Raw genomic sequence first — 70097 nt, 5'->3', positions numbered from 1 at the left:
TCCATTATCAGACAGGCAAACAAAATAGTGTCTGATCCCACCCACATACTCCACCCAGAATTCCAGCTCCTACCTTCTGGTAGAAGATTCAGGGTTCCCAAGAGCAGGCTGAACCGCTATAAGCACTCATTCCTACCAATGTCCGTTAAGCTTCTTAACATTCACAGGAAATGAAATGTAGTCAAAAGTGAAATGTAATGAAATGTACTTTTTAAATGTTGGCCATGAGGGTAGTGCAATAGGTCGCCATTGTCAGTATGTGCGTCTGTGTGTATTGTGTTTGTTCAAACGGTGTATGATTGATGATATGTGTATGTCTCTTAAATGTTCACTATGTTTGTATATTATGTACATGTATGCGGAACTGCTGGACGGAGCCCAGAACAAATTTCCTTACGGGGACAATAAAGTATATCGTATCGTATCGTATGTGCATGTTAATACCACTGTGTTTATTGAATGGACAAAGGCATGCTAACTCAAAGCTAGTTAGCAGCTACAAGGATTCCAAGGAACAGGAGGGCTGTGTACCGGGTAATAAATCTACAAGTGGTAGTCCTCCCTGGAACTCTCTGAGTGCAAGGCCGAAGAGTAAATCATTTCCATGGGATTTGGGAGGACGAACAACAGGCAGAGCCCAGCGCTCTGAAATCTGTGATGTGACCGGCTGGCCTGCATTGTTATCACCCAGGAAGAGCGCCTCTTCAACCCCTGTTCCTACTAGGAAACAGCCGTGGACAGCTGCTAAAGGGAGAACTACAAAAAATCCTCCTAAACCACCGAGTGTGCCAATCCAGAACAGATATGCTCCGCTGACCGAGAACCGGAGATCTCTTTCTGATGACCTGGATAACCTGTCCTCTTCAAGGACCAATAGCTAATCCAAAAGTAAAAGGCTAGAGGGAAAGCTAACAACTGGGCCTGAAACTCTGATTGTGGGTGACTGCTGTAAGAGATGTAAAAGGTCTGTGTAGTAAGAACAGTGTTGTGCTAGTTACTGAAAACCAGTAACTAGTTACCATTACTAGTTACTTCATTTCAAAAGTAACTCAGTTACTTTACTGATTACTTACACCAAAAAGTAATGCGTTACTGTGAAAAGTAACTTTTTAGTTACTTAAAAAAGGGCTCCCATTATATTAATGCCCTTATAGCCTTCATTTCAGTACTGTTATTGCATTGGAGAATAATACAATCTGTTGATCAACTTGACATGCATTATATGCAATCTGGATTGCATCGATATTAGCTGGCTTTCCATTTTTGTATATTCTTTCTCCAGGTAGTTGGAAAAAGTTTTCCGTCCCATATGCTGTATGCCGCCCGGACATGCTATCATGCTAACTAGCTCCCTGAAAGCGGGTGACTCCACTGTAGCAATAGCCTGCATGTGTTGTACAACATACCGTGCAATGGCTTTATCGACTTTTCCCTGGCTAGCAGTCCCTTGGTTAAAATCCAGCCGCTGTTGCTTAGGTGCAGGTGGAGTGGTGTCGGCTGAGTCTGGGTCTGTGCCGGTCTTAGTTACTAGCTTCGTCCCAGCATGTTGTTTTTGCAGATGTTTTAAGAGATTTGAATGACTGTTTTGGGCAGTAGATAGGCTCTTTGACCCGCCAGGACACAACTTACATTTAACAGAAACTTTCTTTTCTTTGTGCTCGACAAAAGTGAAATAGTGAGAATATCTCCAGGTGGAGAAACTAGACTTGAGCTCCGCCGCCGCCATGACAGTCTTGTTAGTAAACAACACAAACACGCCCACAGCGTGTCTCCGCATGTGACACAGGAAGTATCTAAGTACATTTACTCAAATACTGTACTTAAGTACAGTTCTCATCTCTGTTCGCCTGGCTGTTAACTATATAAAAAGACGAACGCAGTAACGGAGTAACGCACCATGTAGTAACGGTAACTGAGTTACTGAATTTAAAAAGTAATGCGTTACAGTAACGCGTTACAAAGTAACACTGAGTAAGAACAACACCAAAGTACTCTGTTTTCCCAAGGATGTGGTCTCCGACTTGGCTGAGAAGATCCTGCATATTGGGGCTAAACATCCAACTGTGAAGAATGTGGTACTGCACATTGGAACAAATGATGTTGTGAAACAAGAGTCAGAAGTGCTGAAAAAAGACTTTAAATGTCTGTTGGAAACTGTCAGCTCTCTAAATGCAGAGGTGTTCATCAGTGGCCCTCTACCGCCAGTCAGAAGAGGAGTGGAGAGATTCAGCAGACTGTTTGCACTGAACACCTGGCTTTCAACTGTCTGTATTGACCATTCTGTCAATTTTATTGACAACTTTAACTTTTTCTGGGACCGCAGACATCTTTTCAAGGCAAATGGAGTTTGTCTGAACAAATCAGGAGTGAAATTGTTTATCTCTAACATATTCAACTGCCTACGTCATCAATCTGTTCCCTTTGCCAAGGACAAGCAACAAGAGGAATCAAAACAAGAGAAAGACGCAACACATCGCTCAGAAAACCTTGAAAATCTATCACTGCACCCGCCTGAGGAATGTTCTGATTATGGGAGACAAATGGAGGAGTCTCCACCGCCCTTCACCCCCCCTATCACCTCTGAGGATACTCTTCCTTCACCCCACAGCTCTCTCTACTCTCCGTTCACCCTTTCACCCTCGCCCACCCTCCTGGAGATCGCTGAACACATAAAGGAGATACAGAGGGTTGGCACCGATTCCTTCCTGGAGTTCAAAGACCAAACTAAGGCGATACGCAGGGCTGGCACCATGTCCTTTACCCCCGCTCCTCAACGACGCCCACCAAAATCACTGCAGAGACGCGCACCATCTCCCCCGTCTTCATCACCGTGCCTACATCAACCACCTCCCCCCCCTGGCAGCATGTCCTCTACCCCCGCACCATCTCCCCCGTCTTCATCACCGTGCCTACGTCAACCACCTCGCCTCCCTTCAAGAAAGCATCTGCAGTCTCCGAAGCCTGATAAGGATGTGTGTGTAAAAAACGCAACAAACTCTTAATGATATGTGTGGGGTCCAGGCTCAAGGGCGTATGGCACTCTCAACTCTTTCCAGGACATGCCGGGGCGCTGCCTGCCAGTAGGTTTTCCGATATCTGTGTTGATAGGTAATAGATTAAGAGCGGTGAATCAGCTTAGAAACAGGAAGTGCTCAAACGTTTGTGTGAGTTTATCTAATTTAGCAGTGATTCCATGTCAGCCACAGCTTGTTACAAAACATCTTACTGATAGTGTATCTAACAAACTTAAACTAGCTTTATTAAATGTCAGGTCTCTGGCAGGAAAAACATTTTTAATCAATGATTTTATCACTGAGCACAATCTTGATTTTATGTTTTTAACGGGAACTTGGATTGAACAAAATAACAGTGCAGCTGTTCTTATCGAATCAACCCCTCCCAACTTTAGCTTTATGAGTCTGGAAAGAATGCATAAGAAAGGGGGTGGAGTTGCTATTTTGTTCAATGATTCCATTCAATGCAGGAAGACATCTTATGGGAACTTTGCTTCTTTTGAATATGTGGCCCTTCAGCTGAAATGCTCCTCTCGAGCTCTGTTCCTAAATATCTATAGACCACTCAAATACTGTGCAAGCTTTTTTGATGACTTTACTGAACTGCTGTCTATAGTGTGTATTGACTTTGACCGTCTAGTCATTGTTGGTGATTTTAACATCCATGTTGACAACCCCCAGGACAGAGGGGCTAAAGAACTGTTTTGTGTTCTTGATAGCTATGGACTGACTCAGCATGTGACGGAGCCCACACACAATAAGGGGCACACTCTGGACTTAATTATATCAAAGGGTCTGAATATCTCTAAGGTTGTGGTGACTGATGTTGCGCTCTCTGACCATTCCTGTTTTCTTTGAGAGCTCTATTTCTGTTCACACAAATGTTCAAAAAGAGGTAACCACAAAGCAATATTTAACTGAAAATACTAGGGAAATGTTTACTCAGAATTTTTCTTCCACACTTGCCCCTGCTAACATCTCAGTAAATGAGCTAGTAGATCATTTTAATTCAAAAATTAAAAATGTTATAGATGCCATTGCTCCAACTAAGGTAAAGGAAGTGACTGGGAAGAAAATATCTCCATGGAGAAAGGCCATGACCGTGAGAACAGAAAAAAGAGAATGTCGAAAAGCTGAACGTAGGTGGCGAAAAACAAATCTCCAGGTTCACTTTGAAATCTATAAAGAGAGATTTGGCCTTTATAATTTGGAATTGAAAAATGCACGACAGTCATTCTTCTCTGACATCATTACCAAAAACAACGCACGTGCCTTGTTTGCTACCGTCGACAGACTAACTAACCCCCCAGTGTCAGTAGCCTCTGAATTTCTATCCACCAGGGAATGCAATGATTTTGCCTCCTTCTTCACTGACAAAATTCAGAAAATCAGACAAGCAGTCAGTGCCTCTGCATCAGGTACAGCAAATGTGTTGTCCCTGTGTCCACCTAATATCAATTCAAACACCATGACACAATTCCATCAGATTAATGATAAAAAACCTAGAGGACATTATTCAACTTCTGAAATCCTCCTGCTGCCTTGATATTATTCCAACAGGATTTTGCAAAGATGTTTTTCGTTGCATGGCCTCAGATCTACTTCATATAGTAAACAAATCTCTTCACTCAGGTATTTTTCCACAGGCCCTGAAAACTGCAGTCATTAAATCGCTCTTAAAAAAGAATAATCTAGATGCTTCAGTAATGAACAATTACAGGCCCATATCAAACCTCCCATTTCTAGGTAAAATCATTGAAAAAGTTGTTTTTCAACAGTTGAGTAATTTCTTGCATTTAAATAGTTGTTTCGATGTGTTCCAGTCAGGCTTTCGTCCAAACCACAGCACTGAGACTGCTCTTGTAAAGGTCTTCAATGACATTCACTTAAACACAGACAGTGGCAGAACTTCAGTGTTAGTATTATTAGATCTCAGTGCTGCGTTTGACACTGTTGACATATTACTCGACCGACTAGAAAACTGGGTGGGACCTTCGAAAACAGTTCTAAATTGGTTTAAATCCTACTTAAAGGACAGAAACAACTTTGTTTCTATAGGTAAATACATCTGAGTTGACAAATATGACATGTGGGGTACCTCAAGGCTCCATCTTGGGGCCTCTTCTCTTTAACATCTACATGCTACCACTGGCTCAGATAATGAAAAACAACAAAATAAGTTACCATAGCTATGCGGATGACACACACATTTACGTAACAATTTCACCAGGAGACTATGCTCCAATTCAAACACTGAGTAAGTGCATTGAACAAATCAATAACTGGATGTGTCAGAACTTTCTCCAATTAAACAAAGATAAAACTGAGGTAATGGTTTTTGGAGCCAAGGCAGAACGTATAAAAGTTAGCGCTGAGCTTCAGTCTGCAATGTTCAAAACAACAGATAAAGCCAGAAATCTAGGTGTAGTCATGGACTCTGACCTGAGTTTCAACAGTCACATTAAAACAGTTACTAAATCAGCCTACTATCACCTAAAGAACATATCTAGGATTAAAAGACTAATGTCACAGCAGGATTTGGAAAAACGTGTCCATGCTTTTATCTTCAGTAGACTCGACTACTGCAATGGTGTCTTCACAGGTCTCACTAAAAAATATATTAGAAAGCTGCAGCTAATTCAGAACGCTGCTGCTCGAGTCCTCACTAACACTAGGAAAGTGGATCACATCACTCCTGTTCTGAAGTCTTTACACTGGCTTCCTGTGTGTCAAAGAATAGATTTCAAAATACTGCTGCTGGTTTATAAAGCTTTGAATGGTTTAGGCCCAAAATACATTTCTGACCTGCTGCTAAATTATGAACCATCCAGATCTCTCAGGTCTTCAGGGACTGGTCAGCTTTCTGTCCCCAGAGTCAGAACTAAACATGGAGAAGCAGCGTTCAGTTATTATGCTCCAAATATCTGGAACAAACTCCCTGAAAACTGCAGGTCCGCTGCAACTCTGACTACTTTTAAATCCAGACTAAAGACTTTTCTTTTTGCCGCTGCTTTTAATTGAACTATTCACATCTTAAACTGCACTGTAACTTTTATCCATGTATTTTTTCTTTTAATGTTTCTTTTATTATCTTTTCTTTTTAATGACTGATTTTAAATGCCATTTTCTTAATGTCTTTCGTTTTTTGTAAAGCACTTTGAATTGCCTTGTGTTGAAAGGTGCTATATAAATAAACTTGCCTTGCCTAAAAAGGATCAGCTGTGTGTGCGCAAGTGCACACATGTGTGAATATTCATTCTCATTTTGACCAGGAGCATTGATATAGTACGCAGGGATTACGCACATAAATGTACACTCCCACACAAAACGGTGGAAATAACTACATCTGCTCTGAGGCATCGATGCATATTTATCAAGGCGTATACGCCCATGGCCACATACTAGTTTCATTGTATAGGGATGGGAGAGCTGACTGTCTGATGCAGAGGGATGGCCCTAAGTCTCAGCCCGCTCTGCCTCTTATCATGATAAAAAAAAAAAGCACGGCAGACTTCAGCAACAGGCCATGGAGGGGTCAGTGGGGATTTGACGTGTGTGGCTGAACCCCTCTTCTCAGCTATGCACTCTGGACAGCTTCCATGGGACCACAGACACAGCTCTTTTTCTTCTTTAGAAGATCTTCAAATTAAATCCATTATTGAATCACCATGCAAGATACTAAGATGTAGTCATGCATGGACAGAACTAGTGTGTGTTAAAAAGGAGATATCATCCTGTCCGCATCAGCAACATCTTTGAAAATCTCCCCTTCAGTAGAAGGTTGTGGTTTGCATTAGAAGCTGAATCTCCTGCTGTGGTCCATATTTAGGACGTTATTAAAGGCCTTTATGTGGCTGTCTTCCTTTGCGCCTACAGAATGCTGGTAAACAGGGAGATCGCGTCCTCATTACCTCCGAGGACATGCAGACAAACAGCTCACAACAGCACTAATCACATGCACCCCATACAGAACAATTAAGGGTCATTGGATGGAACACATTTAGTGGCGCAGTTTTTCAACATAAATAGCCAGGAAGAAAACACCCCCCTGTGTACGTCCATCTCGAATTGCTCAGTAACTTCAATACTTTTAGTGTTATGTCCTTGACCGTATCAAACACAAAGCTTTGCCTCAGCAAAGAAGAAAAGGAACAGAGAACATCCTGCTCTGTATAGTATCCGAGGCTCTGTCACAGAACCCGAGCATATCATAGTAGTGTGTAATGTTTACTGAATAATGAGCAAATAACCTGGGAGGGGAAGCTGAACATTGTTGGTAGTCGCTAATGAATAGTCTCATAATCTCTTCCTAGGTTAGATTAGAAGGACGTCATTAAGATAAACTCATCTGCCTGGACATCTGACGCATGAAAGGAAGCCCCATCCAACCAGTAATCATCCAGTTGCTTTTAAGCAGAGCCCTATCAAAGTCTACTTTCATCTATAATGTGTGACTTCCTCCAGAGGTGGTGGAGGCGCATCAACGGCTAATTTCTATCACATTATGTGAATGTTTTTGTTTTCGTCAGTTTCAATTATAATCTTGCTGAAAGGCAACATAGAAAGTGTTGTGCGTTTGGTCCCAGAGGATCCAGATCTGCAGGGCTTCTAGAGGGAAGCCGTTTCTAAACCTAAAATATGGGATTTACTTTCAGATAACTGATTTGTGAGTACGAATAAATTGTATTATGGTATATGTATTTTTTTTAATACTGTATACATTTGCAATAAAATGTACATAATATGGTGTATATGTAAACATACTCTCAGTCCAATATTGCATACATTTTCCCATAAAGTTTTTCCCAACCTTAGTCTTGTGACCTCTTTAAAAGAATGCATCCATAACTCCTAGTCGAAGTTCAAATTCCCCTACACTGAAACATTTTCTTCTAATGTTTATGACCCCTAAAATGTCTGAAGTGGATTATACTGGTGTGTATCGTGAAGAGCTGTCACTAGAAAGGTGTTTTCGCATTCCTCCAGACTTCCCTGAAATCTGACATTGAAAGTTATCCCTGTCAAAGTACATTTAGTCAGTGAAGAATGTCATCATAGCCAAACAATGAATAATACACAAACACCAACCGGGATACAGTTTCAACACAACACAAAAAAACAACAACCCTGAAACCCCTACTTGTCAGTATAGAGACAAAATGTTAGCATTATCAAAGGTTGAGTAGAAAACCAGAACATGGAGCTTCCTCTATAAGCCATACAATCCCACAAGATGTTATTATATATTTAAAGAACAGGCACACTGTCAGCTACTGCCATATACAAGCTAACAAGCTAAAAAAGCTAACAAACAACACAAACAAATAATAGATTATAACCACTTACCTTTCTGATTCTTCTGCAAGTCCCAGGTTTTGCTGCACAATATGAGTTAAACATGTTTGGCTTGATTTCTCCATGTTTTTTATTGAAGAGAAACTCATAGACCTGTCCTCTGTGAGCATTTCAGTAGCTCGATTCAAGCTGAATTAAACGCATTGTGGGCGGGGCATAGACAGTCTTCCCGCCTTTTATAACAGAAACACATGTTCAAATGTTTTAGATATAAATGATAGCAGAGTAGCCTATTTTCGAAATCCTTTAAAACGTGCTCGAAGGAGGACTTTAACATGGCTGCTATGAACTTTACACAATTCAAGCAAATAATGATTTGATCAAAACGTTTTTTTTGTTGTTCATCATTTGTATTTGAAGAAATTATATGGCTACTAAAAAAAACGAACAATATCATAAGATAAAATATGAATAAATAAAACGGATGAGGATAGAATGGGGGGATAATTAGTTATGCTGTGAATTGTATACTGTACCTCACCTATTTTTACAATCTTCCATCGAAGACATGAATTTGATTTCTATTGCTCATGTTTCTCATTTCCATCGCTTAGTCTGTTAATCACAAGATACTTACACGCGTTTTTAATACAAAGGAAATGCCAAAATAATTTGACAGTTCTCATATGGATTTTCTCAGAGGCAACCTATAGCCAACACATTACCAACAAATATAACTGTGGTCATCCATCTGCTCACAGCAATCTATTCAGCAACTTAAATGTATATTTGTTCGTTGAAATTAGGATGTCTTAAAGTGTCAAATTCCAAAGATAGTTTCTTTGAAATGGTTCGCAGTCCTGAATCAGGATCAGAAATCCTTTATTAATCCCACCACACCTTTACAAATCAATTATTAACTTGTTTCAAATTATTCCTTACACAAGTAAAAAGGAAAAATTAGACCTTTGTGTAGCAGACATTTTTATTTAATTCTTTCTTATTAATAATATTGTGACTCCTTTAGTTATAATCACTGAGAGGGGTCCCAACCCAATACAACCTCAAAAACACATACCAGACAAATAAATAAATGTACATCTTGTGCTATATTTCATCATATGACTCAGAACAACAAAATGGAGACCTCGTTATTTAGACAAAAGTCAACATTTATTATCTTTATCCTTTCTGCAGTGTACACACAAAGTCAACATAGTCCAGAATGCTATGAAACAGGTTTCACATTGTGTGTTTAGTTTAAAAATCCTTTCATTCAGAGATATAAGATACCAAGGTTCCAAACTAAATACCTGTATCACTGCCAAACCCGCCCTCAGAAAATGAGGACATACTTTTACCTTCAGTTTTTAAATATTAAGATTTACATGTAACCTTCAGAAAGAAGTCTCCTTATTCTAGTGATACAATCCAAAAAGCTGTCTCAGCAGTTAAAACTCTTTGAATTACTCGTCATTACAAGAGGCCCGTCATACAAGTCTATATTTTATGACAGGGAACTGTTCCCAGAGGAACCTTTCAAGTTGTTTCCTCTTAATGTGTCTTCAATTGTGGTGAAAATTGTTCATGATTTATTATAGTTACTTCTTGTCATTCTTTGTGTTATACTTACATGAATGTGACAGTGTAATTACACACTGGAGCAATTTTGCATGTTCCAAACATCAATATAATATTGTTAGTCGAATCAAGAAGACCTGATTATCTGCCTAATTTGATAATTTGTGAACATGCATTCAAAAACATATTGGATAATTTGTGTTATGACCGAATCCAATTGAAATACCTATTACAAACCAAGACATACTCCAAAACAATCCTTCTGTCAGTTTTTTTAAACCCCAAATAACCTGTATTACATGCAGATCCTTAATATAAAAAAAATACATCTAAAACTGTAATCAATAAAAATGTTGTGTCAATATCAAGGCATATGCAAGTCATTACGTGTACTCTCATCTGTTTCCAGTGCAATGGAAAATGTCAATAAACCTGATGTCAAAAATAGGAGGAGAGGGGGCAACCATGTTGACTAACAGATGTCTTACGCACACGTTTGTGATATACAAGGTCTCTTATGCTTGGCTTCAGCTGAGACAACTGGCATTGAAGCTCCATCTCTGGACACCAGCCAGTGCTAAACACACTTGCTCCCTGTTCTGCTCCTCCTCCTTCACTTTGGCGAGCAGAGGCCTTTATTCATACGAGGAGGAGGAGGAGGGATTGTCACATGGGTGGGGGCTTGGCTTGAGTGGGTATTGGGGATGTACCCCTACTCTGCTCCCTCCAAAATGCTGCACAGCCCAGGCAGGGATTCCAGTGTAGGCCATCTGCGAGGGATGTAGAGACGAGGAGGGCAGCCTCTCTCAACAGGAGCAGTTCCCACAGCCCTTAACACTGTTGACGATCTCCTCCTGCAGTTTTTTCCTCTCCTCCTCCTTCTGGGACAGGCGTTCAGCCGGGGGCTCAGACGAGCTCTTGTCCCTGTTGAGGATTTTGCTGTTCTGTGTGTTCCACAGTACTGAGTACAAGCTATCGGGGATGTTGAGGAGGGCTTGGTGGTTGCCTCGCTCTGCCACTTTACCCTGGCGGAGAAAGAACGGAAGAAACAAACATGAAACCTAAACCTGCCAATGCAAGTTGTGCAGCACACATGAAGTGAAAATGAAGAGACCATGAACACAGAGTCCTATAGTTAGCATCTCGTCATGACCACACAACACTGACCACACTCTCAGCGGAGAGTCAGCTCCCCCCTAGAATCCCTGCCGCCTCCCCAACAACTGTTGCAATTCCTCTCGCAAAAACACGACTCACAGACACGGGCTCATCGGCACGCAACAAACACACATCCCTCCCACACAGTCAAACACAAATGAAGGCACCCCCTTCCCCCACCTCCCATGAGCATGCAGAGGTGTTGGCATCATCTTTAGTGCACCCAAGATGAGCATGTGACTGCTTCCGCTCGTTATTTTAATGAGCACCCCAGGCAGTCCTCTGCTGGTGACACCAGCAAACGGCATGGCGACATCACAAGCAAACATGCCTCCTCGCCACGACCCTCTGATCCCTGCCATCTGACTCTGGAAACATGGACCCACACATGCTCACTCGCTGCAGTTCAAAGAAATATTTTCTCATTTTATCCTATCTCACTCTAGCACTAGTGGAAAATGTCACTTCACCTGTGTTACAATTCATATTAACTCTTACTTTTCAGATAATAACTGACATCCCTCTGTGTCTCAAGCCCAACCCGCTGAGTAAAGCTGCTTTTTTTGTATTGCCTGGATATTGCTCTGATGCATAATACAGTGACAATAATGCAACAAAAGATTTTAAAACATGCTCTTCATCAAGGCACCTTCAGCCTGAACAAAACATGTTTTAGTCAAACCATTTGAATGGCACTCTCCAATAAAAGACTGTGTTGAATGTTTAGTCCTGGACGAGGTCTCATCAGTGTCTGGGAAGCTGGCCCATACATTATTAGTCACCGAGACAAACAAGACACGCCATCTGACCAAAACAGCCAGTTGAGTCTGACTGCTTTAATGAGCCCTTATGGAGAAAATAATACATTCACTTCTACCAACAGGCTCCTGTTGTTGTGGAAGTTAATGAGAAAAGCTAAACAAAGCATGTCTTCATCACGTACATGGTAGAAAGGTAACTCAAATTAAATGAGTGGCAAAAACAGAGGCTGCTTGCTGAACTGGTGTTGCTGGCAGATGAAGGTCACGCAGAGTGCAGGTCATCTTCCTTCCCTTCAATGCAAGCCAGTCTAATTGGACGGGCAATTAACCAAGCGCATGTTTTTATTCAGAAACTCTGAACCATCATATTATTTGCTTTTTATAAACCCTGACATTACAATAGGAAATGTTAATGAAGGAAAGTATGAGATCAAATAAAAAATAAGTGGAAGAGTTCTTACCTCATTGAGCACTATAATCTCGTCTGCGTCTACTATTGTGGAGAGCCTGTGGGCGATAAACACTGATGTCCTGTCCTTCACCATCCCCTTCATCGAAGTCAAGATGTTCTGGAAGCAAACAAAGACAAATAAATCACGTTGTTAAAATGTACAGAAGTGTCCTCTAATCCAAAAGAAAATTGTTTCACAGATATGCAATAAGGGTGACTTGCAAACATAATGAGGAAAAGAAGGGCACGAACGACAGGATATATATGAAATGCATTCCAAAAGATTGAAAAAGAAAGTAAAAATCAACAGAATGTTGCTGAGCAACATCCACCTTCATATGCTTTTCTATCCAATGTTTACATATGATAATTTTAAAAGGCCGTCGTGATAAGAAGTAACTGAAAATCTCAATTAAAAACCACGTCGTATGCCCCGTTTTCTTTCCAGAAGTTCAGAGAGGGCATGCTGAACTTTCTCATTAAATGTAACATTTACAAAGACTGTGGGGTTTAAGCTGAGCTGGAGATTAAGCAGGAGAAAACAGTGGCAGGTGGCAGGGGAGAACATGGGGGTGGGTGAGTGTGAGTGTGCGTGTGTAGAGGGGGGAGGGGTGTGTGTGTGTGTGTGTGTGTGTGTGTGTGTGTGTGTGTGTGTGTGTGTGTGTGTGTGTGTGTGTGTGTGTGTGTGTGTGTGTGTCACAGCAGGTATGTGACGCAGGAGTGAGCCGAGTACCTACAGGAGTGACTGAAAAGGATGTTTGCAGCCACTGTGAGGAGTCAACCTGTACGTGCATTTGAGGTATGTGAGGTATCCATGTGTGTGTGTCAGTGCGTTTGTGATGATGCACTGTCAGGCTCACCTCTTCTGTGATAGAGTCGAGGGACGATGTTGCCTCGTCATACAGCAGGATGGGGGGATTCTTCAGTATCGCACGGGCGATGGCGACACGTTGCTTCTCCCCTCCTGAAACAGAAGCACGGTCATAAATAGGAGCAAACCAAGCTACAGCCAATAGGTGAGATGTGTGAGGATACAGCAGGTCTCTCTCTCTGGCCCCTCTCATCAGATAATTACCTCAAACAGAGGGCTGGTAAAAGCGAATTTCATTTAATTGTGAAGAAAAGTCAGCAGGACGCAAAGATTTCTCCCACTGTGTCCGAGTCGGCCTTTATTACATATGAGCTGTGTGAGGCCTCTTGACAGCAAGCGGCGTTCAGCAGTTATAAATATTGCTGGCAGTGGAGAACAGCACTGAAGGAAGTTAGGAGCCTCACAGCCCAGACTGCCCCCCCCCCCCCTCTCTTTTTCCTGAGACAAACTCATTGGCAGCTGTCACGTACCGCAGCAGTTAAAATTAATGAGAAGTTAGTCATGTCTTTATTTTGTCCGTTCTCTCACTCAGTCACTCCACATAAAGAAATCTGTGCTGCCAGTAATTGCATCTTGAATGTTGAGTGAAAGTGCTCACACACTGTGTGTGTTAACGTGGGCTAAATGAGTTGCAGAGTGATGCTAGGAGCCAAATACTACACAGTCGTGTGCTATCACTGCAGATCAAATAAGGCAATGTGCCATTAAACAAGTTCTCACACTACACAGAAGAGGACAACAAAATAACAATTGCTCAGCTAATGAATGTCATAAATAAGGTCAAATTCAAGGTTTAATTAACACCTTGTTTTACAAAACAACGAATCATAATCAAAGTCTTACAAGTAAATTCAACTGCAATAGTTTAATATGAATCTAGAGCTGTGCCATTTGAAATATTGCTCTCACTATTTTGCTCTCTCATTTATTTATATCAGAGCAAACAAGATGGAAACTGCATTCTTGTATATTCTTGCGAGCGAATGGCAGTGGATAAGAATGTGTGTGAAAGGTTTCTGCTCCTCTAATTTGCCTTATTTCTTCCAGTAAATGTATATAAATTACCATTTGTTTTAAATGTTGAGCTGTACAAAACTAACACAATCAAACATCCAAACATTTAAGACTCAATAATATGCAATGCCGTTAGTATTTCAGCTACAACAGCCAAACAAACAGTAAGATATGGTCAGATAGTAATGTGGAGCTCGCATTACGACAAGAAAAACGAAGTATTCAAACCATTTTACGATAACAGATAACACTCAACCTAAAATCAAACCTCATATCATCTATTGAGTTATCTTATATTTGAGCTGAAATTGATAGTGGTTTCATTTGCAACAATTTTGATTAAGAGTCCATTATAAAACAAACACATTTTCCCAAATGTGAGGATTTGCTGCTTTTCTCTGATTAGTGTTTTAAAAAAAGAAACTGTTCTATAGACTTAAAGATAAATAACAAAATTAATAAGTAGGAAAAAATAATCAGTTGCCTTAATATATAAAATAATGTCTCCATGCAGGGACAAACAGGCAGCTCTTTTCCTGGCGTCTACAGAAGGGACCGTATTTAAACAGGAGTCATGATGGTGCAGCAGACCTGACAGCTTGAGACCCCGCTCTCCCACTTGGGTCTCGTAGCCATGGGGCATCCTGAGGATGGCGTCATGGATGCCTGCTAGTCGTGCAACTTGGTAGACCTCCTCCGGTGTGGCGTTGATGTTGCCATACTGCAGGTTGTAGAAGATGGTGTTGTGGAACAGAACAGCATCCTGACAACAACCCGGTTAGAAAACAAAATATGAGGCTTCAGAGAAAAAAGTGTATTGCGGCAGAGGCAGAAACAGAGGACTGAAGATACAAAACAAGGGTAAGAGGGAGAAGGAGAACCAAGGCAAATGACACAAATACTGTTTATGTACCATCTGTTCAGATCTGCCTCTGAGCTCACTGCAGTAAAAAACGTGTACTGCCAACGTCACTTTGTTCTATGCTGCCCCCTTGTTGTATATTATTAGCAATAATATGTTCACATATTACATTTACACCAACATTGTTTGGAAATAAAATAAGACTTGTATTTGTTTGTTTTTGTTGATTTCATTGTGTTGGAGTGTCTCTGACCTGAGGTACGACCCCCAAAGACCTCCTCAGGCTGTCAAGGCCGACGTCTCGGATATTCTGCCCCCCGATGTAGATGTTCCCCTGCTGAGGCTCAAAGAAGCGGAACAACAGCCGCACAATGGTGCTCTTCCTGCAAACAGACGTGGAACAAATCGTCAGCATCATTCCGTCTGTGAGCTTGCCCCCCCCCCACACACGGTGTGCTGATGATATCTGATGATAACACTGTCTGCACAAATCACATCTGTGAGTATGGCCTGGGCACAGTGACGTTCCCTTTGGGGACAAAAAAGAACATCTAATCTAATGGAATAACACAAACGCAATGACACAACTGGCTAAAGGTTTACCAGTGACCTACCCTGACCCGCTGCCACCAACGATAGCCACTTTCTTCCCAGCAGGCACTTCGAAGGACACTCCATTTAAGACTTTCTGGCCCTCCAGGTATTCGAAGTAGACATCTTCGAAGCGAATGGTGGCCTCCTGCGGTGTGATGCTTAAAAGCGGGGCGAGATCCTTCTCCTAGAGAAAAGCATCAGAGGGTTGAGAGAGACGCAACTGAGAGAGGAGACTGAAACAGACGAGGCCCGGCATGATGCAACGTTACTCCAACACCTTGTAAAGAACGCTGGAGCACATGGCCAACATGGGCTGCATAAAGCACACACATTCACAGCAAATTCCAGAGGTCGTTTCAACTGAATCTTCAGACGCCGCCCTTCATGGCGACTGAAAACTTTCGGTACATACTGAGCCGAGCCATAGCGCTGAGATGCAGCCAAGGTCAGCAGTGAATGCAGCGCTGTCCTCGCTCTGAGAGTAAAAGCCTGCTCTGCTTCTTTACTATCTAACAACAACATAATCACCCACTATCGACCTCAGACAATTAATACAAATAACTCATAGTCCATTAGTATAAACAAATGATCATTTCACACACCCCCAACATGGGAAAAAAGCCAAAAGGATTTATTTTTTTATTTTGTGGAGCAGTTTCAAGTAAGGGGGTGTTTTAAATGATTTTACATCTACATAATAAGCCAATGTGTTCCACGGGGGGAAAGCATTCAGACAGTAATGGCCTGCTGGGCAGTGCCATTCCACAGGGAATCACAATGAGAGGAGTATTACTGATGGGTGAAAAATAACTGGACAGATTCATTTCTCCTACTATAATTACAGGCTGGAGACAGAAATGGCATTCATATTGTTAGAGGCAGCAGCTGCACATTTGCACTTAAATGTGCTCTTCTGATGCAAGATGGGCTGTTGTGTAAAAAACAACAACAACAATTGATAGGTATGATGACTATTGATTAACATGTCAGTTTTTGGCATATTTTAACAGAATATTGTCTTGAATATGGCTGTCTTTTTGTAAATGTGGATAGTGGTTACATACTAATAGTGACAGCAACACCATATAAATGGCATTACATGTGTTTGGCACTAACACAGGATTGATCAGCATTATTTTTGATAATCATTCAAGAAATAAAATGCCAAATTTGTTGGTTTCAGCTTCTAAAACATTTTTATGGATTTGTTGTTTTACCTTGGCATATAGGATACTACGTTATAGAACAAGCAATTACAACTTGCTTGTCAGCCCTACAGGCCAATAGAACAATTGCACGGGAATGCTGAAGAGCACAGAACTTAATGGCACGAGTCCATGTTTAGTTAACAAAATGTAATGAAACAGGCCAAACTGAACCAGAGTAAGTTCAACAAAAAACAGCTGATACATAAACATACCACAACCCTACAGCCTTATCACTGATCAGCAGATGCTCTACACAACAACAACAACAACACCACCACCACCACCACCACAACTCTCATATATATTTACAGCATTTTCTTGTCAGGGATTATTTTTGCTCAGATCATATATCCCTATGGAACTATCTACAGAAATAAAACAAGCTTATTTAAGTGTTCAGTTATTTCAATAACATCCCTCAAATCAATGATTGAGACAAACAAGGGTTTGAAAACCGAAAAAGGAAAGAAAGCAGCATGTTCAACAAGTTCATATTCTGAAAAAATACCCAAAAAACAATCCTGCAGCAATAACCCCCCAACTGTCGAGCTGTACGAGCAGCAGATGAGGAAGCACCTGAGTCACATCAAGCATGTCATTAACATGTTCTGTCAGCACATGCGGCAAAATAAGTCCTGTGTTCAAATCTTTCACCACCATTATGTGCTGCTACTGGAGAAAGAAATCTCAGTAAATCGAGTTTTCACATTTTAAATTGAACTCCGTATGAACCTTCTATTGTCTCCAAGTCTACTGTTCCCTCTTGGTAGACTCAGGCAAAATGTAAAAAAACCATTTGTTTTGCAATGTACTGCTACAATGAGGGCATGTCATACTGACAAGTTACCTTGATCTTGGTGTCGATGCTGAGCAGGGTGAAGAGAGTGTTCATGTCGATCAGGGCCTGCCTGGTCTCTCTGTACACCGTGCCCAGGAAGTTGAGGGGGAGGGAGAGCTGGAAGAGCAGCCCGTTCACCATCACCAGGTCTCCCACTGTCATCGAACCTACACCACAGCCACACAGCAACTTACAGACGTGCACATCATTCTCTATTGTATGATGCATGTATCTTGGGAGACACAATCTAAACCACAAAACATTTCCACTTTCAAATTGTGAAGGCAGCAGAAGCATGCTCCAGTCTGAATCCATCTCCACCCGCTGTGATTTCATTTTCTGCATTAAGGCTGTTATATTTCCTGTTCAAGCCACTTTTTCATGCTTGCTGTGCTTTGTTCTCATTTAGTTTCTATTATCCAGTTCAATCAGGTTTTTACTTGCCGTTTTTCATCCAACCACATGATTTACTTAAACATTTTTTTCAAGCGTTCTTTATTTCCAAATGCAGAATGTTTGTTTTGTAATCGTGCTATGGACTCAGAACATGGGCATGCAGAAGTAAATGCAGGTCATGAATGTATGCCTTTGCTTACACTACACATGTTGTTCATGGTTTATACACACACGGGGACAGAGAGACACTTACCTGATGCAATGCCCTTGCTGGCCAGCACCATGATGGCGGTGAGGCCGACACTAAAGATGACGCTCTGGCCAAAGTTGAGCATAGCGAGTGTGTAAGTGGTTTTTAAAGAGGATGACTCGTAGATCTTCAGGTATGAGTCGTACTTTTCAGCTTCATATTTCTCGTTGTTGAAGTACTGCAGCCGAGTTGAGAAACATGCAGAGAGGGAGGGGAGAAGGGGCCACAGGGCAAGGAGACGGCAAAAAGGATTCACACAAGAAAGGAAAGTTGGGAGAGGGAGAGCGGGAGAGACACAAAATATGGTTAAGGTTCAAGTTTAAGGAAGCATGTAGAGCAGTGTCGGGCAGATCGACACTTAAGCGCAGCCTGCCTCAAGGCTGCATTTGTTCTCTGTGACCGCTCTGGGCGTAGTCTGGGTCTCAGGCGGCCTCTAAAACTATTTTTCATCTCTCTGCATCTTCGTCTCATCCCCACAGAGAATGTAGAGGGCGGTAAAACAGAATCCAGAGCCTGCTTAGCAAAGCAGCTTTGGCAGAAGATAGTGATTATGGCCAAATAACAGTTTGGAAAATATTAGGCAATTATAATTGTAAGGGAACATCGCTTGCAAGTTAAACAAGAATCGCTGCAGAGTATTCATCATTGGCATCGTCAGCCTCTGAATGTACATCTGTTGCAGCTCACACAGACAACAACAAAGCACACACAGCTCTTCAGTGTTGCACCACACAAGCAGCACTAATTTTCACCAAGACACACAGCCATCATTTAAAGTATAAAAAAGCCCTATGAATCAGCCAGAACACACACCTCTTACTTTCAGCACATAAAACTACGCCATGATCATAAGAACGACCCTCCTCAACTCTGCTGCCAATTACCTAATATTGCTGTTTGTTTAGTTTGCACTATTGTTCCTCTGCTCTGGTTAAGTGGGCGATTTGCTTCTCTAGCTAACGGCAGTGGTGCTGTGCCGATACCGACTTGCCACTGATTTGCATATAGAGAAATGCAAGGAGAGAGAGAGAGAGAGAGAGAGAGAGAGAGTAGCACAAACCGAAGCAGTGCAAGGCACCACGTTCAGGTTCTCATCCAGCCCTTTGTGAAAGTGGAACGGATTTCTGAGTGGGCGGAGATCTAATTACATATGCACACTCACAGCTCAGAGTGATGCTAAATCCGGCCGCATTGGCACAGATGACACAAAATAACACAGAACAAAACACTAAGAAAAAACAGGACGCAAAAATAATACAGCAAGGAAAATAACATGGGTACAAAAATATATTTAGTATAGCCCAACAACACACCCAGAACCGGATGGTAATACGTGTAATTGTATGCGTCCTGTGCACAATGATGTTACCCAGAAAGATGAGGATCCAGGATAACCGAGCTACTGAGAAAAGTATAAAGCAATGTTTACAACCACACCACTTCTCATCAGTCAGATATCGGAGGGAACACTCACCAATAAACTAACCTGGCTCTCAGCAGACTTTTCTATTCAAAACAAAGCCTGTGGCAGCAGACACCTCCAGTCAAAACTATAACAGAGACACGGTCATTGACTAAACCAGGGAAATATTTCGGAGTGTCCGGTGATAAATGTCTCATTGTTTGTAGCAACTCGAGTGACATTTACAAATGCAGTGGATATTTGAACACTTCAAGAAATGAGGAGCAGGACAGATAATAACAGCACAGACAAAGGAACAGAATCGCTAAAAAGGTGAAGTTCTACTTGATTAGGAGATATACAGACAATAAACAAACAATTGTGATAATAGATAAGTCATTTTTCATCCAATATGCCAAATATTCTCTAGTGTTATCCTCTATTGCGGTGATTTGCAGCGTTTCTCTCTTCTTTTTTTTGTCAACTGAATATAATAAGGTTTTTGGACTGTAGGGCAAAACAAGAGATTTAAAAGGAATCATTTTGCGCTTGTACTTGTGATCAGAGTTAATCAAGATAATAATTGGTATATAATACATATAATAAAGAACATTATGTGCAGCCCGAGGTAATGTTAGATGACTGTTATGATAATCATCCCTTCAATATCGATGTTAAAAAGTATATATATTTAGTTAATAGTGCCAATTGTTACTTTGTAACTAATTACCAAAATGTTTAATGTTCATCTATGTGAATGAAACTGAAGTAAAGTAAATGCAGTGTCATCACTTTTGGCATAATAACTGCCAACCATAGTGTCTCTACATGACCATTGCATTGCACTACAGTTATATACAAAGATGATGATTAGGGAAGCCAGGGGACCTTTTTTAAATGCCTTCCACACTCGGTAAAACCATCTGTTATTGGTACAGCTTATCTGCAGCATATGTAGGTGTGTATGTATACAGTATGTGTTTATGTGTGTATGTTACATGTATGTATATGCATATGTATTAAATGAACATATGTATTAATTTAACAACATTTCTGGTGAATACACGTGCGTGTGAGGCTCACTGGCAGTGAATGTAGGAGATTACTTTAGTCGTTATTATTGTTTGTGTTTTCCATTGTTCTTTCTTTTTCTCTTTATACAAACCATTGTCTCATTTGGATATGCATATACTTTGCTTTTCATTGCTTAATGACAAAACCTGGTCATGCAATGTTGAAACTTAATTAAAATGCTTTTGATCTGAGAAAGATAACAATGTATTTGTATTTGTTGTCTTATTTGTTGGCTTGCTCCATTGGCTTTGATCTGCACCTCAGTTCTAAAAGGTGGACAATGTAAATAAGGTTAGGAATTTACGTATGCAATAATTTTACCAACTATGAAATTCATCTTGTCCAGACAATATGAAGGACAATATTTATACTCAATCTGGTGTTCTATTGACCATGACAAGAATCATATAACAGTAAATTAACATTTTAAATATTAAAAAACAGGTTCTACGTTTGCACTTCTTACTTGATTCTAGGGACTGCACAGACTAAATTAAAACAGACTTTTATGATCAGGAGATGTTGTGGGAGAATGGGAGACTGAGAGTTAGAGAGAGCTATTTCTTAATTGAAAAGAATATTCTGACATTGGCCGTCATTCCAGTGAAACGCTATTCTGGAGTAAACATTGGTTCACGTCAATGTCCCTGGATTAAATGAATAGAAGAATGACTAGAATATAGGAGATAAAAGGGAAGGATGGATGAAGGGAGGGGGGTGGGGATGAGTGGCTAGGTGTTTGTGTGTATATGTGTGGTTGAGCGGGGGGTCGGATCTCACCTTAACAGTCTCATAGTTAAGGAGAGAGTCAATAGCTGCGTTGCCGGCTTCATTGTCGGCTTTGTTCATTTCTATCCGGAAACGAGTCCTGTGTGCAGAGACGTGAGCAACGTTTACGTAGGCGTTTTTTCTTAAGCACAAATTTCAGGCTAGGAGTGAATATTGTTACAGTCAGCACAAAAACACACACAAAAATAAAGTGAATATTTCTTGAGCAATAACAGACACCAGCAATAAGAAAATATAGACATACATAGGATAATAAAAAACATCTGCTTTGTTACCTCCACTGAGTGAAGAGAATGGTGTAGAGGCTGTATACTGATAAGGTACCCAAGGACACTGCTGCAAAGTGTCCACCACACTTCCAATACTACAGAAGAGAAAAAGCACACACAAAACAAATCATCGTTTACATGCTGTGACTCAAAAGCTTTATGATAAAAAGTCACAGGACCACATCAGACCTCCGGACACCGACATTGGCGTCACAAGGCATTTTGAGAACGTACTGTTTTTGACCATCCACTATGAAATTGAGTGTTACAAATGGAGAGGAAACTACAAGAACTAATCGTGCTAATGCTTTAGCTATTTGGGCAATGGAGTCTGCCCTCATTACAGGGAAGCCGACATTATAGTCCAGAGTGGAATAATACCACGGAGCTATAGACAAGCCGTTCTTTCAGTGGTGGCCAAGGAGGGGGGCATCTGGTTCAGGAAATACTCCACAGGAGGACATTAAGCTGCTACAAAGCTTTGGCATTCATCATTGACGCTAATGGGCTGTGTGTTGCCATCAAAAGTTCATGGGGATTCATATTCCATTTAGAATGTAAACGAGACAATATTACGCAAATTAATTTCCGGACAATCTGCCATGAAGAGTGTCAAGGTGATGGAAGGTCCTGTGCATTAAGCGATGAAACAGTAACAGCAACAAGATACTAAAAAAACAATGTATCTTGAGGCCTACTACCAGAGTTCCCGTTAGCCGGTTATTACCGGACTATGACCGGTAAAATATGCTGAAGACCGGCAAATCTAAATCTCTCCGGTCAAAATAATTTCCCCTTAGCGCAATACCGCATCAGTAGCGCCACTTATGTGACAGACAAGAATAGTATCTGATCGATATGGACATAAACGCGAGTGAAGTCTAATCTGACGAGAGAGAGAGATCAGCTGCTGCTGACGAGTCGACACGCAGCTCTGCATGATCACATGCAGCGGTGAGCGGACAAAACACACTTCAGGTTAGAATATCACACGTAGCTATTTTAATGACCTCTCAAACTACCGTAACTAGTTATAGACATGTTTAGTTTTACTGTCGGGTCACTCATTACTGGATCCGCGAGCTGCATGATACTGGCGGGCTGTCAGGAGAAGGAGAGAGCGCCCCGTTTATTATTCCCGTGTTATTGTAAGTTACTGTTCACTTTTGAATAATGTAGTTAATCTACTATAATTAGTTTGTTTAATATCGAATCATATCAATTTGTTTTGAGCTCAATAAATAACAAAGAAGACCTTTGACCGGCACTTTTCTAATTTTGTCCGGAAGATTTAAACTCTGCCTACTACATCTCTGCCTTGCCTAGAGTAGCAACTGGAGAGCCAAGGCCAATGGTGCATTCATATTGTAAGTCGTGCTTCAGACCTCGTGTGTTCATGAGCTTTTAGTTGTCATGTGGAAACAACATGAAGAGGTGTTGGATTGTATTGCTTAGAGCATTCAAACAACACTTTGATATACATTTCTTAGATGTTGTTCCAATTTGAAGGTTGTTCAAGTGAAGTTGAGCATAAATGTTTCTGAATATCCCGACACCACATGAATGCCACACAACAACAAACCTTGTTGGGGAAACCTTTTTTTTCTGTAATCCTGCTGACGGACAAACAGAGACCAAATGTTCACCTTCTTGGCTGAGGCAATAATGATGAAGCTTATAATAACAGTTATTGGTATCTGTGTGTGGAGATGTCACCGTGAGACTCACCAAAATGGCGCTGACGAGGAACATCTCAAAGACTGTTGGTCCTAGATTGAAGACGATGGCACTGAGGACAAATGAGATGCCCCGTGTGCCGCGGTCGATGGCCTTGGACAGCGCTCCTGTCTGGCGGCTGAGATGGAAGTCCAGGTCCAGATTGTGCAGGTGGAGGAAGACATTTTTGGCAATGCATCGGATGGAGTTCTGGGCCACCTTGCCGAATACAGTGTTCCTCAACTCGTTGAAGAAGGCTGCACCAGCCCGTGATGCGCCATCTGGGATAGTGGAGGAGACGGAGAGTTTAGCACACCTGCTGTGAAAAGCACCAAGGACTGTTATGTAGCTCTAAAGTGAAAGGAGGCAGCAAAACAAGAATATGACCCCTGACTTTCCTGTCTTGTAAGATGTAATACAGTATTGAGACAGTTGAGGCTAGCGAGGGTAAAGGTTGTCAAATGCTCTAAAGGGAAAGCTTGTATGAGGTGGCAGGGCAGGTCTGTAAAGCACTGCAGGGCTACAGCAGCAGCCTCTGTAATTACAGAGCAGGATGCTGTCTGAAGCCTCACTCCCGTGGCAGGCCAGCACACTGAGGGGAGGGGGGAGGATGTGAGTGTACACAGGTGTGTGTGTGTGTGAGCGTGTGCGTGCGTGCGTGCGGAATACTAGAAGAGGGGGTGGCGGTTTTAATAAGAGTGTCACAGAAAGATGTGACTGAGTTGAGTCCATTAACAGGCTCACCACTGTCTAGACTTGTGTCTGGCGGATCTGTATGATGAGCGTGGATGCAAGCAAGCTTTTTCAGTGTTGCCTATTTTAGGATTAATTTAAGGAAGCTACCTGAGGTACAGCAAAAACCAGAGCCGTCATGTTAGCATTTCAGTTCAATACAAACACCAATCTAATTCCAAGAAAGTCACTTATTCTAATCCCTTACACTTCTCACAAACTGTTACACAAGCAGATGGCGAGCATGACTTTCCCAAATTAATGGTCTGTGTTTGAACGGCACGAGGCCTTCCTGTGGCGATCGCACCGACTTGTGTGAACACACGACGTGTCTGCTAAGACCAAAGTCAGGGTAATAATCGCTCTGTCTGCCGTTCTTCATGGGGCCGTAATGTGGCGTTAAATAGGAATGCTCATCTAATGAACGTGTCCGCATCTGACAAGGCAGGATGAGCACTGTGCAACCTTTTCAGTCGAATTACAACCGTCGCAGTAGACTCCAAGTGCCGGGACCTGAGTGTTACAAAGGGGGAACAAAAAATAATTTCTTTAAGAGCATCCCCTTCATTCTTCCTCGTCATCTTAATTCATCCTGTCTGGAGTCCTGTTCATGTGCTCCAATTATTCGACAGGCAGCATTAGTGTGCAACACCTAAGTGGGCTCATTAAAATAAGTGGCTACAGGGCCAAGTGTACATTGCATCCAAGCTGATCTCACTCAAGGCCAGTGTGACTTTCAGTGGGTGTCAGGTTGACAATATGTGTTTGTTTTTGTTTTTTGTATGCATCAGGAGCTCAGAGAAAACTAATACTCCAAGACACATTTCACCCCTGACCCGTCTTGTATTCAGAGGTGCCTAGTGGACAGAGAGATGAAAAAAGAATAGTGCTCTGAAGGGATGAAGTAAAAGAAACAGCCTTGTAAAACACTAAAACATATCCAACCACTTTAAAAAAGGACATTAGCAATTTCAACCCCACTGCTTTAGGAATGCATTGAGCTCGGTTTGCCTTGGGAGCACGCAGATATCATAGTGCACAGTCGTCAGCGCTCACAAGAGGGCCGCGTGGATGACAGAAGTGAACTCAGGCGCAGAACGGAGCACATAATGTAAATAATCTGAGGGAGAGGCGGGGGCTGCGGATCGGCATTGATATGAATGTTTTGGGAAAGGTCAGCCTGCAGATAATAGGCAGTCCCACAGTCCCCTCTGATGAGTGCGGCACCTGCCAGTGAAATACAAGCCTGGGACTCACAGCCAATCAGCATGGCCGTTGCCATGGTAGCCACAGTGCTTGGCGCGTCATTCAGGTTCAGCGCGTGTCCCGACATCTGGTTAAGCTCGTCCACTGCATACTTAAACATGAAGGGCACGGTCACATTGGTCATCTGGGGAAGCAGAGAGGGAGGGAGGGAACATTCAGAGAGGAGGAGAATAAAGAGAGGGGAAGTAGTTTCAAATAGCCCATTACACAGACATATGCTCTATATTTTTCTACCTCTAGTCCTCTGTACAACTTCTGTATGCATGTACAGCTCTGGATAAAATTAAGAGAACACTCCAATGTTTTCTTAAATCTCAAACTCTACACGTATGGCAGCCATTCCATTCCAAGGTCTGTTGAATTCCAACAAAGAGACATGTTGTCAGTAGTTTATAGAATAATGTTTTGGTTTTTTTAAAGGATAATTTTATACCCACATACCTTTAAATAAAAAAACAACAGAAACTGATAATGCTGCAGTGGTCTATTCATTGTTTGTATGTATAAGATAAGATTTTGAAAACTATTTTGAAAATCAAATGGTAATTTAAGTAATTTTTCATGAAACAAAAGCTGAAAATCTCACATTTGGAAATTCTCTGCTTTTATTGTTTTATATCTTTTGATATTAAACTTTATATCTTTGAGTCTTAGACTGACATTACAAGACAATAACAAAAAACATCGCCTTGCACTTTGAGAATCCACGATAGACATTTTACCCTATTATCTGACATTTTATAGATGAATTGATAGATTCATCTCTAGAGAAAAGAATTGGCACATTATAAATATTGAACATTATCATTGTTTGCAGCCATTCTGTGCACCCGGCGTGGGTAGAAAGACGGATTTCCACTATTGCTAGGCAGTAAATCCATCCAGGTGCATTCACGGATGTATATGAATGGCTGTATGCAGGGTGTAGCATGCTGTGCTGGTGCTGATGAGGTAGCTGGCGCTTCCTGCTAATGGAATTGAAATGGTTATTATGGCTAATTAAAAGCACAGGGACAGCTGTGTGACTCAGGCGAAGGCGGTCCGCTGCGCATTAGGACAGCCAGAGAACACAGCAGCACACAGCAGAGTATTTCCATTTGAAACCTATTTCTTTTGAATCCATCTACCTCTTCACAAGGGAAGGCTTTTTTTGTTCTTTTATCCCTATTCTGCACATTATAAATTTGCCATTATAGCAATTACATAAAAACATATATATAAGTATAAAAACTATAAATATATAGTGTTAAAAACTAACCTATGTTTACCCTGCGGATGTAAAAGGACACCTAACAATGCACCATTACTGCAAAAGCTATCCCCAGGGTCTCCCTGAATACACTTATAATGGGTTATTATGGGTATCAGACATAGAAGTCCTTTGACCCCCTCAAGGAAAAACAATATCTTTGCTACCAAGACAACAGAACATGCCACAGAAATAGCCCGGGCCTATTATCATGGGGCCAAAACATGTCCTAAATTTCAGCACTAATATATGATACGGAGTGCCGTGCTCTTTTAAACCATTAACGACCAACTGGAGATTAAATCAACTGCAGGTCGATCTGTACCTAGCAATATGTCATCTCATATTAAATATATAGTGTCAAGTAGTGGAGAAAAGCTTCAGGTTACGGAAGAATTAGCCTTAGCTTTCAGTATGACACACCGGCACACAGACAGAGTGGGCTTCATTTGAGGCCAACGAAAACAAGAGCTACTATATAATAGAATTTGAAATGAAAATGTCACTGATACTGCGGAGTGCAGAGGTGTGCTGCACTGTAACCACATAATTATTCAGTTGATTTAAAAATTGTCTCCACACTGCTGGGGGTTTCAGTTCAAACAGACAAACGGCAGAAATCGAGGCTAACTCCAGCCAAGCAGGGAAATAAGAGGAGAAGATTGGAATGCACGTGTGTGTTCTCTGCCCCCTTAGCACACACACTTATTAGACATGCTGAGAGGCAGCAGTACATGCTTATTTAGGTAGCTGTGAATGTGTGATTGTTTTCCAGGGTATAAATTAGAGACCATCAACAAAGAAAGAGGAAATACATTGTGCACTGATTGCTGCAGTGCATGCAATTCATTATTTAAAAGGTTATTTTAAAAGCATACTGTATCTAGTATAGTAATAAATGGGTTCTGTACACCGTGTAACAACCTGTTAGAGCAGTGATTCTCAAACTTTTTTCAATAATGTACCCCCTTTGAAAAAAAGATTTAGCCCTGATCAGCGCAAAAACTATTTGTTAGGGGAAAAAGCCTATATAAAAGAGGTACAGTAGAGCGCTGCACCATCAGTGTCTGATTTATTAAAACAACAACATTATAACTGAGAAACACTTAAATGCTACATTTCAAATGTTTACAATCCATCACTAAATTCATGGCAAACCAATTTTAACATCATGCAATAACACTAAGATGACATTAGTTGCATTGAACTGATTTTTTTAATAAGTTGTACTTACAATTTAGTGAGAAACATGGGCTTGTGCTTCACTGAGGATCTTTGTCATTCTGTCAGGGAGGTTAACTGCAGTTATTACACTTCGTGTTTTGAAATATGTGTAACTCTTCCTTTTTAAGAAAAACAAGCTGACGTAAGCAGTTTGAGAAGCCATGATAAAGGGCGATGGTTCATGCTTAAGGACTCAGCAACGAGTACAGCAGTTGAGAAACCAGAAATCACAACAAACAAATGATATGTGCGAGCCTTCTGGTTTTTCTTAAGAGAAACATTGGCTAGTCTTTTATAGAATTTCCTAGAGTAATACAATATGCCTTTTATGAGCCGTGATCACAAATCCTCCCCTACCTGAATAAATTGTCCGTTGACATTTATTGACATGAGATATGATACCGATAGTCATTTGGGCATTTGAGTGTTTCAAAGGTCATGCTTAGAAATAGGATAAAGGTGCTGAAAATAGAAGTAAACTTTAATGCAAATGCTGGAAGACCAGATAACTGAGTGTATTTCTGATGTGACTTGTTAAACCTCAAATGTACCATCTTCTACTATCATTTTTCAATGATAAGATAAATGTTGGAAACATTGTATAAACTGGAGAAGAAATGTGTCTTTTGTCATCGTTTGCTTTTCCCCCTCAAGGATTATTTTTCCTCAACAATGAATACTGTAGGTCAGGGGTGGGGAACCTTTTTCCTCTCAAGGGCCATTTAAATTTGTTCAACATCCTCCGAGGGCCATACAAATTATTGACCTCTGCTTAAAAAAACTAATATCACAGCCCATTTATTTCTTCTTTCTTTCATGCTGTGCAAAGAAAAAGCAACCTCTTAATCCAGATATTTTACCATGACTCACGTATGCATGCACGTGCACGGTTGTGGCATGACCACCAAAACAGAAAGATATGGACACAAATGTGCAAATGTATTTAGTTTCCTATCCATGTGGACATGATTTAAGTGGGGGGGGGGACCTAACCTCCTCCTGGGAAGATTTTTTTTTAAATGTTGAAGTTAAAAGTATCAATCTGGTGCACTTTGAGAACAACATTAAGAGATCTATGGATAATCTCTCAACACCCATATGAAACAGAACTGTAAGCATATTTACTTTTTCTTTATGGATATTTTACAAATCACTCCCAAACTGTATTCTTGTTTATTAATAACAACTTTGTGTTACTGTCATATAGTATTTTATACCCGTTTACTTTATTCTCTTATTTTTTTCTAACTATAATGATCATATAAAGATGTGCCTTTACCTCACTGGTTGGAGAAAAAGCTTCTTATATTCGTTAGCATAGCTAGCTAACTAGATGCTAATAACAACAAAGCTATTGACTGCATGATCAGTATGACAGATGAACAGATCGCCACTGGGCTTTCAACTAAAGACACAGCCACGCAAAAACTGCGGCATGTGTACGGCTCCTTATCTGAAGTGCCGAACCACGTTCTGGTGCTCTCCGTCAGAACTACACCCCTGTCAGACGAGACATATACCACGTGATGACACGTTAGGCTCGTGTTGTGTTCATGGACCCTGACCTTGGCTAGGAAAAACAGGCACTCGCTTGTTTAATTTTTTTGCGGTCTTGATTTCTAGATTTTTTTTCTTTTTTGCGTGTGTTTATAAATTACCTCGAGGGCCGTACCAAATTGTCTCGCGGGCCGTATACGGCCCGGGGGCCGGAGGTTCCCCACCCCTGCTGTAGGTCATGACATGAAAATTATTTTCCTATCAATCCTGTGTCGAGCAGCTACAAACTACAACGACAGACAAATAATAAATCCAGACATGATGTTTGCCTGAGCTAGAGTGATGCTGCAGCCTTCTCTTAGAACGAGTCAGTGATGCAGAAATGTGTTATGCCGAAAAAGACTTCTTTGTTGAACGCAGGCATTATTTTATTGATGAAACTTCAAGAAAATAATGCGCTTCAAGAGCTTAAAAGATGGAACTCTTACACTCAATAATTGACTTTTAACTGACGTCAGCAACCACCTTGAAATTGTCCCTTCTCTCTTTCATTGCAATGTACCGTTCCACTATGAAAAGGAAGGCCTGCTTCAGTCTATTTTTGAAAGGTGTGATTGTCTTTGCTCTATTATTTTTTCATAATCCTTTTATATCTGTGATCTGATCATGATCTGAGGTACTGTACGGTAGTTTTTCTCTTGCCTTAGCTCTTTTATTATTTAAATAGTCTTAATCAAACATGTACTTCAAACATTAATTAAGTATCTACTTTCTTTATGACTTGATGAAAGTTTTTGCCCTTTTTCTAATTTAAACATTCAGCACAGTATTGAAAAACAATAACTAATATAATATAAATTAATAATTAATCATTTAGATAAAGAAAAAATAAGGAAAATATAAATAGTGAAACAAAGATACTTGGTATTAAAGGTAAACATAAATATATTGAATACAGCATGATTTATGGGTATATATATATATGATATTTATTCCATTTCAAGATATAATCTTTCTATAGTCTTTTTATAGAAATATTTTTCATATAAGGCCTCTTTTTCAGTTTCTACCAACTGCTCCTGACAGGAGAAAGCTACTGGCTTTTCCCAACACCTCAATAATGTCTGTCTATCAACCATTATGGCATTTTGGATCATTCCGTCAAAGATAATGGATCACCCAGCACATATACCTTGGGGAGAGAATTCACAGCCCTTACTAGTGATGTCCTTTACAAATGTAGACCTGTTCCATATGGCTATAGAGAGTGAAGTAATGTACCCTCTGAATTATAACATTAGCCTGCTTTGTTGTAAGGCCTAACCAATGTAATCCAAAGTCAGTGTTTCCCACAGATCTGAAATATACTTGGGGTGGTGGTAGCGGTGGGGGGTAACGTGCCTTTGTGACGTGCAACAACATTAACCTTTCTGTTGGTTTCTTGTTAGCAGACCCTTCACGCGATGGCAGAGCGAACAGGTACAGGCAGGGCCCATAGTGATAGCCCTATAGTTTAAATCTACTACCCACAAATAAACATATGGACATGGGTTACTATTTAAAAAAAAATTGTAAATGTATTTAGGAACCTGTCAATGTGATTTTAAGTGTGGGTGGACCACAAATCCTCTAGGGGGGTCCGGGGGCATGCTCCCCCGGTAAGATTTTTTTTTTAATATATTTTGGAGTTAAATGCATCAATCTGGTGCATTTTGAGGGGGAAATAAAGAGACTAGATCTATGGAAACACCTATATGAAACAGAACTGTATACATTTCAATAATCATAAAATCATGGCCATAACCAATAACATACCATTTCCAATATGAAAAAAACACTGAAACTTGTTTATTTATTTATTTTTGGTTCATTTATAGTTGGGAGTGTGTCTGGGCTCCTGAATCAGCCTCTCCTGTCTCCCTCCTCTCCCCCCTGCTCCTCTTTGAGACTAGTTTTAGCTCTCAACAAGTTTTAAAAGTGTATCTTACCTTTTTTCAACTAGTTAACTTTTTTTTACTAATCACTACCCCCTCAAATGGAAATATGTGTTTACATAAATGGTGACCAAACCGTTAGAGACCCACTGAGAACTTAGACTAAGTTAACTATCTAAACAGTCCTTTACCTCACCTGAGCTGAGGTTATCCCGAGCTTGAATGACACAGAGACCAATCAAGGACTTTGATTTATGATCTGTATGACAGTGGCCATGTCGGCAGGCCACATCATGTTGACAGCCAGTCACCCTGTGTGAGGCAGGCCACTTAACAGGCCAGGCCATCGGGAAACCCCCCAGTCCTCCCGATGGGCAGTCCGGGACTGGGTACAGGAGGAGAGCGAGGGATCATTGTCCACAAGTTAATCGATCGCAGATGGCATCGTGGTCGCGGACGGGAAAAAAACAAACTTAAATGGGTCGCGAAATATACTTGTGCGGCCGTTAATATACCTGGGCGGCCCGCCCAAGTATAGTCTATGTGTGGGAAACCCTGAAAGTGTATTAAATTAATGAGTCTTACTTTTATGTGTTTGCTGTATTTTAAGAAAGAGAGGAGAACATTGAAGTCTGACCTGTGAAAAGCTTGTGATAAAGTATATCTTGTAAAACCATATTGCTTCAGTCTATAGGCTTTACGTTGTGTGAGACATAAACAAAACTGAAGGAAGAAGTAAGACTCAGTATGTAAAAAAGAACTTGAGCCTCTTCCTTAATGTTAAGAGGCTGACGTTTACATAGAAATATCATTAGTTGTAAGGGATTCATAAGAAACATTGCTCATCGCCGATCAAATAGATAGCTTTATATGATAAATAATAAGTAGGATAGTAATCATCCCCCTTTAATACTCATGAAACTGCCTGTTAACTTACCTTGGCTCCAGCGAGCAGGCAGAGAGAGATGGCAACACGGGCCCGCAGGTCCGGTCTATTCTTTGGCCACACATAAGACATCATTGCAGACAGGATCTTGGCTGAATTCACTTCCTTCAGCTGTGGACAAAACAAAACAAAAAAACACTTAGATCAGAATACCTGAATTACCCTTACAGTATGTCCTGGGAGATAGCAATTGTATTTTAGTAACAGTAATAGTTTTCTACCCAACACTGATCCCCCAATATTGGCAACTAACTTGCATTTGATTTTCAGCGTGACAATCATAATAACCTCAAGATGGCTCTCTGGGCAGACACACGGAACATCAAATGTCAATGGGTGTCTCTTGGGAGTTTTAGGAACAGCAACAACAGCAGTGTCTCCAGGTGGACCTGGGGGTCCAGCCTGACACTACAAGTCCCAGGAGACACCTGGGCTGTCATTCCAGCTGAGTTTTGAGAGCCCACTGGTGCCAACATGGCTGTTTACACACGCTCCACCACACACCTGCCACTGGGACTCTACGCAGGCCAAAAAATATGCAGTAATTCCTCTAATCCACTCAATATGGTGGCACCATGTTACCACACTGCTGTATGGCAAAGCCTCCAAGCAAATTACAGAGACATTGTGCCCAACACCTGCCTTTAATCAAATACAATGAAGCAGTAGGTGACATTGCAAAGAGAGGATTAACATTAGCAGTTGAAGTCACAACTGAGGTCCCTGTACCACATGTGGAGACCAGTTAATGTATAATAAAAGCCTCTTAGTCTACCTTTATTACAGTTGTTATAAATGTGTATTGTTTTAAATTAACTTGTGTTTTTGTTTGATGTGCAAACACAACATTGGTCCTTAAGTTTGAATGCTCAAAGAAGGTAATGTACTCACCACATTTTTGGGATCTGCATTTAGCTTTCCTCCTGCACTTCCGTGCCAACATGATCTTTTGTCGGTTATCTGCAAATGCTGTGGAAACATGCGTTGTTGTTGGTCTACTTTTGATTTGGATAAAAAACATGATTCACAGTAATTAATCAAAAGCACACTTACTTTTACTGCCTCCAAAATCTGACGACTGTTCTCCCCCCTGTTTGTACTCCATGTTGCTGTCCGTAGGTGGGGGGTGGAACTCAGCTGAAACATATGAGAAACACATGAGTCTTATTTGACTAATGTTTCTAATTTCTGCTGATACATTTGTATGGGGGTTTACATTCTCTGAAACACAATAAGGAATACCAGAACAAATGCAACACAAAGAGGTTATTAATAAAACAAAAAAACAACACATTCAATTCCGATACGACATACACTAATCATTGCCTTTGCCTTTCCGTCAAAGATGATAAAGATGTGATGTTCAGAAATCGTTTTTGAGCCTGTGTAACTCAATTTAAACTAGGGCTGCTCAATTCATTGTATTTTAAATCGCAATTACAATTATGGCTTGCAACGATTACGAAAACTTAAAAACAAATTAAAGATTTTTTTATAGGTTTTTCAGTTGAGTTACACTTAAAGTTCAGGGTAATCAACTGTTAAAAACATACTGTTCAACATTTTTTTCTCCAATAAATTGATGTTTTCAAAGTAAATGGATAATCGTTTTTAATAATCGTGATATCAATTATTGACCCAAATAATCGAGATTATGATTTTTGCCATAATCGAGCAGCCCTAATTTAAACACAGTCACCATTTAAGAGGGAAGAAAACAACTAACACGCCTACAGAGGCAGAGAGTTGGATAATGCAAGATTTAAAGTGGGTGTGGTTTAAAATTGGCTTACTGAACATACACTCAACCTGTGTTAAACCTTTATTCATACAAAGACATATCTTTTATTGGTTGAAAGAAAAGATGGATGGATCTCCTGGAGGGACACCACATCAATCCTCAATTTATGACGATATGTCATACTATTAAAAGTTACACACAACTTATCCCAGAAAAGCATAATTTGTTATGTGGTCATTCTACATATTTATCAACTTATATAAATTTCACACAAATTATTTGATACATTAATTGTAAATGAGTTTACTTTTGTAAACTATAACGCTCCAGCTGAGTAGCGTGATAACTTCTAAGGAAACCTATATTATCTAGATAAAATACTCTCACTCGTCAGATTATTAAGTGCACCAAGCTAGAACTCATGCAATGTGTAAATTAAGATAATATAAGAATTACTTTATTTATCCCAATGTGGTAAACGTTTTCATCACAGCAGCATATAAACAAGGCAATGCACATAATGTGCAAATGAAAAAGAGAAAATAAACATAAATAGAAACATCTGAAAATAGAAAATAAACCAAACTAAAAAGTAAAATATGTACATATTGACAGTGAAAGATATATGTCAAGATATACACTATGAAGGGCCAATTTACAGCTAACCACATTTAAAAAGTAAGATATTATTAACATTGAGTGTGCAAGAAATACAAAAAATAATAAAATATAAGAGTACAAAGTAAAGTATAAAGACACTATATATAAATGGATGAAAACACCTAGTGAAACAATGCAACACAATTCAACAGCCTTGCTAAAACTACCTCCTTTTAAAATAAAGATTACCATTTTGAGTTTCAAGAAAGACTCTACATTAACCTTACAGGTAGTAAATATGGCTGGGGTGGTATGTTGCATCAGTTTGAGCAAGTTCTACACACAAAAAAGTGGCAGCTGGGTTGCTGAAAACTAAAGTTCTGATACAATCAATAACAGACTGTTAACATTTCATGACACAGTTATCACATCAGCTACAAACAGACAGTCTTATCTAACATTTACTGACTCTTATAACACGTGACTGAGTCCACTGACAGCCTCATTGGCTTGGTAAACGTTGATATGTTTAAGCAGATAGGAGTTATGATACACTGTTAACTTATTGGTATTGGGTTAAATGTAAGGGACAAAGTGCAGACCTTACTGTAACGTTAACCATTCACTAAAGCTAATGTTAACACAGATAGTAACAAGTAAGTTAGCCAGCTAGCTAGCTGTTAGCATCTTGTTGACTATACAATCGTAAATGACATCGACATTTCTTGTAAATAAATGATCTATTTTAACTTCCTTTAAACTAAGTTAGAAACACTTTCCATCGCTGCCCTTGCGTGGTGACTGTCAACCAAAAACACAGTGTCCTCTCCAGCCACCTGACCCCCCCTTTACTCACCAGATATGTGCTTTGGCGTTTATGGTCCGTCACCGTTTCCCTGTGACTTGTATTCCAAATGTGATATGAGCTTGTCTGTCGAAGGAGAAGCGCTAACTGCTGTCTTTGAAAGTAAAAGCCGCATTTCAGTGTTACCAACATCGGCGCCATGTTGCTGCCGAAGGAGGAAGGCGGTTAGTCAACACGCCGGATACGTCATATCCGGTTTCCACCAACCCTGTCAGTGTGCTAGCGGACAAGCAGCTTTAGTCCACTCTCCGTTACATTTTGAGGACTTATCTGCCGCTACTTTAATGTTGACACGACAGGATTGAGTATCTAAAAGGTTGGTGAATGTGCTGCTAAAGGTCAGTCTACGCTGTAGCTGCGTGACTTGGATAGTTTTACTTCAAAACAGCACGTTGTCTTCTTTGTCACGCACACAGCGGTTAAACTGGGTCACTCGGTCAAGAATCGGTATTTAACTTTATCACATTTTAGGAAAGGAAACCCCTTGATCTCGCACTCAGGATGCCCTGCCACAATCAACAGCTGAACAATGTCAACAGTGGTCAGGAGCACCCAATGAAGCAAGTGCGATTTGCAAACAACAGCAGCAGCAGTAGTGTGCTGCCCACCTCTGAAGCCTCTGATGGCAGCATACAGACTGACAGCAGCCAGGACACGGTGGGACCTCAGCTCAAACTGCTCCCTCTCAATGACCAGATCCGGGAGTTACAGACCATAATCAGAGACAAGTGAGTCCCTACTCCTATCTTAACCAAAGGACAGACCACAGCAAATCTGTTGTGGTAGAAAATAGTCAAAATAGTTATTATGCTACACTTTTTTGTATTGCCATTTGTTCCTACTTTAAATGCAGCCCTGAAGTGCTTTACAAAAAAGGGAAATACAAATAATGGACATGACATAGTAAAAATAAGATTGGAAATTGGATTTGAAAAATATAAGTGACATAAGTTGCAAAATAAACTCACACACAATAAGAATGATACACATTACGTTTAAAAAGGATCAATATTTGCAGCATGCACATATAAGTCATAAAAACCGCAGCTGAATCAAACTTCCATTAACACATGAACACCAAATATGATAGGATGATTTTTGGAGAAACAAATAGATAAATCAAGGTTCAAGGCTTTTATTGTCATATTTCGTACATAACTACATTGTTATGTCGATGAAAATCTTAGGTCACAGGCTTCACCAACAGTGCAACACAATACAACTGAAAAAAATAGTGCAAATAAATACAATAAAATAGAATAGAAGTAGTGCCATAAGAGTCTATATACAAGTGATAAATAATTTGTAAGTTGCAAACAGGTGAATGTTATGGATGTTCTTGTTAATGTATTATATTATGAATAAACCTCAAGACAGGGTGGAAAAATGATCCCAATAACTTCCACACAGTGAGGTTAAGTATTTATTTTGGACGAGCTCAGTGAGATAGGATCAGTACAAATGCATACATGTATGTATCATATGAGGAGGGATAAAGTAGGTTTGGTGCATTTATAGTAAAAAAACTACATTGAGTACTTAGTTTGTAACTAAGTATTTATATTTTCATTTTCAGGACAACCAGCAGAGGAGACTTTGTGTTTTGTGCTGATCGACTGGTAAGCTTGGGACTTAATACACCATATTTAATGTGTATAAGCTGCAAGCTCTGAGCTTTTTCTTCTTCAAATAACAGATCAGACTAGTAGTTGAAGAGGGTTTGAATCAGCTCCCCTACTCGGAGTGCACTGTGACCACGCCAACAGGTGAGGGTCTTTTTCTCTCATAACAAAGTTAACGTCTAGGTTTCAAGTTCAGACACAGAATCTGAGCTCCGACACTTCTATTAATCCATGTAAAAGCTATCTAATTATAACAATTCAAAAATATAAGTGGGCTCACTTCCTGTGTTTTACCTCTAGCCTGTGTGACTACCAGGCTTATTCAGATCGGCTACATTTGTGAATGTTCCCATTTCATTTTCCCCCTCAGGGTACAAGTATGAAGGTGTCAAGTTTGAAAGAGGCAACTGTGGAGTCAGCATAATGAGGAGTGGTAAGTTAGTGTCGTGTCACACCCACCAAAATTACAGCCCCTCCTTTGCCGGTGCATTTATCATGTCTTCCATGCATATGTGATTTGTGCCGACTTGCTGTATATCCAGTCCTGCACGACGTATTCATCCGGTCATGGGAAGTGTGTGCTCAGGATCATTTGATTTGTATAAGTTATTTTCTCAACATGAAACTGATTGATCATTTTAATACAATAGAATAATATTACAGGTCCATGCTGGACTTTGCAGAACATGTTCTCTGAAGGAATCACTGTCACCGACTCACTTCCTCTCTCTCAGATTTAATGAGACTGTCAAAAGCCAAACCTATATTATCCTTTTATGAAAGTAATTCTAGGGCAGAAATATATAAAATATAAGGGTTGGACAATTATTTTAGTTAAATCTTTCAGGCAACACACATTAACAGTGTATGACGCAGATCGAAACACATGCACCTATTGTTTTCTATCTAGTCTACACAGCGCTGGCATCTTGACACGTCAACATTCATACTTAATTACGTATCAGAATACAGGATGTCCTATTTTTTTTTTAACAGCATTCTAGAAAAATAGGAAATTACGGCTACTGTGCTTTTTTCTTCTTTATAGGCAGCACGCATTGATGTAAATAATGTTTTTAAAGGTGCATTTTAATGTATTTTTTTACATTGTCCTTTCATTTTACTGTGCATTTTTGTAGAGACATAAGCACACACAGTGTAGTTTGTGAGACATACACAATTTAGACACATTTTTGATTTTCATCAGTGTTGTTCATTTTGCCTACTTGACAATCGCACTTGCAGAGCCAAGATGAACGGAGTGAAATCTGCACTACTGTAAGTATTGTGATTTCATACAGTATTATGAAAAGAGGACCTTCAAAATTGAGTTGGACTTGGGTTATACACACATCGCATATTGTGAAATTAATGCTGGCCCCCTGGCTCTAAATCAATAAATTCATCAAAATGAACAACATCCTCTGAGCAAGATGCATTGTGTGTCTCCCCACAGGTGAGGCCATGGAGCAGGGTCTCCGGGACTGCTGCCGCTCCATCCGCATTGGCAAGATCCTCATCCAGAGTGATGAGGAGACACAGAAAGCCAAGGTCTTCTATGCCAAGTTCCCCCCTGATGTGTACAGAAGAAAAGTGCTGCTCATGTACCCTATCCTTAGTAAGTAACACAGGGCTGAGTGCAGTTAATCTCACTGATGATGACTCCCGTTAACCGCCCTCAGCAGCACATAAATGTCAAGAGATGTCCATTTTTGTGCAAATGTAACAACGGTTTCATATATTAATTCATTTTGAGAAATCTCCCTCGGGTTGACCTTCACCGGCAAGTCTCTGCATTTCCACATCATACCAGCCCATTCACACTGTTCTGATAATTATAGCTCTTACGGGGGAAATTATACACTGCCCGGGAGATAGCCACCAAGCTGCTGAATAGCATAATGAGAGCCAACAAAAATAGGATCTTAATAGCCCTGGTTTCCCAATGTCAGAAAGCAGCATTTTTATGCTAAAGTAATGGCCACTAATCCAGGTTGAATGTATGTTTTATTATGTCAGAACATATGGTTACACTGATGCAGATAACAGGGTCAGGAATGAAATGCTGCATAGTGCTCAGACTCAGTACCTAGAGAGGAGATTACTTGCCAACAGCCAGATTCTAACCCTTACACAATCAAACATTGTTTACTGTATATGTTGACGTTTTTAATTGTGTTTATTCATTGTATGTACAAGTGCTGTACTTGGGAGAAGCCCCCTAGTTTTGTTCATGTCCTTCTTTTTATGTTATCATGTGGCATTGTGATACAGATACAATGTACAGTTGATCGATCGAGCATGTTTCAATTTGAGAGTCTTTTGTATTTAATACCAAGTTATTTTTATATTTGTCAATTTCAAAATACAGGACAAAACCCCCTCCCCTGCTGGTGGTTATAAAATAAGAAGTGCACACAAAAATAGCAATAACATTACATTGTGTTAGCTTCAATTTTCACATTGTTTCTGAAACTAAAATGACATTGTAAACATTTGAATATCCGCCGCCGTTAAACCCTACATTTTCTGTGTCTGCAGGTACCGGCAACACTGTGATCGAGGCGGTGAGAGTGCTGATCGAGCACGGAGTCCAGCCCAGACATATTATCCTCCTCAGCCTTTTCTCCACTCCTCACGGTATGCCACCACTGCCAGTTCACTGCAACTGCAGCTTACCACCAATTTACTTTTGTTTACCCACCAGATCACACACAGTTTTTCCTCCATCCTTCTCTCCTGCTGCATCATTATACTGCTGGTAACCACAATGCAGTTTGATGGCACTGCTGATTTGACGCAGCCGTATGAGCGAGCAGAGCAGCAGATCTTTTTTAAATTAGACCACAAATAGGTCTAACGGTAGTTCTCCCCAATGACTACTTGCCTGATTATAATGGCATTTAATGTGGATGTGTCGTTTTCAGGACATTTTGTTATGTTTAACCCTTGTGAGCTTTAGTTCTACATAAGGCCAAAATATACACACAAAGAAAGAAGTGCATGTTAACATAACATATTAGCCAATCCTACTATTAATATACTGAGAGGGTAATGTAAGGAATTGGCGCAATGACCTTTAGAATTATTTATTTTTATACCCAGATATGATTCCCTAGTCAAAAATGTTTTCAGACTAACTGCAAATGTGTTTTTGGGAGTCTTATTCAATGTTTAGGAGCTGCTGAAAAATAGGCAACCTTTTTTGTTTTATGAGAGACCTGTTGTGTGAACCATACTGCTAGCTGTGGCTCAGGGTACAATGTTTTTGGGCAATTCTCTTTGCTCGTTATGACATTTACAGCATTTTAATATCAATTTAAATACATTTGGCAATGCTGTGCAGCATTTGAGGAAATCTCAAAAGTCAGGATTAGTCCTCTGGCTACAAATAAATGGTAAATGCATGTAATGCTTGTCCTCCCCTCTGTCTCCCCCTTTCAACACCGTCACTCTAAAATAAAAGCTACTCTGGCCCAAAAAACAAAAAAGTAGAAGTTTGACCTCTGCTGTTAGTTTCTCAGGTTTGTCTTGTATTAATGCAATACATTTTACTTGTTTTTCTTAGGAGCCAAATCTATAATCCAGGAGTTCCCTGATATCACCATCTTGACCACGGAGGTCCACCCGGTGGCTCCGACACATTTTGGCCAGAGGTACTTTGGCACCGACTGAACCGGGGACAACATGAGGAACATGACCTCCAAATTGTTTTGACTATTTTGTCTAGTTTATTTAAATGTTTCTCATGTTCTCCTTGTTGTGCCAACTAATGCTACTCTATCTCCAAAGTTCCTAAACTGATACAAAATTACTAATCTGAACGACTGTATTTATTACTGTTGCTGCTTTTTCTTGCTGTGTATCCTCATGCTAAAGAAAGAGAACATCAGTGAACTGTATAAAGAGTTCAGCTTGGATCATTTTATTTTGCATGTTACAACAACCGATGGAAAATAAAGAATTTATACTTGTTAAAAGACAGAACGGCAAATGAAACAGTTTCAGTACTTTCAATGGTTTAGAGGTGTTGAAATAAGGAAGCGCCACAATCACATACTATACAAAATAAAGATATAAAAGGGACCACACTGCATCTGCTCTAGAAGTATTGAACTCTGTCTGCAAACTGCGTATCATTTGTCATCTTATAAATACCACGTATCCTACTATTTGATAAAAGCAAAATGCTTCAATAGTTTATTTTAAGAGTCACTTGATGGTGCAACATATGCAGACACTGCCTGCCGCAGTAATGAATCAGTAAACTCAATACACAGGAAGAGAAACTGAAGATTATAATAAATAGACACGAGACGACATGAAACACTCAACATCCACATCTTTCCTAGAGTTTATACATGCTTTCAGACAATGAGTTGTACCTCATAATGTATGTTATTATGAATTTCTCAGATATGAGCAGCATTTTATTTGGCTTTCCCAACATAGTAGTGAAGCAAGTTAAAGTGTCAAGATCAAACAGTATCAAGGTTTGATAAAGGCCAAACTTTTGAATTGTACTAAAATGGACGTACTCACTAACAGAAGTTTTTTTAACTAAGTTTGCTGGCTAAATATAAATACACAATAAATACCATAAACCAACAGTTTCCACCAGGAGGATCTGTTCCATTACTATTAAAATGTCAAAATACATTAACGCAGGTAGAAAACCATTTGGAACATCACATTGCAGAAGATCGCGTTCCTCTACCAACCAGTGGATGAGGACCAGTCGTTATATATATATATATATATATATGTACACTTATCTGCATGTTTCAAGAGATCAAAAGTCCAAGCAGACATAGAAGCTATAAATTATTTTGTACCCATGGTGAAAGTTAATTTCACTTTCCTATAACTTCCACACAGAAGTGTTACTGCACTAGGGAAGGCTGGTATGGTAGAAAGATTGTGATGATTGTTTTTAAATAATCCCCGGCATTGGACTCAAACCCATCACTTGATTTCTTTAGAGCAATGTATCCAACATAATTTAAGCAATGATACACGGTATATGGACCCCACTTAAGAACTTTGAATATATTACGTTTGCCATAATACATATTGAGCTGTAACAGTGAATTAACACTTCAAATATACAGTAGTTTAGTTTTCAATACCCTTACCAATCTGATCAGACATCAATAATGGCATATTTAGCAAATAATATTAATGCTGAGATTCTCTACTTAAGCACAATCTGAGTTTTCTCGTAAACAAAAATGAATATATTAATAAGGTGGAGGTTAAGTCAGGTAATATAATACTCATATTTGCATTAAAAAAAATGTTAATCATGTTAATATTCTGCAAAGCTCAAACTGGTAGAGGCCAGACAACTGAATCACTACAAGAGACCTCTGCAGTATCATAGGTGTTAAGTTAGAGCCCCCCACCCACCCAGCACAGACACTGTAAACCCACGACCCAACAATAACACACAGGCATGTAAAGCAGTACAGAGCTAGACAGAAGCTCCCCAATTAACACTTATTTATAATCCCACAGAGGCCATTGCTTTGTGATGAACAACCAGAGGGAAATATATATATATATATATATATATATATATATATACATACATACATACATATATATATATATATATATATATATATATACCCATGGTAATAAATACAGCCGTCTTTTTGTATACAAGGTAATATTTGACAAGTTTTGGTCTGAACCAAACTGATCCTGTTGTACTGCTGAGAGGAGAGGTGAAGCTACTGGTTGTCCATTGAGTTCCTCTGTTCATCAATATGTAAAACACATGGGGACAAGTGGCAATAACAATGCTAATGCAGCTTTTAATCCACACGTTTGGCCTCCTTCAGGATTTTTCCAGTGTCTGAAGGTCCACATTATATGGAATGCGTTTGCCACAGTGTGTGTGATATGAATCTACATCCTCTGTACCAGTGTATGTTGTCCTTACTTTACATTACTATTCCTCCATCTCTATGGTAACAGAAGGGTCATGGTCCTCAACTAGAATGAAAGAAGAAGAAGAAAGAAGAGATTTCAGCGTGGATACACTAGTCAACATGGCCTGTGACCACCAGGTGGGGCAGAACTGTTTGGTTGGAATGCAAACTGCTGTGCAGGGGAATATTTGGGCCTCCAAGTTTGAGCACAAACATATTTGTTTCTGGTTTGTTTAACAATCACGTCTCCAAGGTGACAACGTGTGCTGGAAGGTGACTTATATACAGAAATGCTTAGTTGTGTGCCCATTACTGTAACTGGAAAGCTGAGTTTTGGCCATTACTGTGACTGGAAAGCTGAGTTTTGGCCATTACAGGGATTAACTATTTAGACTTCTGTAGAAACATTTGAAAACCATTTTTGATGCATAACTTGTTATATTTGCACATTTAATAAAGCTTGACACACTCAAAACATCAGTACACGCAATGAATGCAAAAAGTGACTGATATCAATTTTAGGATTTTAAAATGCAGTTTGTATTCTGGGAATTGGAAAGATAATGTGGAAATATGATATGACAAAGTTAAAGTGACTCACCCAGGCTTCCCTCGGAGCCATCATCAGACTCCTCCCACAGGTCCTCATTAGCTAATAAGGGGTTGTGGGACTCAGAACTACGATTCTTCAAGGGGAAGTAGTGGCCGTTCCCTTGGCTGACGTTTACAGTGTGCAAAAGAAAATGGAAGTTAGTTAGGAGCCGTGGCCATCACTCCATCAACTGATCCAATCCTTCATAGAAAATGTTAGAAAATGAAATGCTGCTACATGTAAAACAACTTTGATTCTGCGGACTGACTCTCCACAGAATCCCAAGTGGTTTTTACAACTAATTCATATGATCCCTCCTATAAACTATCCAAATATATAATTGATTATTTTAACTAAAGTTACCTGTATGTTGTTTGATATTGTTGTTCGCTATAACTATATTTTATTTTTACTGCACATTTCTTTCATAGCTCAAATTCAAAACATTTATAGAAAAGCTTCTTACAGTAAGTAAACTAATGATGCAACCTAACTTGTTTCCTCATGCCAACAAACTCACCCAGTGAAAACCGGGATGAACCACAGCCTTCGATCCTCTCCAAACACTTGCTGCAGGTTTCTACGTATGCCAACATTAAAGCCATTTCTGTCTGGTCCACTGACAAAAACTGGAGCTGTGAAAGCCTCTAAGAAAAAGGAAAAAGGATCAGAAAGTGGTTTAAATTCTCCATTATCCAAATATCTATTTGAACAAAGTTCCTACATTTATGAGATGATGAGAGCAGCTTCATGAGAAGGATCTAAAGGGGTTCCATTCTCCAATAAATACGTTAATCCTCACCTAAAGTGGATCGGTTCTTGGAGACCAACCAACAGTGGTAGCCAAAGAGGAACATGAGACTGACGAAGAACATGAGCGCCACAAACATGAGGAAGAGGACATGGAACTTTGCAGGTCCATTTGGCAAGTCCCCCTGGAAGAGAGAAACAGGAGAACGAGAAACTTGAGAAAATGGACTTAAAAAGGTTTTACTCAATACACTTGGTTATCTGTTCCTGTGGAATTGCAATAGTGCTGACTGTGTGCAATACAAGTATGTAATATGACTCCATTATGATCACCAATGATCATTTAGACTTATGACACTCACCACCCAGAATTTAAGGAAATACTGAAAGACTGTAGCTGCAATGAATACACAATACACCATGGAGTAGGCCAGGAAAAGCAGGAAAAACTTGTAGTTGGCAAAGCCCACACAGTTGTTCACCCTAAAATAAAAAGAAATGATGCTGTCAGAGCAAAACAATGATACATACATTCCTCAAAAATAGGGAAATACAGGCAAAAGTTACTTACCAGGGACAGTGATGGTCCATCTTCAATACACATCTTTGAAAGAAAAATATAGTTTTAATGCATATCATTTTGACAGCATTGCAGCTTAAGCAATTAGTACCTTAAATAAAATGTCCGAAATCATAAATATCATACTTTTGATGCAACCTTCTTCACCAGTTTTCTGTTGCTTTACTGATGCCTTTTGGTACACATTTGATCTACAGTAATTGATCATCGGGATATTTTCTCTGAGAGATCGTGTGCCAACAAAGCAACACCTTGTAATTACCAACACATATAATCTTGCCTCTTGTAATCTCTCTCGTTGAATTAATTGAGGAGGAAAGAGTGACTTACGTTTCACAAACCGAGCAGTGGTGACAGCGGTCAGGCTTCAGAACCTGGCAGCGGTCGCAGAACCTGATAGCTAGAGACAACAGGATGGCCAGTTGAATGAAGGACATTTGAGCAGAGCGTACCCTTCACTTGCTTCCTGTAGTCTACAACTTATTCTTAGCAATCAGCACTAATGAAAGAGATGCATTGGCTGATTACTTTGGATGGGGCCTAATTTCCCTAGACTACTTATTTTCAACGCACACAAGATTATGTGCGAGCTGACTGTGCCTAAAATACCTGCCTTGTGAATCCTGTTTTGACACATACGGCACAGAAGGGGTTAATACCATATGAAATGGTATTACTGCAGAAGAAAAAATGTGAATTAAATGAAAGCGCAAGTTACCTCCAGAATGAGCTCGACTGAAGATGGGCAGTTTCTTTGCAATCTCAACCAGGATTTGTTTCTGAGCATCTGGTCTCTCTTCAAATTCGTATCTTTGCTTGTCCGAGTATGACAGCTGAAACTAAAGCAACAAACATGCATCATTATCACATTTATATTACAGACTTGATAAATGGTCAAATAAATCCTAGCTGGATGTTCAGCCTGGCAGCTTTAACTGGGCAGGATACCTTTTTGCATGGTGAGGCAGGAGGGGTAAAAATGGACTTCCAGTAGGTCCAGGAGAACATCACAAAGCAAACATGAAATACCAGTAGATAGGCCACTGCAAACACAAACAAGTCACAACAATGTACAAAACAATACACGTAATGTATTTTATAGCAGCGCACATTGATTGTAGCACAAACATGTGTACGTAACTCACCTTTCTCCAGTGTGTTGGTTAGTGTAACTGTAAAAACAAGAACATGGCATGAGAAAACAGAAGCTGGGTGCCAGAGATTAGCAACCATTTGGCCTGACATTGCCCCTAATAGTTTACAATTCAAAATAGGAACAGGATTTACCGGCTAACTCGACTAGCCCGACTGACAGGCAGCTAGGAGACGCAGCAACAGCCAGTCTTTGTAACACTAACCTCTTGGTGGCAATACGAAATTCAATTAAAGTATTCACGTTGTGTTGTATAGCTACATATAACGTTAAGGCACACACCGTAAACCACTTCCGCCTATTTTGCTAGCTCCTGCTCTGGCTTTTAATTTTGTCAACACTGCTGTGCGGCAATCTGCGATGTACACAATGAAATACTAAGAAACACAACAAACGGACTGTCATACTTACAAAGACATAGCTCAAATACGTAGGCGTAGTATGACCACAACATCACGGCGACTATTATAAGGACAGGTATCCAGGAGAAAACCCTTTGACAGCATCTCAAGCCTCTGGAGAGAGCCATGTTCGACTAGTCTCTCTCCCGATCTGCGCTTGACTACCATCCCTGGGAATCATCCATCAGTGAGATCTGCGAGCGATTCACCGCACTCCGGGAGCTAGACCCTAGACCTGAATCCTCTCATCTGATTATCGAGACTTGCATTATGACAGTAATACAACTTTTACTGTTATATCTTTAAATAACCCTGGTACTTCATTTCAAGAAAGGTGCACTGATTTCCCTACCGGAAAATGATATGCAAAAGAAAAAAGACACAAGAAAAAACAAAACTTCAATGTTTTACCAACATCAGTCCTGATCGTCAGGAGGCTACCATTCTGGTCCATCAATCAGTTTAACTTTTGTCGTAGACATTAAATAGTTTGACTCAACCTTAATTACAGGTGGACGTTTATTGTACTCCTTGGCACTGGCATGCAGACTTTACATATAGTCCCAAATGTATAGAGATTTACGTTTGCTATATGAGCTCTGGTATTACTTTCTCCAACCAGGAAAGCAAGATCTTACATGTAAAATCCTATGGATTATTTCTTGAATGTGTGCCTAGTCTTCCAGTGAAGTTGTAAGTACAGCGGCATTACATTACATTCATTTGGCATACCATTTTTCTCAACAAGGCAGTTTAAGTGTTATTCCCACGCATACATGGTGTACATTGGGAGCAATGTGGGTATCAGTGTCTTGCTCAGGAGTACTTTGCCATGTGGCCGGCATGGGTTTGAACTAACACCTCAACAAATATTGGACAACCTGCTCCACAGCCAAATCTTCAGCCACTCAACTCTCCATGAGTCCTGTATGGTCCAGCACATTGGAGCATTAACAAACTCACCATGTATCAGATAGTGTAAAGCAGAGGGCTGACAGAACACGAGGGGATAGAGACTTGACGACAAAGCTTTCACAGAACCTTTTCAAATAAGTGCTCTTGTCTATTCTGTGTGCCTAATTTGTAAATTACACACACACTCACACACACACACACACACACACACACACACACACAAACTCGCACACCTAATTGTTTGCCCTCCCAAGAGCAAAATTGGATTAACATTCTTTGAGTAAAAGTCATTGCCGTGCTGTTTTATTTCTAAGTTAAAGATTGATGTTCACCTTCTACAATAAAAGACTGTGAATTACATCATCATGGCTGATTTCTTATTTTATCTTAAAGTGATAATACTGCATTTCCTTATTTCCACCTGTAACTTACAAAATGTACAGACTTAGTTACATGTTTAGATCTGACTGGGTTTAATTATAATGATTTATTTGTCGCATTGAAACAAACAGTAACAGGATGAATTTAAAGGAACATTTAAAGAAAAAGCCTTTTTTTGATGTTGAAAAAGGAGCTGTTGTGTTGTGACACAAGAAAAATTTCCAACTTGAGTGTAATCATCATATATGGACTGTGTGAGCAGTATCATATAATGCAGTAGTGCAGACCAGCTTGTAAAAGGTGTGTATTGTGGGTAGCGGCTGCCGTCCCACTGGTTGCCTTATGAGCCTCTTTGCTCAGAACGCTCTGGAAGTCGTGATGGATGCTGTAGGTGTTCACAGAGGAGGTAAAAAGGATTGTGTGTTACTGTCTGTAGGGTGTCAGGTCCCCCCCCCCCCCCCCCCCATGACCCATGCCTCTCCTGTATTATAGCCCCCTCCCCTAAACACTGAAGCTAATAATGGTAAAGGAACGATTGATTACATGTACTGTTAAAGAGAAAAAAAGTTTGTTTGCTCAGTGCCATTTGAGGTTTATAACAAGACGCTCCCTCCAGATAGTGACATATGCCAGTTCTCTCACTCTGTTAGACATTTACCAACAACGTCTTACTCTGGCTGAGCTGCAAATTATTTCACTGGAATTAGCTGGAATTCCCGTGTTAGGTTGTCCTGTCTCATGGGTTTGTTATGGTCTTTAATGTCAAACTATCACCGACTACCCAATTATATCACACTACTTTTAATTCAATAAGGATTATAGTGGCAAACTAAGAAAAACTTTGAACAAAAGATATTACAAAGCATCTACGTGCACTATTTAATATCTTGGTTAATGTCTGTGTTCAATTAAAATGAACTTTAACACATTTTGTGGCAAAACAGCATCAACAGCCCATGCACTTTGCAGCAGTCACCAATGGGAGGCACTGTGAGACCAATAACTTGCATCCTTGCAGCCATATCATCCTATCGGTTACAACACACCTTTTAAAATTGCCTTTCGGAGAATCTTGAATGTGAACATTAATAGGTTAAAGTCAAGTGTTAGGTTAAAGGGGGGTAGGTAAGTTTCAGAAACCGGCTCGAGATACACTTTTTGTTATATTCCATGGAATGCTCTTAACATCCCGATAGCAATGAATATCTTAAGTGCTTTGACAAAAAATCCATTAAAAAATGTCATCTGTAGAAGCCGTAATACTGTAAAAAGTACATTGTTGATTGTTTGAACATCAAGGTGTCCAATTAGACTGGTAATTAGACTGGTTACAACACAGACTGGTGTTTTTATCGTTCACAGTTGTCTTTGTAAGACAAAAAAATAACTAATCCTATGCCGGGAAGACCAACATGGCTGATGTCATTATAAGCACTGATGTCTGTTTATAATGAGAGTGCATCTAATATTTAATATATACCATTAACTCCTTGGCCATCCCTTGAGAAAGGCACTGCTTCCTTTTGTTCTGAACATTTCTAACATGCGGTCATCCTCTGACGTAACAACCGCTGTAATAGTCTCCCCATTACTGTATGCCGTGAAACTGGTCATGAGACCCCAGAGTCACAGAAGCATTTAAGCGTGGACTCTCACAGCCCAACAGGAGAGTTGATCACAGACGTCGTAGAGAGGCTTTGCGTGCTTCACAGTACCACCTGCTCTCCCCCCTTTACGCAATGCAGACTCCCTCTGCAGTGCCTTCTGGGATAGGGGTGTGAGGTGAGCTGCACCCAACACTGACCTCCTCTCTTCCATCACACATGTTCCTGCTTCTTATTCTCCAGGCCTGCTCCTTTCCCTGACATCTTCTCCCACTTCAACACATCGTATGTCGCTGGCTCTCCATCCAATTCCTTCTCTCTGTGACCCCCCAGCCCCCCTCTGTCTTCCCCTCTCTACAGGCAACAGTGTCGGCAGCGGAGTGATGACAGCTCCCCTCTCATTCAACCGCTCACTGGAGGCAGGGAGCGGCCATCCATCCATCAGCACGGCAGCAAACCCCCTCCACTACAAAGCCATTGTGACTAGCAACATTTTTAATCAAAACATTTACTCCCGTGTAAAAGTAAAACACAAACGACTAATATCAGCAGTTTGAGGCAGACTCCTGGTCTCAGAGGTGTGTGTGAGGTGCCTTCCATGCCGCCCTGGTAGTACATAAACAGACAGTAGGGGCTGGAGGAGAGCCCGTTTGAGGAGAAGTCATGCGTGGCGGCAGAAAAGTGCCAAAGGACCCAGGTTCACAATGTGCCGCCATGCAGGCGTGTCATCCGACGAGAGGAGCACAATGGCAGATGCAATCCGGTGTTATTTGAGTTTGCTCTTGAGCTGCTGCTCGCTGTTATGCCTTGAAGATGAGGTGGCACTTAGAGTGTGCATTTCATTTGACCCCTGAGACTCTCATGTCATGCAGTTGTGCACGGCTTCAGGGAATGCTGATGATGCTAAGCACTTGGGAGGGTGATTAATTTGGGAGGTGTGTGTGTGTGAGGGAGAGGAATAGAGGTATTATTTGTTTTGCAGACTGTAAGTGTGTCTCCATTTATTTATTTTTTCAACACCGTAAAACATTGATTTCCATTTCATTCCCTGCATGCCTCAATGTCTGGACGGTATAATTCATAATGTGTGTATCCGTTTGAAGTCAATATGGTGCACATATTGGAAAGTCTGCATTCATCTTAACATTGTCATTGGTGTGCGTCCAGGTGATCAAAGAGTCGCTGTTCAGCGGTTGCCCACATTTAGACAAAAGGTATGTGTGCAAAAATCAGAAATGAGCACAGGAGTAATTAGAGAGACAGACCAGTACAAGAAAACACAGCTATGACTTCACAGAACATGGTCACACACGTCTTTTGCAATTTAACTTAACACAACACAGAAAAAGACTTAATGCATTAGACCATTAACCTATTAACACCAATGCGTTTCACTGACATCTAGAAACTTGTTTTGGTGCAATATTCATGTATGAATAAGTCATGTTGGAATCAGGGAGAATAATGCATGCCTTTTTATGCTTTTTTTTTTAATACGTCATACAGCCAAATGTTCTGACTGAGGCAGACTGCAGAGCCTCAAGGTCTGGTTCTCACCCCACTGATGAACACGGCAGAGCACAGACGTCTGGAAAGCTGTTGGGTTAGTGTGACATCAGCAAACGGCACTCAGCGGAGCAGGAGAAGCCCTTAAACAAGACTATATTTCTGCCTGGACTCTGCTCATATTCACACTTAACAGCAGAACAAACAATGACAGGGCAGGGAGGAATTGCAGACACCTCACCCAGCATGTGTGAAAATAAATCTGCTCAAGGGTGGAGACCTGTGTGTCTTCAACAATCATGGAAATTTCAATGGCCAATGCTGTACGCGTTTTAATAAAGGCATTGTGTTATGCTGTCTGCTTGTCACGCACACATGGGTGATTTCTGTATCACATGCTGCCTTGACAACCTACGTGGAGCTCTTTTCTTTCCCTGTTGCTGACAGGATCTAAACTGAAAACGTACTTCATCAGGATCATTGTTCTTGATCCGCGCTTGTCGTCAAACAGATTAATTGCATTTTGCCAAGTGATAAAATAATACATTGTGTCTAACCACATGATAATATTTGGAGTGGAACATCAAGGGCCCTTTTGAAAGCTAAAATACTGCCTGTGGTCTGTCTAAACGTAACCTCCTCTTCGCTGCTGAAAATAACTCATGGAAAATCTGATCTGGAGATAACCCTTTTTCTCCTCGGAGATAGTGAGAACAAAAGGCAACGCTTTCACTTAGACTACATTTCATCACCTCAGAATGACTTTCCATAAATACGATTGGTTGTATCAATATGTGTTATTTTGCTGAGTGAAAAGGAAGTGGTTGTTAAGTGCCATTGGTGAGATACAAATAGAGGCTGGGGAAAGGAAAGAGTGCAGCAACTGGACACAGAGGGCAGCTGGAAAGTCTATCATCTCACAGGTTTAGAAGCTTGTTTGCCTTGTATTGTACGCCAGCTTCCAGTGTCCCTCAAGGACGCTAATCTTTCCATGAAACACAGACACAGTCACAACATACACAAAACCACACACAAGGAAATGTTTCACTGATGAGTACAAACCGCCCCACCCCCCTTTGGTTGTTTTGCTGCAGGATATGAATTTCTTATATCAAACTCAGCGGAGACAGAGCAGGCAGTGAGAACAGCAATAACTGGAATATTTGGACATCCCTTTTTTCCCATACTGCCTCAGAAAACAGATTACTCACTGATGATGGTGCAGCGGGGAATAGACGGAGTTAGACAGGGGAGGCCTCATTGGGTTCTGATGATCCAGTCCTTATGATGCAACCATTTCAGGTTCACATGGGATCAATTCGGTCTTCTTCCACCATGGGTGCCTGTGACCCATCCCCATGAAAACACTCATATGTGCCTATACACACAGAGAATAGCAGCTATATATCAGTCAGTCCTGATTAATGAATTGGAACTATTTAAGCATACAAACACTTTAAGAATGATGTTTTCAGATTCAGAATGATTTTCTTACCCATACATTTACATATAGGGGAAATTTGTCTTTGGCAAATAAGATTAAAAGAACACTCACTATACCCAGTAAAACGTACAATTCATACACACACACATATTGAAATTGCATCATAAAGTGGAAGTCTTAATAAAAGTGCTTTGTTATTCCACTTACTTGGGTCCATTAAAACATCAGTTGTCTTAAAAATCATTGACTATACATTGAAATAAGGTGATGGTGTCGGTGGCAGAATGTCCAAAAAAGAAGCAGGTTTTAGAAATGATAAAGAAAAATGCATTTGGCAATTATCAACATTTTTCTTTGTTGTACCTGTCCTTCCTTTGATGGTCGTCTCTGTGTCAGTATATTGCAGAGCTCACCCTCACCTGAGGACATGGCCCCGGAGTTGTGAGGTTAAGCCAAGTGTTAGCACTCTGGCACCAGATGTGCACAACTATAAGAGCCAGGTCCGCAAATAACCGAGCTCTGACAGAGCAGTAATGTGGCATACAGAACATCTATGGTGACAACAGCTCATCTGTCTCCTGCTATGGTAGTTTACGGTAATTTACGAGCACCCTGTTTGAACCGTACACAAATGAATGCTTTCCAACATTACATGCTCATAAATATTCGGAAGAATGCCTCGAGAAAAAGAGGTAACCCCACCAGTGACAATAATTTACATTTCAAAGGTTGCAAAAACTTTGTTTTTTTTTCTTTTCCCGTCTGAAAATGTGAGTTTTGGGGTTGACTGTTTTCCCAGGTCTGCATGGAAAGGGTCTGGAGTTATCATCGCGGAGGAGATTCCAGAGCAGGTACTTAAGGGAATCTGTTTCCATGCTCCAATGTAACACACAGAGGAGGAGAGGCAGACGGAGAGAGTGCAATAAATAGAACAGAGAAAGGTGAATGTGGGAGGAGATGGAGAAAAAGATGGCTGGGGAGTAATGAGGGCAAGGAGCAGCAGACAGGAGGGTAAACAAAGCATAGGTAGAAGAGATTAAGGAGATACGTGAATGTGGGGGGTGCTGACAAAGAAAGATCCAGCTATAAGGAGCTAATAGAAAGTGTATGGGGGTTGAAATTGGCTTATTGAGTTAGGATCCAGTCAGCGTTAGCACTGGGAGAAAAGGTAGCCTAGAGTTGTAAACCACAGTAAATAAGCAAAAAATGTATGCTCGGGGTTACCAAAACAAACGAGATGGGTCTGGCTGCAGACCGCAGCAAGAGGCGCATTCACACTGCGGTACATTTCCCACAAAGGTTCATGCGAATTTAGTTCATGAGAACTCTTTTATCGCGTTCACACCAAAAAGAGCCTGTACTAAAATTAGTTCATGCGAACCTTTTTACCCCCTCGAAAGTCCCTGCTATGCCCCTTTCACACCAGCGCCTTTTCAGCTCCGGCTCGGAGCTAGAGCCTGAAAAGCGCCGGGTTTTCCAGTTCACACCGGAGCTGCGCCGGCTCTTAGCTCCGGAATCCGCTTCATTTCCAGCTCCAAAAAATTGTCGGTCCAGAGGCAAGAGCTTTGGAGCTAAGAGGTGACGTCGCTTACGTCTCTCTTACGTCGAGGCGTGCAGGAAACTAAACCCACCTCCCATGGGTCGACTGTTATGCCTGCCTACAAGCAGTAGTGCCTATAAACACACTTTATAAAGTCAGGCAACACTAACCAGGCTTCGTGTGATTCTGTTTATTTGTGCCTTACTTTGACCATCCGTTCACTGTTATTGATCATTGTGGAGAGAGGCAGACGTGTTGTTTTGTATTATTGCAGCTATCGGATGCAAGTAGTCAGTTTAGCTTCGGTTGCTATGCCAACATCACCCGTTTTATACCAGAGAAACTTTCATAACAGCGTTGTGATACCAAACAGCGTCAATTCAGACTGACACACATTCACTTAGGCTAAGGGGAACTGGGGATATGCATCAGCTGCTTGTGTGAGTCGGACAGTGAATACTTTAGAGCGGCCGCTGCAGTGTGAGCTAACCGGGAGCTAACGGGAGAATAAACTCCCGTGGAAGAGCAGCCAGCACTGCAGCGGTCGGTAAATGCTGCAGAAACACATTAATAAACAATGAACCACGGCACTCTGGAGAAAAGTATAAGGTTGGAGAAGTCGTTATTCAATTTATTCTGGCTTCGTGTGATTAAAAGCAACACGATCATCGACCCGACGCAGTTGTTGTTGTTGTGAGCTGCCGTTGGGTGGCAAAACAAATCAGCGATGTAAACGGTGACGTCATGACGCAGCAAGGGCAGCTCTGGGGCGCCAGTGGGCGGTGTGCACAGAGCGGGAGCTGAAAAGGGAAACCGGAGCTGAAGCAGAAAAGCTCCCGCTCGGAGCTAGAAACTGAAAAGCGCTGGTGTGAAAGCCGCACTAGAGAGCAGGGACTTTCGAGCGGCTCTTTTGTGAGAAAAGAGCTATATTTCTGATTGGCTGGGCGGATTGCAAACCACGCCCCGTAAAACTCCCAAAAAGTTTTGTGAAGCCGCCATTTTATTATCCTCGCATTAGCATTATTAGCATTAGCCCAGCGCAGAAACGCAGAGAGACTAACTTATGGCAACACAAAATAAAACATGGGAGCGGTGGAGATGAGGAGGTGTCGGCGTTCTGGCGATTTACTCGGAAGGCTTCAGTAGAAGCTGCTGGGAGTCCCGGCAGCTTCTACTGAAGCCAGTCCCCAACTCCGGGAACTTCCGGCCGGGGACTTTGGGCGGCAGTATACGCCGTGAAGTGGTTTGCGGCCTGCCAGTAAACCCAAAGCAGAAGAAGAAGAAGTGACGTCAGCGGCTTCATTTGCCTAATCCACCCCCAGGGACTTTTTCCGGTGTGAACTAAAGAGTTTGCATGAACTAAGTTCGCATGAACCTTTGTGGGAAAAGTACCGCAGTGTGAATGCGCCTAAGGAGGCGGATCGTATAGGGGCGGATCGTATAGGGGCGTTTCCTAACTTTTTTCATCCAATAGAATAATGACACTCAGCAGAAATACATACTGTAGGTGGCAGTAAGGGATTCCAGCTGCTTTTATAAATCCTCGCAGAAGAAGTCATTCGTTCTAGTGATGGGAATTCCGGGCTGCAGTCGAATAGTCCAAAGATCAGCTCCTAGGTTCTAACCCTATCGTCTATTCCTTGACCTCTGAGTGAAACGTCACGGGGTTAAGGGATAGTGGACAGGAGAATTCAAAAGGACTTAGGAGAAGAGACTGCGGTACTTTAGAGAATCCGAATGCACTTTCACTATCCGACGTGTTTATGATGCGCCAGCGGACGTCATGAATGTGCGTCTGCTGCTGTGGGGAAACCATGGAAACTACAGTTTTCTATACAGCGGACTACAACATGGATGTTTAATAAGAACGAGGGACTACTGTAAACTCATCTAGAGACTCTGCACCGTGCTCTGATGCTGCTGCTTTGCTTTATGAACGTGGACAACAGAGAAACATATTCTTCATGACCAAAGTTGGAATTGAAATAAAAAAGGAAAGTGAAATGTATGCTCGTCACCCTCTCCCTCCGGTCCACATTAATACAAATGATCCCAATACGTATGATTGTATGAACTAAAGATCTTAAAATCAATACAGATGTATTTATTATAAACGTTAGTCCTTAACATCTATCACTGTGTATATCACCATTCAAACATCTTTTAAAAGTTGAACAAACTCCACACAGCTCAGTAAAGACTGAAATGTTGACTTTATTTGATAATTTCAGTAAAAACTAACGTTCATATTTCTCTTTTTGATTATAATACTGATGAACGTTCAAAACAAAGCACTTTGGCAACTTACCACCTATGTTTTAAAATGCTTAATAAGCACCGTAACTTTCATGATATCATTTATCGGTCATAATCGGTTGTTTCCGTGAACGGCCGACTGTTGAGTGACGGCAAATGCTGCGGCTGCAAGGCATTGTGGGGCAGCATTGTCGCTTCTCCTGTCGGTTAGGGAGGTCCAGTGGTTCCTAAGCTAAAGGAGGTTATAAAGGAAGTTTGAAACCTCCTTTCCTATCATTCTCATCATTCTAGAGAATTCGAACGGCACTTATCATGGCTGCCACTGAGGGACTTCCGGGTCATTTCACTCCTTTAGGAAGGTTCCTGAGCTAAATGGACTATTCGACTTCAGCCCTGGTACTGACACCGGCTCTTCTTGGTGAGCCGGATCATTTGGCTCGGCTCACCAAGAAGAGCCGGCTCTTTCGGCTCCCAAAGGGCTCTTCAGTTTACCACATATTATACCTTTTAATTAAATCAAATGTAGCCCTGTTTTGACTAATGAATGATGTATATGTGTACACATATATCACTTAAATTATTCAATACATCCTTTGTGTTGAAGTATTCAAAAGTAAAAATTACAAATTATTTGCTGTGGCCAATTGTTTTCATTGCATTTACAGACCCGTGTAACTCTCTGATACCACCCAATGAATGCATTGACTTGCTTGTAGAACCACGCTACACAAAACAGATAGCAACACCTATAAAAACTATTTTAAAAAAAAGGGGCTACTGTATCAACCTATATAAAGTATATAAATATAGTTTTTCTCCCTGCAGGAGAGGGGAGCGTGCTTTGAGATCAGCTGCTAGGCTGCAGCGGGGAGAAGAGGGGGACAAAAAGATATCTCCGTCCTCCGTGTTTTATTCTTATAGAAGTAAGAAGAGAAGTAATGGGGCAGAAACCCTCCTTTTTACGCAGCGGTCCAGACATAGACATCAAACGGCAAAGCAAGCAACGATGTTTTCAAATCTGTAATCAAAAAGCTCCTCAAAAACACTATAGAAGCAGTTCCTGCCGTTGGTTCAAACAGTAACAACGGACTACTTTTCTTAGCGGATGCATGTCAATTTAAATCAGGCCCGGACTGGCCATCGGGAGGACCGGGAGTTTTCCCGATGGCCTGGCCTGTTAAGTGGCCTGCTGGCCTGAGGAATTTTTTTTTTTATGTATACTTTGTGAACGCAACGCTGCGCAAATGTGGGGCTGACTCTGCCTCACAGAGGCTGACTGGCTGTCTACATGATGTGGCCTGCCGACATGGCCACTTTCATACAGATCACACCCTCGATTGGTCTCTGTGTGTCATTCAAGCTCGGGAGGGTGTGTATGTGTGGCGCGAGTGAGAGAGAAAGCGCGCGCACCGGTTACGTGTATTGTTGTTGTTAGCATCTGGTGCTAGCTGCGCTAACGGATATAATGAGCTGTCAACAAGGTGGGGGGAGAGTCCTCTGCTGTCAGACTGAGAGACTGATAACTACAGCTTAGGTGAGGTAAAGGACTCTGAGTGTTTAACTTAGTCTAAGTTCTCTGTGGGTCTCAAACGGTTTGGTCACCATTTATGAAAACACATATTTCCATTTGAGGGGGGAGTGATTAGTAAAATATGCATGAATAATAAAAAAAAAATGTTATCTAGCTGAAAAAAGGTAAGATACACTTTAAAAACTTGTTGAGAGCTAAAACTAGTCTTTGCTGCTGCCTCAAAGAGGAGCAGGGGGGAGACGGGGAGACGGGAAAGGCTGGTTCAGGAGCCCAGACACACTCACAACTATAAATGAACCAAAAACAAATAAATAAACAAGTTTCAATGTTTTTCATATTGGATATGGTATGTTATTGGTTATGGCCATGTTCTTATGATTTTATGATTATTTAAATGTATACAGTTCTGTTTCATATGAGTGTTGTCTCTTTATTTCCCCCTCAAAGTGCACCAGATTGATGCATTTAAGTCCAACATTTACATTTTTTTTTATAAATAATAATAATAATAATAAAATATTTTTCTAAATCCATAAAAGCATTTCAATTATTATTGGGAGTCATGTCGTTACTTTGTTGAGAATGTGGCCATGTGTAATAAGCAGAATAATGTCCACATTGCACATTGCATAATGTGCCTTCATGCCGATCTAGATCCCTCCGCAAAAACAAAACAAAAAACGGCTCGTTCGCGGGCGAGAGCCGGCTCCCGTCGTTCACTATAGGATCCGCCCCTATACGATCCGCCCCTATACGATCCGCCTCCTTGCTGCGGTCTGCAGCCAGACTCTATTGAAACAAACGGGGTGAATGTGTTTTTTGCAACCTGATCTCCCAGAATGCGAGACTCCACCACGACTCCTTAACACTGCATTGCGTGGTGGAGTCACGCATTCTGGGAGATCAGGTTGCAAAAAACACATTCACCCCGTTTGTTTCAATAGAGTCTGGCTGCAGACCGCAGCAAGGAGGCGGATCTCCACCACGACTCCTTAACACTGCATTGCGTGGTGGAGTCACGCATTCTGCTACATTTACGTGTCGGCACCACGCAAAAAAAACCAATGTAAAGTGAATGAGGCTCTTTTGTCGTGGTGCACACACGCATTTCTACAACGTCCCGCAGTGAGCTTTTATTCTATAAAACGTTTTTAAAATCTACTATATAGCTTGTAGTAACTCACGGGAGGCTTCTTTTATTTTATTTGTATTCATAATAATTTTTATTTTTCATATATTAGTTACGAATTTTTGTTCTCAAAAAACAGTGCATTGTGTGTAATACAACTGTGATTTTTATTAAATTAGTTAGTTTTTAAGGAAGGCCAGAGCTTCAGCTGGGGCAAATAGATTGTTCTCTTTAGTTAACGTTATTTAAAAGATAATGATCATGTCCCCTTTATTGTATTACGAGCGTCCATTCCCATTGGATAACGGAGAATTTTACACCCGGAAGTAAGTATTCTCCTTACTGTGGATTGATTTTACAGTGATATCTGAACTACTCATCAACTCAAAAACACCAAATTATCCTTGTTAATTACACAACATTGATTGGTTTAAATTGTGTACAATGCTTTTGTATTTTTCCCCTTCGATTCGGAGAAACGAATATTTTTTCGGAGTTTTTGGATGGCAGAAGACACTACAATACTCAGAATCCTCAGCTATCGTTTGGGACTACACCATGTGCTTAGCTTGACAAACCCCGTGATCAGTCCTCAAGCTCTTTGATTGGATGTTGGAGTGGCAGTGCGCGAAGTTTACACGGAGCGTCAAAAAGCACCTTGAAATGGAATGAAACCCATCGACGGCACACTATTCAAAACAAATAGCCCCCCCCCCCCCTAGGTCGCAGGCTCCTCCAACAGTGCAACACAATAAAACAGACACAGAAAAAATAGTAAAATAGTGCAATAAGAGTCTATACAAGTGATTGGAATCTTTTTTATTTGTATTTAACCTTTATTTAACCATGATAAAAGCATTGAGATACAATCTCATTTTCAATGCTGACCTGGCCAAGAAGGCAGCAACGTTACACATAACACATAACACACAAATATAAAAGAGAACATAACTAAGAAAAAAAAAGACAAAAAAGCAGTCACTACATTGTGAATATGATATTAGATAAATAATTTCTAAGTAGCAGCCAGATGAATGTTATGGATGTTGTTTCTAAGTTCAGGTGTTTAATAGTCTTCTGGCCTGTGGGATGAAGCTGTCCCTGAGTCTGGTGGTTTTAGTCAGGATGCTGCGGTACCGCCTGCCAGACGGCAGCAGACAGAACAGTTTGTGGCTGGGGTGATGGGGGTCTTTTATAATCCTGAGGGCTTTCTTTAAGGTTAACGTGGTGTTTTTACTCCACTACATTTACTTTACAGATTTGGATTAATGATGTGAAATATAAACAACCCTTAAATCAGACTTTAGTTACACCTGAGTAAAATTCAGTGAAGGTGATTGTCAAGTGCCAACAATCAGGCAAGATATTTGATAGTTGGTGCTTGAGAAGACTACATATTTATCTGCAGATCCGTATAAAGCATATTCATTACTCGTTATTCTCTAATCGTTCATTAAAGACTGTATATAATTGATATTTTGCACATCCCTTTCAAGATTTCAAGATTTTCTAAGGTTTATTGACATATCATATACACAACTACGGTGTAGTTATGCAATGAATGCAAAACTTGGGTCACAGGTTCCTCAACAGTGCATTACAAGACATCTATCAATATGTGTATACCTCCACCATTAAACTGTCATATTCTGCACATGTATTATTCTATCTAATATCTTATAAGAGTATAATAAATATTTATAAAACGGACAAGTCAAATCAAGCAATCTGATTGGTTCTTAGCCGTGATATACTGAGCGTATACCACGGGTAGAATTGTAAGTTACTTTTCACATCAAGTCAGTATCCCTCCGCGTCTGAGAAAAACAGTATACCGTTGGGCTGAAGCAGTTTGCTTTTCATACTGGAACAAGAAAGCAGCGGAGAAGTAACGGGGCAGAAACCCTCCTTTTTACGCAGCGGTCCAGACATAGACATCAAACGGCAAAACATACAGTGGGCAGTTCCTTTGGCATTAGGGCAGGGATATCTAGATACTTTCCATGGTTTGACATAATGAGTTATGCTACTTTTAAAGCAAGCAACGATGTTTTCAAATCTGTAATCAAAGAGGTCCGCAAAAACACTATCTGCCAATCAGATTGCTTGATTTGACTTGTCAGTTTTATAAATATATTTACATTTCTTCCGTTACGGAACAAACTTACAAAGCATAAGATGGAAACATTTAAGATTAACTTGGACCTCCGGGGGGGTCTTACTATGGAAGAGTGGATTGAGGAGTGCCTATCCCCAGAAAAAAAAAAAGCACCTAAACGACGACATGCAGAGCTACGTGAAGAGCAGGTAGACCAACTGAAAAAGTAGCACCATTCAAAAGCTTTCTGATGCGGGTCTTGAAACAAAGCAGAGAAATTAGTGGCCACAGGTGCGAAAGCTCTCTCTCGAGCTACTGTAAGCCGAATCTCGGGGACCGGAGAAAGTGGAGCAATATTCTCACCACGCAACAGCCTAGAACAACCTCAACAAGTAACCACGTAAGCCATGCTACTGGTGCTGGACAGGTTTTCAGTGGCTGCACAATAAACGGCAACATACAAATGAATGTAAATAAATAGCCAAATAATGGATCAACGCTCTCTGTCTAATGTTCGCTAGCTGTTTCAAGCAGAAGGCAACGGAGGGACTATTTTATTTTGAACATCATTATTTACGAATAAAAACTATTTAAATTAGAGTGTGTATTTTTTTCCCATATTGCCACACTTGGTAACCGTTTTATAAAAGCAATAGCTCACGACAGGCCGTGGTATATGCTCATTATATCACAGCTAAGGGGCGTGGTTCGGCCCGACGCGAAAGTATAATATTGGTTAAAATAAGTGCTTCAACATAGTTAACATTGCAGGAAAGTTGATTGTCAAGTTCCAAAACAAACCATGCAATATATTAGACGTTATGTACTTTGTCAGGCTTAATATGTATCTGTAGATAGATACCCCCAAAGCTTTTTTCTTATTTAAAAGAAGACCTTAGCCTAAAGTATTCTTTAATGTTTAAATAAAGCCTTATTAGTTTGTCTGTTTTGCACATCCTCCTATCAGGCACTAAACTGTTTTATTGTAGATATTATTTACAGTATCTTCTTGATATTTTCTATTCTATATTTATATCATTGACCTTCTACTTTCCCACTATTTTGTATGTACTCTTAATATTTAAATGTTTTCATCAAATATAACACATTCAAAAGTGCTTTACAAATATGAAAGACATTAATAAAAAGGCATTTTAAACAGTCGTTAAAAAGCAACATAATCTACCTGCATTGCAATTACTCCAAATGTGTAATAACGTGCTTTAACCAGTAGGTGGTTTGGGTTAAAAAGCTGTCAAGTTTAGTGTTAACAAAATAAAATATACTGCTGTTTCTGGTTTAGTTTACGACGGATATATTTTGTTATTGTTTTGATATTTGTAACACAAAAGCGATGGAAAAACCCCACAGCAACACAGAAAATATGGTCTTAACATGACCCAGCGGTCTAGTAGTTAATAAAAAACAATAATATCAAAACAGATTATTACTACTAAGTTTATTGTGAAATTAAAACAGAACGGTAAAAGAATAGTTTCCGGTGTATTCTGATGCCCGATCTCTGTAGATATATAAAGAACTACGATAGATGTGTAATATTTAATGCCGCCAAACCATTTATTACAATGCATTCATGTGATGACTTTCAAAGAGTAAAGTAAGCACTGCTGAATAAAGTATGATTTTATCTTTTACGAAACGTTTTTTTTTATATGGAATGCAGTTGGAGGTCATCCAATCACAGAGCTTGAGGACTGATCACGGGGTTTGTCAAGCTAAGCACATGGCGTAGTCCCAAACGATAGCTGAGGATTCTGGGTAGTGTAGTGTCTTCTGCCATCCAAAAACTCCGAAAAAATATTCGTTTCTCCGAATCGAAGGGGAAACATACAAAAGCATTGTACACAATTCAAACCAATCAATGTTGTGTAATTAACAAGGATAATTTGGTGTTTTTGAGTTGATGAGTAGTTCAGATATCACTGTAAAATCAATCGACAGTAAGGAGAATACTTACTCCCGGGTGTAAAATTCTCCGGTATCCAATGGGAATGGACGCTCGTAATACAATAAAGGGGACATGATCATTATCTTTTAAATAACGTTAACTGAAGGGAACAATCTATTTGACACAGCTGAAGCTCTGGCCTTCCTTAAAAACTAACTAATTTAATAGAAATCACAGTTGTATTACACACAATGCACTGTATTTTGAGAACAAAAATTCGTAACTAATGTAATTTTTACATTCTGACGAAAAATTTAAATTATTATGAATACAAATAAAATAAAAGAAGCCTCCCGTTAGTTACTACAAGCTATAAAGTAGATTTTAAAAACGTTTTATAGAATAAAAGCTCACTGCGGGACGTTGTAGAAATGCGTGTGCGCACCACGACAAAAGAGCCTCATTCACTTTACATTGGGGTTTTTTGCGTGGTGCCGACACGTAAATGTAGCAGAGTGCGTGACTCCACCACGCAATGCAGTGTTAAGGAGTCGTGGTGGAGTCTCGCATTCTGGGAGATCAGGTTGGTTTTGTCATATTTTGCGAGGAATGTAACAGATGCAGTCTGGAGCCGCAGGGGGATGGTTGGTAGTCATAGCACATGTTGTTGAACTTGTCTGCACCCCCAAGAAACCTGGACAGGCCGCTGTATCTGATACATACCTTTGAAATGCAGGCAGACAGGCAGATAGACAGACAGCGAACAGACAGACGGAGAAGCAGCTGAATAAATCAACTCAAATCAGTGCATATGCCAGCAGGAACACTTCATTGCAACTACAGTGCTTATACAAATAGAAAAATAATACATAAACCATGTGTCTTGCAAGTTATTGCAAGAAATGTCCTCTCAATTTCTACAACTCCAGATCACGCCTGAAGTTCCAGTGGTGATGATTGAAATGAATACCAACAAAAACCTCTTCGTTGCCATTATAAACGGCAAGTTGTTGTTTCATTTTGAGCAGTTTCTGCATTTTGAGACTTTTTCCCCATGGAAACAAAGAGTGCATTCAGGTAGATTCAGGTAGGTTTTGTATAAAAAATATAGAGGTGGTGAAATTGGAAGACAGAAAGTCTACAGCCATGCTAGTGGCTCTGGCACAGCAGTGGTTTGAGTTTAATGTCAACATGCCAACATGCTCACAGTGACATTTCTTTCATTCTGATGTTTAGCAGGCTTAATGTTTACAATGTTCGACATTGTGTTCTATAGCAAGCTCACATTAGCTTATTAGCACTACACACAATGCACATTTGAGGGAATACTTTTTGCTGGTATTTGCTCATAAATAAATGTTTTTTTACAAATTGAGGTTTTCACCTGTTGATGGTGCTAAATGAAAAGTTGCAGAATTACCAGAGTTAATACAATTCATCCTATGAGGAACATGAATGTCTGTACCAGATATTATTGCAATCCAAACTTTTCTAATAAATATTAAGAGAAATAACCCAAAACTCCACATTTCAGGACCAAAGTGGACTGAATGAGCTGCAATTTACACAAGTTATAAAACATAACCGTTACCAGGACAGAGGATTCTAAATTAAGCCCTTCCATCACTTTGATTAACAATGCCACTGGAAATGTATAAATGAATGAGTGAGTCAGATCATCCAATACTTGCCAGTATGTGCTAAGAGCTTTTTTTGTCAACAGCCTCTTTTATCAGTAGGGGAAAGCTGGTTTCATTGAAGGTCTTTCCACTGATGTATTTTAAACGCTCCATCTTTCCATTGGCAGTGTCATGTAAACCCTGGCAGCTGACTTTGTCTCCCCTGCATTGGATCCAGTGTTACAGTCCCACTGCTGTTAGGAGCCACCGGCCAGACCGACAGCTGCCTGGAAAGAGATTCTCCCGGGTCCAAACAGAACCGTAGTCGGGGTCCCTTGGGGCTCAGCGAGAGTGTAAATCCTCATCCAGTCCGTGGAGTTCCCACTGTACACACTGGACGACACCTACAGTGAGCCCAACGCATACTATGGCATGTCATTCAAGAGACTATTATGAATTTGACAACATAAGTAATCACTGTCGAAAAAAGTGTGAGCACAAATACTTGTTAATGTGCGTGGATGATTCATTGGTGGGTAACATGACTTAACAAGTCGAAATATGTTTCTGTTGGATAGTCATGTAAGGTTAATATTATTATGAGCAACTGTTCAACGTCTGGCCTGAATTGAAATCAGGCTTAAAATAATTACACTTCTGGTGTTTTCCTTCAGCAGATTTTTGGTGACATCAGTTATAGTTTTGGAGATTCACCCTAATGTAGAATATATGCATTTGTGCTCAATTTAAGTCGAATAATTGTACTATATTGTAAAATCCCACAGCCTCCCTGCAGACAGAGACATGCATTGTATATATAGCAGTGTTACCATCTCCATGACTACAAATTCAACTCACCCGCATGTCATCAGGTGGCTGGTAATGGACAGGTCTTGTAGTGGTGATGTCACTACCTCCACACAAAGGGGAGCTCCTTTATTAAATAGCGTGTGGAAGAGACTTCTCATTTGCAAAAGAGCTCTGTGTTGAGTTGGGGATTACAGAGGAATTAGAGTGCCAGTGTCACCTCCAAATAGCCCCTCCATCCTTTAAAGTCACATAAAAAGTTAAATCTAGGCACTTCAGCAACAAGGACTTTGTTACATTGTACTTTCCATTCGGATTCAATAGCCAAGAAAAATATGGCATTAGCAGGAGCGCTACATCAAAGTCAGGGGTTGCAATGGGAGGAGAGGAAAAGAGAAAGTGACTGAGAGGGAGGAGGGGTTTGGTTCTGCTCCTGTGTACCCCACTACTTCTTCCTACCCTCTGGCGAGTAACAAGCAAACACTGCACCAGCGCTGAAGCCATGAGCTGGGACGGCGGCCTAACTATTTAGCCCTCGCAGCCATACAACCTTCACTCTTGACACTTCCCCCTGCAGTCCCTCAACACATTAGCATAACAAACTTTCCACTTGAGGTAGTTTTCTCATAGTTCTTTTTGGTTAAGCAGGCTCGTTGAGGAATGTCTGTTTTCTGGTAGATGAACGGCCACTGATGTACTGGTTGGGGGGTGGGTGTGTGTGTGTGTGTGTGTGTGTGTGTGTGTGTGTGTGTGTGTGTGTGTGTGTGTGTGTGTGTGTGTGTGTGTGTGTGTGTGTGTGTGTGTGTGTGTGTGTGTGTGTGTGTGTGTGTGTGTGTGTGTGTGTGTGTGTGTGTGTGTGTGTGTGTGTGTGTGTGTGTGTGTGTGTGTGTGTGTGTGTGTGTGTGTGTGTGTGTGTGTTACTGGAGGCCAGGCTGGCTTACTGGTCTGCAGGGTTCTCATAAAGTCCCGACCAGCTTGTGAAGGGCCTTTCATGTTCCACGCTGGCTCAGAGCAGTGCTGGATCTTTCATGTTCATGAGTTTTGCTTTTTTCACACTCTTGCCCATGCTCTTATACAAGACCTGGTACTTATTTATTGGAATCATATATCATAAATCATTACTTTCAATGTGAGAGCAGTAAAAGGATATTAAAGCTGCTATAATCAATATTTTCATATTTACAATGGATCATATGACTTTTTGTATGTGAAAGCGGTTGCTCGTAGTGATGAAATGCCAGAGAATGTATGGTTCCCCTCAGCTATAGAGAACTTCTTAGCATCTCTGAGTTCATTCCATTGGTTTTCTGCTTCTCAACCTCACTGTTTAGGTTAACTTTTATCGATGTAGTAGCATCATTGCCAACCCGAGGTAGGTCCACTTTTCTAGAACGAACAACAGACAGACCAAGTAAGCATCTGGACAAACCAAACACGTGCATTTTTAAATCACCTGATGCCCCCCATGGATCTCTACACGCTTGGATACACAGTTGGTTGCCATCTGCAACATCAGCCCTTGAAGCCACTATACACAGTGGACTTTGTGCAACTCAATGTCCTGACTCAAAGCCATAACTTATAATGACCCGGTTAAACAACAAACAGCAACCCTCACAGCTGTCCAGACAGCCTTGTTTAAAAGGAGGATGATTATGTCTGTTTTGATATTGTCTGCCCTTCAAAGAAAGAACTTTTGCTGTGTCTAAAGCCTATGAAGAAGACACATATCTCCCCCTGATACATACTACGGATATAAAATTGCATTTATACCCCTTTGTTATTCAAATCTTTATTTTTGCGGTTGCACCTGCAAGTGTGTGTTGTAATATCCCCTGTAACCTTGACGGATAGAGATGAGGCTGTTTTGTTTTTTGGTTGATGACAACTGCGAACTCTGCTGCACGCTCTGCTTTGAACTTTACTGTCTGGTCTCTGTGAAGGCAGCCTGGGTCACAGCAATGGCCAAATAATCCCCATCCCTGTGCTAATGTCTGTGTTCGGCCTCTAATAGAAAACAGACACCATTAATAGCAGATTCCTGTCTGTGATTAATGATATTGATTCAGTTTTCCAAGCCTGTGTTTTTCTCCTTCTCTCCTTCTGAAATGTTTCATCAGTGTTGCCATGGCCAATTAGTCTGATTGCTCTGCGCTGGCATCAAAGACCGGCTGGGAGAGAGGGCCTGATGGTCCCGAGTGTTCGACATGCAAAAGAACAACTGAAAAACAAGCCTGATGTCTCTCATTAGAACCGTTCTCATGTAATCAAACAAGACTTAAGAATAAAGGTCAGCTATGTCAGCTATGCTTTTACGTCTGCTTGCATAAATGGTTACAAGGACTAAGAGCTGCAATAAATAGCCAACAGAGGGTTGAAATAGGAGAAGATGCTGAGGGATGAGGTTTCCTCACGAATCTCCTTTTATTACGTAAATCAAATGAACTATGGCCAATTATGAGAAATCATCACCTGGCTGGAGAGATTACATTTTTTTTTAATGGAAATATTTTCATAATTAAATCCCAGATGCAGCATCAATAAGAACCAGGAAAATACTGACCAACAAACCACTAAGAAAAAAGATACTGGCTGGACCGGCCTTGTAAATCTGATACATGTAAACCTTCTCTTACGTGCATACATTTCCTGTTAAATAAAGTTGAAAATGTGTATTTTACATAAATGTCATTAAAGAAATATTTTGAAAGCTGAGAAAGACAGCACAATTTGATGACTGGTAATATCCCAAAGATGTTACACTTTTCTATGCAGCGAATACAATACCTCAACTAACTGGCTGAAAGTAGGAACCACTGGTGCTTCTATTTCCTAATCTGTTAAATAAAATATAGAGGAAAATAAGAAATGGGTTCATATACTCCCCAATATGTTATTACAACAATAAACCTTCACTTTATAACATCCAGTCAAATACTAGGAAGACAAAATGCTGCATACATTTGTACATGAAGTTGTAGTGTATAGAGTTACCACAACTGATCTCCTCTGACATGATTATATTTGTCAGATTTTACGGGAAAATGCTCACCGTAGCCTGTCAAGCAAATGTTGTCTTCTTTTGATCACTTCTCCTCGCTTATATTTTGTTTACTGCTCTCTGTTGCTTCCCATTACTTGACACTGAGACTCTCATCAGAGATTTTGCTTCTGTAATGTGCAACCAATTACTCTGAATTACCTTAGCACACAAACTGCAGCACATGGCTCGGGAGCTGTTTCTATTGGCTGAGTTGAACGAGACTGAAGAGCATGTTTAGTGTGTGAACACAGACAGACAGGGGAGGCTGGGACTGTACAAAGGAAAGTTACTGTAAATGTTCAAGGATTATTCGGGCGTTAGGGCAGTCAGTAAGTAAAGATTTCAAATTAGTTTTGAAAGAAAGTCAAATCAGTTCCAAATATATAATAGCTGTGAGTAATTGTGTGTGTGTCATCTAGCTAATAACCCCCAAATACTGGAGATGACCAAATCTGCTGCTCCTTGCTACAATGATCTGTGCTTTACAGGAAGAAGCAGAGAGAACTTTAATGGAGTTGAAATGTGTGCAACATGTGACACATATAACATACAAGAAACAGGAGCGGGGGGCGGGGTGGAAGTGGACACTTCCCGAAGGCAAAATGGAGCACCGTCATGGTACAGAGGCTCCCTGTGAACACTACCTGCATCCTGAGGGTCGAGTGTTTGTTGCACACTGTGAGCCCAAGCTGCTAACGAGGGTTTATCGATTCAGTAATGACATTCCCGTCCACTCTATCTCCACAGGGTGCCCCACCCTAACTCAATCCAGATGAGCTCCATCATGTCATACTTGGAGGCGAACCAATCTTACATGACAGAAGTGGGCGGGTATTTCTGTACTTCTGATAAAAATGGGGTGAGTTGGAAAAACATTTCTAAGGGGACACTCTATTAAAGAAAAGGCATGAGGCCTTTTCCACAGCTGTTTTGCACATTGGCCTGAGTCAAGCGGCGTGGCTGGTAATGGAGTGATAGGCAGTGTGGAGGCTTGTTCCACTGAGGGCCATTTTACACTGTTCAGGGTGTTGAAGCAGTACACTAGCAGGACCGCACACACTCACAGCTTTTCTGTTTGTCTCTCACAAAAACTATGATACTGTCATGAAAAAAATCAGAAAACAACTGATACACAAGCGCTAGTTACTTAAACATTTATCAGTGAAGAGTACTTCAACACCCTCTGAACAAAATGTGGTTTTGCCTCCTGTGGTTTAACTTTGCTATGTACAGGTGAACAGACTTCAGACCACAACCAATCACATCCAGTAGAAATGCTAGTTAGAGGTTAGACACAGGGTGACATGATACCAGAAAATTAATGGTCAATACCAGTGAAATGTAATGATTGAAATGAACTGTGAAACAAACGATATATTCCATGTACTTCAACATACACAATATTCTAATAATATCTGAAACTGCTGTGAAAACATCTGCTTTTAATCCAACTTTTTCGCCAAAAACTACATTTTACAAGACTGAATTTTACACATGATATTTTTAAATATATAATAATGTTTAATGAAGAGGGCATGAATGCACCATAATGCTACTCAATGGAACATTCGTTTACCAACAACTAACAGCTGACTCGCTCTCCTGCTGCTGATTTCAACCCGGATTTGTTGTGTACCTGTCAAGATCTGTCTGTGTTGTATTTTGTCTTGTCTTTTTCTGTCTT

General features: G+C 40.6%; 3 protein-coding genes across 4 annotated transcripts; 1 reads left to right on the top strand and 2 right to left on the bottom strand.

Annotated features, from left to right (window-relative positions):
* Positions 1 to 9460: 9460 nt before the first annotated feature.
* Positions 9461 to 35741, bottom strand: abcb7 (ATP-binding cassette, sub-family B (MDR/TAP), member 7). Its single transcript, XM_034093441.2, has 16 exons — positions 35589 to 35741; positions 33445 to 33528; positions 33283 to 33360; positions 32383 to 32502; positions 25533 to 25665; positions 23556 to 23824; positions 21834 to 21922; positions 21550 to 21637; positions 18297 to 18471; positions 17657 to 17814; positions 15622 to 15785; positions 15261 to 15390; positions 14737 to 14908; positions 13121 to 13224; positions 12271 to 12378; positions 9461 to 10915 (listed from the first exon to the last, which is right to left on the bottom strand). The coding sequence occupies exons 1-16, from the start codon at positions 35736 to 35738 to the stop codon at positions 10697 to 10699; spliced, it is 2241 nt and encodes a 746-aa protein (XP_033949332.1). The 5' UTR covers positions 35739 to 35741; the 3' UTR covers positions 9461 to 10696.
* Positions 35742 to 35804: 63 nt separating this feature from the next.
* On the top strand, positions 35805 to 41218 carry uprt (uracil phosphoribosyltransferase (FUR1) homolog (S. cerevisiae)). 2 transcript variants are annotated; one of them, XM_034093443.2, is made up of 8 exons: positions 35810 to 35913; positions 36069 to 36325; positions 37174 to 37216; positions 37294 to 37363; positions 37590 to 37652; positions 38676 to 38837; positions 39761 to 39859; positions 40788 to 41218. In XM_034093443.2, exons 2-8 carry the CDS (start codon positions 36099 to 36101, stop codon positions 40892 to 40894), a joined length of 771 nt encoding a protein of 256 aa, XP_033949334.1. In that variant the 5' UTR covers positions 35810 to 35913; positions 36069 to 36098; the 3' UTR covers positions 40895 to 41218. The 2 variants fall into 2 exon arrangements, with proteins under 2 accessions (XP_071060748.1, XP_033949334.1); XM_071204647.1 differs by having other exon boundaries at positions 35805 to 36325.
* A 1637-nt stretch (positions 41219 to 42855) lies between these two features.
* zdhhc15b (zinc finger DHHC-type palmitoyltransferase 15b) lies at positions 42856 to 46814 on the bottom strand. Its single transcript, XM_034092986.2, has 11 exons — positions 46642 to 46814; positions 46223 to 46249; positions 46026 to 46120; positions 45796 to 45916; positions 45408 to 45477; positions 45069 to 45101; positions 44860 to 44980; positions 44550 to 44682; positions 44268 to 44394; positions 43757 to 43872; positions 42856 to 43219 (listed from the first exon to the last, which is right to left on the bottom strand). Exons 1-11 carry the CDS (start codon positions 46757 to 46759, stop codon positions 43176 to 43178), a joined length of 1005 nt encoding a protein of 334 aa, XP_033948877.1. The 5' UTR covers positions 46760 to 46814; the 3' UTR covers positions 42856 to 43175.
* Positions 46815 to 70097: the final 23283 nt, after the last annotated feature.

This window comes from Pseudochaenichthys georgianus, chromosome 10 (assembly GCF_902827115.2).
Source record: "Pseudochaenichthys georgianus chromosome 10, fPseGeo1.2, whole genome shotgun sequence".
Classification (NCBI taxonomy): Eukaryota; Metazoa; Chordata; class Actinopteri; order Perciformes; family Channichthyidae; genus Pseudochaenichthys; species Pseudochaenichthys georgianus.
Note: the sequence above shows the minus strand (reverse complement) of the source record. Positions and strands in the feature narration are given on the sequence as shown.

Excerpts from the sequence above, each read along its gene's own strand:
- uprt (XM_071204647.1), top strand. The coding sequence starts at position 36,099 with ATGCCCTGCCACAATCAACAGCTGAACAATGTCAACAGTGGTCAGGAG. Across the intron at positions 37,364-37,589 it reads CACTGTGACCACGCCAACAG|GGTACAAGTATGAAGGTGTC; the intron begins GTGAGGGTCTTT and ends TTTCCCCCTCAG. Across the intron at positions 38,838-39,760 it reads GCTCATGTACCCTATCCTTA|GTACCGGCAACACTGTGATC; the intron begins GTAAGTAACACA and ends CTGTGTCTGCAG.
- zdhhc15b (XM_034092986.2), bottom strand. The coding sequence starts at position 46,759 with ATGGCTCTCTCCAGAGGCTTGAGATGCTGTCAAAGGGTTTTCTCCTGG. Across the intron at positions 44,981-45,068 it reads ATGGACCATCACTGTCCCTG|GGTGAACAACTGTGTGGGCT; the intron begins GTAAGTAACTTT and ends TTTTTATTTTAG. Across the intron at positions 43,873-44,267 it reads TTCATCCCGGTTTTCACTGG|CCAAGGGAACGGCCACTACT; the intron begins GTGAGTTTGTTG and ends TGTAAACGTCAG.
- abcb7 (XM_034093441.2), bottom strand. The coding sequence starts at position 35,738 with ATGGCGCCGATGTTGGTAACACTGAAATGCGGCTTTTACTTTCAAAGA. Across the intron at positions 21,638-21,833 it reads ATTCTCTTCACTCAGTGGAG|GACTCGTTTCCGGATAGAAA; the intron begins GTAACAAAGCAG and ends CTCTGCACACAG. Across the intron at positions 15,786-17,656 it reads GCATCGACACCAAGATCAAG|GAGAAGGATCTCGCCCCGCT; the intron begins GTAACTTGTCAG and ends GCTTTTCTCTAG.